Source organism: Clarias gariepinus, chromosome 9, assembly GCF_024256425.1.
Source record: "Clarias gariepinus isolate MV-2021 ecotype Netherlands chromosome 9, CGAR_prim_01v2, whole genome shotgun sequence".
Classification (NCBI taxonomy): Eukaryota; Metazoa; Chordata; class Actinopteri; order Siluriformes; family Clariidae; genus Clarias; species Clarias gariepinus.
The window spans coordinates 25,567,544-25,628,491 of record NC_071108.1 but is presented as its reverse complement, the minus strand read 5'-3'; the positions used below and the strand labels follow the sequence as shown (position 1 = coordinate 25,628,491).

The following is a 60,948-nucleotide window of genomic DNA, read 5'->3' as shown; positions in this document are numbered from 1 at the left end:
CAAGGTTTCTTCCTATTACCATCTCAGAAAGTTTTTCCTTGCCATGTCACTGTCATCATCGGCTTGCTCATCAGGGACAATCTTATCATTTTAATTCATTTTTAATTCGTATACATTCACATCTCTTTCAAACTTAAGTAATTATTTTGATTGTGTAAAGCTGCGACAATGTCAATTGTTAAAATCGCTATACAAATAAATAAAATTGAATTTTATAATCCTTTCCAGATCAATGTGCCGCAACAATTGCTTCTCTAAGACCATTGTTTATGTCTTTCCCTTTTGTCATTGTGTTAAATGCTCTAAACCAGCAAACTGCCCAAACTTCTGCTTTTATTTAGTTCTACACCCCTGCTGTCAGTTAATCAAAAGCTGAAGATTTTCTTAGAAACTTACCCCTTTAAATCTTTTGGAAGCAGTAAGGGGGTGCAAAGTTATTGCCTGCATATGTTTTTCGATTTTTTTTTTGTTTCATTTTTGTTAAATAAATAATGCCTCAGTGAGACGTTATATGACGTTTTCTGTCTGAGGTTGTCTGCGCCTAAGACCCACTATATCAGATAATTGTATTATGTTTGTACACAAAAACACATATAAGTAAGAGGGAGTACTATTTTTTTATTATGATCAAACAACTGTGATAGACAGCAACCAGGTAGACATTTTGAGCCATAAAAAATTTTACAATTGTAAAAGAATTGTTAATATAAGTACTAATTGATTAGCCACTTTGGTTGAGTATCATTTAATGTTTACATCTAAAGAACAAGTTATAAATAATGTCAACCACGATGTGTGCAGTTTTTTTCTTTAATATATATATATATATATATATATTTTTTTTTTTTTTTTCAATTTTGACTAACTATCTTTGCCAGGGTCATGGGCATCTAGAGCCTTTCCCAAGTATACTTGCATGGTAGACATAAAACTTGTGTTAACACACAGGTCCACTGCAGGTCACTACACATACACACACATACATAGTCACCAATTTGGTGTAACAAACCCAATTACCTGCAACATTATTGGAAGGCGGGGGAAATTCAGGGAACCTGAAAATAACCCACACAGACATGGAGAGAACAGTAACAGACAATAACTCAAGCTTAGGGTGATACACCAGCGTGCCAACTGACAATGTTACCATATGGTTTTAAATAAATAAATAAACCATTAAAAAAAAATATATATTTATGTTAACACAGGGTTTGTGTGGTAATTATAGGGATAAAAGCTGACATGGTTCCAATGAGAAAAATGATGCATATCTACCTAATGTCCCACATATTTGAATACCTGGATATGGAAATACTTGGAAATTATTCATGGGTGCCAGGGTGGTGCGGCAGGTCGCATTCCTGACTCAAAACTCCTGGGCAGTAGATGATTATGGGGCTGTCTGAGAAACCCTGCAACAGACAACAAATAGTTTACATACATGGAGATTAGATAAGATTCAACTTTATTGCCATTGTGCAAAGTACATGTACAAAGCCAGAGAGATGCAGATAGCATCTAACCAGAAGTGCATTTGTAAATTACAAATGAATAGCAGCAGGTCATGTGCAGCAGGTATTATAAATAGGGTATGTGGGGTATATGTCATTCAGCTATATCATTACGATGCAAAAAGCATGTCTAGTATTGTGTAGGTTCCCCTTGTGCTGCTTGGGCAGCTCTGACTCCACAAGACAGTAGATCTTTTGGCAGTAGATCTTTTGGGTGTTGTGGGGTGGGGCTCCATGGATCAGATTTGTGCAACTTGTGCATCCTATGGTTGTCCGATCAGATTGAGATGTGGGCAGATTTAAGCCCGGGAGGTGGCCTTGAGCTCTTTGCCTGATATGTGTGCATCGGGCTGCAGAGCACTGGATGTTCTGGTGCCTTTCTCTCATGGTCGACATTGAATTTTTCTTCAGCAATTTGTGCTGTGTTCAGCACAAATGAGCATTGGCTGCCCTTGATCCTATTCTGCTTCTACATTGTGGCTCTATGGTGCAATAGGTAGCACATTGGACTTCTAAAAGACACAGGGTAAAGTGATGCAAAGGTTGTTGGTTTGAGTCCCACCAGAGACAATTTTCATTGGCTTTGCATTTAATTTGCATTGTACATATACTTTGCATAATAATTACAGTTAAACTAATCTAATAATTTAGGTTATGGCTGATCGGTGTATTAAAAGCACCATATAAATTAAAATTAACTTATTTTAAAAGGATTTAATTAAGGGGACTCATTGCAATAAATTAACTTGTCAGTTGGTCCAAACCTAGTGAAAATGACTTTATATTTATTGGAAAAAGGTCTCAGTTTAAGAATGGCAGCATTATTTGGTAAAGATGCCAAAACAGACAGCAAAAGCTGGTCAAGCTGGTAGTTATTCTACAGCTTACTTTCTAAAATAAAAACGACTAAATTGATGAAAGATTTTAAATGACATATTTAATTAGTCTTTAAAGGATTTATGTCTGTGTTGTAGCATTGCTACTAGCTGGCATAGATAGATTACAAGCTTAACCAGCTGAGCCTGTGTTTTAGCAGCTGTACAATATTATTTTGTCTAAACATTATATCTGGTACATTGTGTAAGAATATTAAGTAAACCCTAGCCTATATTGTATCAAGGGTCTGCTTAGAGTTAAGTAAGACATGAGGAAAGCTAATACTGTGGTAATAAGTGGTTAGCATTGTGAGTTTGTAGCATTAGCATTTACGAGCTACGTTCCCTGTTGGGTTGCGCGCGTTGCGTGGTGACGCAGGCGAGCGCGTGGGGTTTCCCAGAGCGAGGCGCAGGGTTACCGCGCCCATCTCTGCCGTTTGATGGCCGGAGGAAGCGCCTGAGAGACCGCGGTGAGGAGAAAGAAAGGAAGAAAGAGAGCAGGCGAGAGAACGACAGCGGGACAGAAAGGGACGCGACGTTTGGAAAGGGGACCGGAGTAAACAACTTTGCTTTGAGTCAACGTCCAAAAAAAAAAAAAACCCAAAAAGACGCGTTGTTTGCAGCAGAATTTTTTTGCGTTTGTGTGCGTGAGTGAGTGCGTGTGAGAGAGTGAGTGAGTGTGTGTGAGAGGGAGAGAGAGAAAGAGAAAGAAACGTGCCGCTGTCTTTGCGCCCGTGGTGTGCCGGTGTGTGTCCCCCCCGTTTGGCGAATCGAAAGCTGGGTGCGGGGAGTGGCGCTCCTCGGTAACGCTCGTTAGCTCGACGGAGAGAAAGGGGGAACTCTGTATCTCTGCTGTTTCCAGTCAATGCGATATAAACCACGGATTCCCACGACTGAAAACGGGTAAGAGCTTAATTATAAACACTTAAATTTCATCCGAATCTTTTTTATGAATCATTTCTTACGGCTAAGTCGCAGCTGCAGAGAGCTAGCTAAGTCGGCTAATTGGGCTGATTGACTTCCCTGCTTGTGTGACGGGGGAGGGGGTGGTGGGGCTGCTGCTGCTGGTAGTGGTAGTGGTGGTGGTAAACTAAAGTAAACACATCATTTGCTGATTAGCCGAATTAAATGTAATAGTTCACAAGTAGTTACAGTTATTCCGACATATACGAGTACATGTCTTTCTTCCATTTTGTATTCGTATAGGACAAGCCTGGAAAATGGCAGCGCTTTTTTTTTTTTTTTTTAATAAAAATCACAGTCATGTGCCAGAGAATGTTGCTCGGGTTCACGGCACCTCCTCTCCTGTTAGCTAGGAAGCTAATACCCTCACTGTTCATTCAGAAATTATTGTCCTGTGGTGTTATTAAAGGTTAATTTAGCACTGGGGGCCGTTTATTTGTTAATGTTTGTGACACACATTCGCCGGTGTGTGTGTGTTTCTGGTGAACCCTCGGCGTCCACCATTTGAAGGGTTCCGGTGCGGATGAGAGATCCATCTTGGAAACAAGTTGCTCGCGCTAAACCAGCTACAGTCTGATTCCATCCCCCACACACGCACACACACACGAAGAAGCGTTTTGTTATTTATTTTTGGTCAACTAATGTATGAGGATTATAGCTAGGATAAATGAAGGATTTCGTGAAAATGCAGTGGTGAGTGTACTGTGGAAATGGCTCGCGCGCGCGTCCTGTCCCGGTGTGTGCCTCCTGTGCTGGTTATTTCCAGTTATGGAGCCTCGATCGAAAAAAGATTGAAATCAGGGCGGTTGTGGCAATCGTGTTAACCCTTCGCTTTTGAAATCTTGCGTTTCTCATCTGGGCTCATCCTGAATTGAAACAGGTTTAAGTGAGAGGGAGAGAGAGAGAGAGAGAGAGATCCGACTGCAAATCTCGGCCCTGGTGGCGGTGGAGAGGAAACAGGGCGGCTTTCTTTTCTTTGCAACAAGGAAGCCGTCGATTGTAGCAAGCCGAAAAACGCTAAAGATATTTAAAGAATTTTTTTCAGGCGGATTGAGAAACATACACGTTAGTTTGTTCGTCTCTCTCTCTCTCTGCAGTCTCTCTAGCGCGTGCGCTACCGAAGCGCTCCTCTCTCTCTCTGTCTCTCACACACTCACACTTAGAGTCTTCGATTATAGAATGGCAGCCTAAAAATAATAATAAAAATCCCCACACATGTCAATCTCATTCTAAATCTCGGTGCCGTGTCGGTTCCCGGTGCTGGTCTGATCCACCCCGGACACTGAAAGGCTCCTTGTATTCTCAACCTGAAGCAGCTGCAACCAACAAGATGGCGTTCGCAGCGCCCCCCCTCCCCCCTCCTTCTTTTCCCTTCTCCTGCCTCCGACCAAGCAGCACATTAACCCTGGACATTGTGGTTACGTGGAAAAGCCATACTCCGATAATGTTTCTTTAGATTAGCTTCCGATGCGGTGGGAAATTGCATTTCTTTTTCTTTTTTTCATCCCTTTTTTAAGCCCAAAGCGAGCGAGTCTGTGTTTAATGGCAGCAGGTTGAGGACAACATGGAGGAGTGGAGTAACTATTGGGGCTTTCACTTTTATCCATGCACCCAGTGAATTGTTCTCATATATATAAAACAGTGCAGTCAAAAGTCAGATCACGGACAGTTCTGATTCTTTAGGAGTTTTATTTTTTAGAGTTATATCCCGATTTACACTAGCTAATGCCATCATTAATGTGGCCCTTACATTTTAAACCATCTTGTAATTAGTGGCGCTTGCGAAGCATTATTGTTAGCTCTCTGGCTTATTCTTTTTTTTCAGTTTATTCCTTTTTTTTCTTTCGTACAATAGTTTGGCGCGTAACTAGTCCTGGTTTGTCGTAGACCCATTAATGAGGTTTCAAATCGGGCGGCGTATTCGGGAATGGGGTGCCATGACTTTTCAGGAGGTGGGCAGTTAACCTCCCCGAAAAGTCCCATAGACTTTACATTGAGACCAACTTTGATGGGTTCGAATTTTGTAGAAAGATAAAATTCATCATATTTGAAACAAACATACCCTGCAAGAGGGTATAAGTTGTACCCCTGGGGCACAAGAAGCACCCAAATTTGCCCTATTGACATATAATGGGGGGAAAAAATCTCAGACTTAACATTGAGACCAAATTTGATGGATTGTAGTGCAGAACAATAATTTTATAGAAGTCTCAAATTTAACGCATGTAAAGAGGTTTGCAAACTGTCAGAACATACCCCGCAGAAGGGTATAAGTTTTCCCCCCGGGGCACAAGAGGTGCCCAAATTTGCCCCTTTGACTTATAATGGAGATTTTTCTAATCCTGTAACTGTTTGTCGTAGACGCATGAAAGAGGTGTCAAATTGTGTGGCTTATTCAGGAATAGGGTGCTTGAGATGACTTTTCTAAGGAGTGAGGGGTGAGATTGGGGAGCTCCTTTAACTGGCAACTAATCAGTCTTTCGCAATTATCATGATGCTCATAAGCCACACTCATATCATTAGCATGCTGTTAGCATGATGCTGACGTTATGCTAACAATATTAGCATGTTGCTAGCATTATGCTAACAATACCACCATTTCGTTAATAACATGATTAGCATAGTGCTAGTGAAATTAGCATGTTGCTAGTGTGACGTTTAGCTGATTAGCATGTTGTTAGCATTGTGCTAAGTACATTAGCATATTGCTAGCAACATCATAAGAATGTTGCTAACATGATGCTAGAGTGTTTGTGCATGTTGCTAGCATGACTCCACTGTTTTGCCACGGCAAGGACCACTCATACTTTCTTCAGAAAATGTACCTCTTGTTTATTTATTTTATTTTATTATTATTTCTTCCTTTGCCCTGTAACACACATGTACAGGCTATGCGCACACACCTCAGGTTGTGCACACGTTTAGACAAGACCTTGCCTTAGTAGCCGTGCTCAGTCACACAGATCAGTATTAAGAATTTGCAGCACCCTGGCAACCGTTTTTAACATCCATGCCTTAAAATAATGCCTCACATCCCAATTCAGTGCCGCAATACACCTTAAGGTTGCAATATATATATACACGTCACGTTTCTTTAACACCTGTTATTAGCTTATCATGATTAATAGGTCTTAATTTATTTTCAATCTGTCTGTTCCTTTGTCAGGTTTCCAGATGTTAAAGTAGTTTTGAGAAACATATGGCTGGCTCAGAATTATCTGCCCCATGTAACACAGTGGATGTTAGTGTTTAATATTTCTCCCTTCCTGTGACTCACTGATTCTGTCTGTTTATCCCCCTCCATTTTCAGCTTGCAGTCCTGAATAGGATTAAATTCCTGCCGTTTTTTAAACTTAGCTTTTAGGATTATGGACTCGGTCATTGATACAGCTGATTTGAGTCGTTTGACGTCTCCCCCCTCCCCCCTTCCTGGATATTCTTCCGTTCCCGCAAACAACTTTCACTCTAGGTTACAACCCTATTTAGTAGCTTTTGTAATTTGAGACGAATTCTGAATGAAACTCTGTGCCGGTCCTACCTAGCCCTGTATGAGATTTCAACACGGAACTCGATTCAAGTAGAAGTATCCAGCTCATATTATGGTTTGTCGGAAATGTGATGTTCTAACTAAAGCCCAGTTTAGACTGTGCGTTCAGTAGTCTTTTAAGATGACGGTCACCTTGCATGCAAAATGATTTTGAACAGAGTGCTATTATAGACAGTTAAGACACCTTCAATGTAAGCTTAAGTTAAGGACAATATAAGTTCTGTGCATTTAAGTATTTCATTTGGTTGCGCCATGTTTCCTCTACAATTTGTAGCTGTGTTGGTATCATGCCTTTCTTTTATTGATGCCTTTTTGACAGGCCAAGATCTGAATGAAAAGATTTGACACTTGGGTAACGCTTGGTTGTAGTTGGTAGCAGTGGTGCTAAATCAGATGCTGGTGAACGTGTAATAATATGCACTGATTTCAGCTTGAGACCGAGATATATTATGGCGTGAGATCTTTGTAGTTGATGGACCTCATATAGCCAGACCTCGTACAGCATGAATTCGGTTAGTATGAATATAGCCCTTTCAGTTATTTAACATGGAAACTGTTCTTGCTGGCACCACTGAACATATCTTGTACATACACACACGCGTGTATGTTCACAGGTTTTTTATGTTGCTTTGAGTGGCTGTTTTTGTTGTCGGGTTCATCGTTACAGGTTGTGACTGGAATCCTGTACAGATGATTTCTCCTGTTCTGGTAAGTTGATCCTGGTGTCTTTGAGTAAGGAAGTCACCACAAACTAAGACTGGACTTGTTTGGATGCTTGTAATGATGTGTGAGACACCTCATTGACTTAAATTTACCCCTTTCATTGTCAAAATCCAGTTTGAAGACCTAACATTTTATTTAAAAAAAAATTGGGGTAAGATATTGAATCAATTAAAAAAGTTTTTTCTCTTTATTTTGGCTTGCGTAGGAAAATGACAAGTTCCTAAACTAAAATCAGCCCCAGTAGACCTTTCTTACAACGCCCAGTAAAAATCCTGTAGCAGGAAGTTCTTTTTTTTTTTTTTTTTGCTTGTGCATGTGTTTCCTGTTAACTATTTTTCAAGCAGTTGCTTCCATGTTCTCTCTCTCTCTCTCTCTCTCTCTCTCTCTCTCGTCCCCAGTGCTCCATATGTATCAGTGTAATAGGCATATAGCCAGGTGTTTAAGCTAACAAGCGAAGGTGGTGATAGCTTGTTGGGTTCTAAAAAATAACATTTGGATACCAGATCTAAAAAAAATGACAAGTTATTCAGGGGGTTACAACAGCTGTAGTTAGTTGAACATCTTTTTCGAGGTTAAAGGCATTAATGTGAGACAGTTGTGAATTGTAATAAGCCTAATTCGGTCACAAGTCCACCCTGACGTAAAAACAGTCTTTCGACACAAGGCGCAGTTTTAGTTCATTTTGTATTATTAGGTAGGTTTTGGATGGATTTTAATCCAGTGCTCTGGGTGTTTATCACCACTGATAAATGTAGATGGTTGTTTTAAAACTCGTTTCTGCAGCTGTATGTTGGAGTAATGTCCTGGAGAAACCTTTCAAAGTAAGGAGCTGACTTTGCAACCAGGTTTTTATAAGTTGAAAATTACTGTAAAATCTGCTTTGGTTCTTAAGTAATAAGGTTTTTTTTAATGGTTAGAGGTTAAGGGGAAAACCATGTCACATGTGAATAAATGCATTTAAAACAAGTGACTAAAAGATTTTAAAGCACCTAATATTCAACATTAAACTACATCTGATCATTTTGGGCTTTAATCGTATTACTAGTACGGAGTAGCTTCTGTGTTCTACAGTCCATGTACTCTCACACACTGTATTAGTTTAGCTTGTGCAGATACCCATAGGGCTTTTAGCTCAGTTAGGTTAGATAGCACTTGTCCTCACTGACAGCTGATATGAAAAGTTGTCCATACAAACAGTAAAATTCTAATTGTATTGGTTGAGCTGACTTGTTAGACTTATTTAGTAGTTTTCTTTTTGACCTTTCCAGTTACATTTGCTGATTTGATTGAAGCTTTTACATGGTTAGGGCAGGATGCAGTTGAGAGTCTTGGCATAGGCATCCAACAATGCAGCTGCGTGGTTCTGGGATCTAAGCTCACAATCTTCTAGTGTGTGGATCAAAGCCCACCCCGAAAAAAAGCTGACGATGATGCAACTGTTTAAGACAGCCTAATTGTAACTTAAAAACAAACTATGTTCAAAACACAAAAGAAAACCGCATGATCAGTAAAATAATATAAACATCAAGACAGTAAGCAGTGTATTGTTTGTTGTTTCAGGGTCAGTGCCTAACCAGAATGAGAAAATGAAGCAATTGCATATGGTTGGTCATCCATGGTTGGTTCCTGTTTCTTCCGTTTGATAATAGGATCAGAACATAGTCGTGACTTGTACAGTTCTTGGACTTTATACAATATGTGACTCTTCAGTCTACACCTTCAGTAGTACTAACCTTTTCCTTTCACTGAGTGGTTTGCATAAAACTGTCCTCACTTTTCCTGAGTTGCTAATCACCGTGCAAACTCTACGGTGCGGTTTTGAATATCCAAACTTTATGGCAGTGACAGACGACTTTGCATACCGTAGGGTAAACCTGTTGCAATTTTTGCATGCCCTGCCGCAGGAGTTTTTTGACTGAAGGCTTGGCTTTCTGTTTACGTTCCGAGGCCTGAGTGACAGAAAGATAAATACACATGCTTGTTGCCAAGACTTTCCCCCACTGTTATTTTACTTTCCTTAGTTTAGAAGCAGAAGCACTAATTCCAAAACCAGGACGGTTCTAGAGTGAAAATAAAATGATTAGCTTTGAATCATGTGAACGTTATGCTCAGTAGCACCTCTAAAACGTTTAGCGCTGTGTGTGTAAACTTGTCATGATTTCTTTAATAATTACTTTAAACTTAAAGAAGCTAAACCTGGGTTTCAGGGACCACCTTGAACCAACTTGTAGTGCCAAAAAGGTTCTGTTAGGATTCTATAATTATTTTCTGTTAAACACGATCTACACTAAAGTGGTAGAGGTGCTGCGTGCGGAAGAGTCTTTAACATTTTTAATCTTTGGTGGTGTTGGCATTTTAAGTGAGTCTCTCAGGGCCAGAGTACAGACAACACGAGCGTTATCCAGAGGAACCAGTTTAGCTGGAGGCATCAACACACGGGCAGTGGAATGACTAGAGAGTTCACTCTTTTTTTTTCTTTTTCTTTTCTTCCCTCCTTTTTACGCTTGAGCACTTGTTTAGAAGCAAGGCAAACATACCTATAGGCAGCTTGAGCAAACTATCTTCAAGAGATACCAGGTAATGCGGTGTGTTCATAATTAAGTGTAGCGAAGACAAACCTTACACAAGAACAGGACATTCCATTATATTTTCTAGTGTAAATTTTTTTTTTGTACTGATTAAATGCAATTAATTCAACCTATAGTTTTTATCACAAAACCAAAGTATTCTTCCTTATTAATTGTACAATCCATTGGTTCTTTTAAAATCTCTATCAGCGATTAGGCCGAAGCTGCTTGTGTCGTATTGCTGCCATCTCTTCCTGCGCTTCGTGTGACCTAAATATACTCTCTGTGGCACTTGTTCCAGCTTACTCCTTAGATATTAAGGTCTATTAATAATTTCCATGTCAAAAGTTCACTTGGTAAATGAAGTCTTAAACTTAAAAAACGACCCTGTTTTTATTTGGAGGAGGATGCATTGCGGTAGCCAACCCTCTCTCTCTTTTTTCCCAAGGTCTTTTGATTCTGTTAGACCACAGTATGAATTACTGGATGTGAACTTGAAAGGGAGGGGCACAAACAGATAAATACGCTTTATATTTGTCGTAGATTATGATGTGGTATTGATGTTATTGAGAACAAGTTAAAAAGGTTGGAACAGAGGAATCATTGTTGGGTAGCAGACACAAGACTGATCAAGCACACTAAAGTAAGGTCACATGAACATGTACGTACACACGGACACCCCCCTTATATATACATATACCATGTATATACATACACATGTTTACAAACACTGGCCAATTCATTAGGTGTTGCTGATCCTATTTGCCTTAAGAATTGCCTTAATTTTTTGTGGCATAGATTCAACAAGGTGACAGGAAACATTCCTTAGAGATTTTGGTCCATATTGGCATGCGTGATTTAAATCTCCCATTCCACCACGTCACAAAGGTGTGCAGTATTTGATTGGGATCTGGTGACTGTGGAGGCCTTTTGAGTATAGTGAACTCATTGTCATGCTCAGGAAACCAGTTTGAGAATGTTAAAGCTTTGACATGCATTATCCTGTGGTCAAGGTCAACATGTGTGCCAAGAAAAGCATGATGGATCCATGCTGTTCACGTCAAATTTTGACCCTACCATCTGAATGTTGTGGCAGGAATCAGGACTCATCAGACCAGGCAACGTTTTCTCTTGGCCAATTTTGGTGAGCCGATGCGAATTGTAGCGTTAGTTTTCTGTCCTTAGCTGACTGGGGTGTCACTCAGTGTGGTTGTCTCGTGCTGTAGCCCATCTACTTCAAGATTCAACATGTTTGTCCTGCTCAAACCAGCCCGGCTATTCTCCTCTGACCTTTGGCATTACCAAGGCATTTTTGCCCAAAGAACTGCCAATCCCTGGATATTATCTGTAAAACCTAGAGATGGTTGATGGTAGAAATCCCAGTAGATCAACTTTTTCAGAAATACCCTGACCAGCCCGTCTGGGACCAACAATCGTGCCATGTTCAAAGTCCCATAAATCACCTCATCAGCAGATTGGGTTGTCCATGTATTCATGCCTGCATGCTTTGGTTTGCTTCTGTGTGATTGGTTGATTTAGATGTTTGTGTTACCGAGCAATTGAACAGGTGTAGCAAGTGACCCGTTGGGGGTCTCTGTACGTGTACGGTCCAGGTGGTGGTACTGGGTCTCTGTTGCCCAAATGACGTTCTTCACAAAACAATAACGTTCTTTTTTTCAACAATGCACCAGTTTTGTAAATCCCCATTTAATTGTGAGGAAATAGATGAAGATGAATAGCTGGGCAGGTTTGTGGCCACAGGATGCAGGACATTTTTGGTTTTTCTTCCTTTCCTTTCCAGATACTTCCCATTGTGTTCTTTGGTCCTGTTTTAGCAATTCAAGGCACACATCTTGTATGTATTGGTATGGTGTGGTAAGTTTCTTTGCCGTCTCGGTTACGAGCAGCGTGAAGTCTACACACACCCACACACACACAAAAACACACACACTGTCCATTTTTGGTTTGCTCCAATAGCCCACTTAGCACTGAGCTGTCCTGGTTACTCAAAATTGGACACCGAGCTATTAATTTGTGTGAGCTTAGTCTTGTAGTGTTAGGCACAAGGACTAGGGTCAGATGCAGTATTGAGACTGTTCGATACTAAAACAAGATTTCAGGCAATGAATGACACAAAAACACGCACTTGTTAGATATCCATGGAAAAACCCGTATAATCAGCATGACGGTGTTCTCAGTTTCATGAAATTGAAGCAACTGACTATGAAATTAAAGCACAGATTTGTTGAATGTGCTCTCAAGTCATACGTTAGAAGGTTGTGTTGATCGGTCAGGACTGACCAGCTTTTTGTCTAATCATAAATGTTTTCCCTATTATTAACCCAAACTCAAACGTAATACTTAAATGGCTGTATAGCGCTTCCATTTATAGCCCATTATTATGTGACCCCAAGCTGTGCTGTTATGAAGCTAAAAATAGTGTTCCAAGCATGGAGTAAAATTGTGGTTAGCAAAGGGGGGGATACCTCGCACCACATGGACTGTTAAACAGCATCAGTTCATCATTTAAGGATATGTTTTTCTCCATGTTTAACACCATTCTTGGTCTTGAACACTGATATTGTATCTGGCTTATAAAGAAATAATCTTGACTCCTTATAACCCCTCAATATACAGATAAAGCTTTTTTGTTTATGTAATTTGAGGGAGCTTTTCGCCATAGAGACAAGTCACTGTCCAGTAGAGGTCAGAAATTGTCAATCTGAAGCTTAGACAAATTGCTGATGTTATCTATTTTGTATTGGAATGGTTTTCTTTTTTAATTTCTTCTTACAGGTTTTCCCCTCTTGTCTGACTACTACTCATCAGCAACGTAAGCAGATTGTGAACTTCTTGAACTCATCTTTTCCACTCGCCACTTTTGTGCGTCTTGGCAATCCTGTAATGCGCCCTGTCATTGGACAGAATTCAAGATCAACTGATAGCCTTAGCTTTATATACCTTTAGTTGTTTACTTTGTAGTATTGCCACTTTCAGTACACTTTGTGAAACTCTACTGAGCACGGTTGCCTATCCGTGGATATACAGCCTTGCCCTGCACAGGGCGGTGGTGTTAACCACTACGTCTCTGAAAGAGGAAGTAGAGAGAATGTAAATGGTAAAAAGTAAAGTTGTCCCAGTGCTCATGGTTACACATAATCTTGGCTCCTGTGAGAAGACGAGCTCAGATTGATTCTAGGAATGGCCAAAATTTTAGTTCGGAAAAGCACAAGCAATACACTTCAACCTCAAATTCCCAGTCCTTATAAGTCTTCCATCATATTTCTGACAGCACAACATATTCTCATTCCCTGCTGCAGGTCTGAGAAAATGTTGTAAAAAAAAAAAAAGTTGAAAGAAAGCAACCAAGTTATTTTTCGTTATAAAAGGCACATGTCTGGTATAATTAGGATGAGAATCATCAGGGATCACACCATGTACATGTTATCGTTAAATCTGTATCGATTCAATTAGTACTGTAATTCAGCAAGTATCATGTTTTTGTAATTGTTCAAATATTCAATATTTTATTTTCTTCAGATTTTGTTACAATTCCAAACAAACTTGCAAATAATTTGCTCCTTTCACACAGGATGCTGTGCACCCAGCTTATGTATGATGAATGGTGTAATAAGACGGTCTGTAGGATTATAGAACACCACCAAACTTTTAACTCCTTAAATGCAAACATAATGTATAAATTAAAAATACGATAAAACCTTTTTTTTTTTTCCTTTTTTTGTGCCACACTAAAGAATTTGGATACGTAAGAAAAAACGATTCCCCAACATCTCTACTGGCACAGTTGGTACAGTATATCTTTAAATCAATGTATAAATCGGTTTATAAACTTTTCCGGTGATTTTGCTCATATTTGATATTTAACAGTACTTCTTTTCATTGTTCCTAAATTAACAATAAGTCTGCCCTGGATTCTGAAGTTGGTTGCATATTAGATTAGATTAGATTCAACTTTATTGTCATTGCACATAGTTACAAGGCAATGAAATGCAATTAGCATCTAACCAGAAATGTAAGTTAGCAGTGCGATATAAACATATATACAGATCTATAAAACTATATATATATACTGTACATAAATAAATTAAAATAAAGGCAATGTATGAATTGGATTTACAGAAGGATATACTGTATGTATATATTAAAATGAATATACAGTGTAAAGTGAGCAGAGATGGATGAATTAATTGACTAAGTGTAAATATACAGATGTCTAAATATAAGTATATGGGATAAAGATATACAGAAACTATATATGGTTAAATTTACAGCATGTGCAATAATATATTACACGAACAAATATGAATAACTTTACAGCTGGATGGAAATGCAGAGAGTATATCTATACACAAATATATACATATATTAATATACATATATTGGAGGCTATTAAATTACACTGGTCATATTTTGTAAAGACCTAAGGTTTGCATCAGTAGGTTTTACATGAAAATCTGTTTTTGTTTTGCGAACTAGCTTGACCGGCCCTTTCTGCTTATTCAATACAGGCATTTTTAAAAACACCTCCGGCTATATGAATGTGTAAAAAAAAAAATTATTTGGGAAGTACACACATGAGCAGACCATGACACGAGTGAATAAAAAATAATAATGATAGAGCAAAATGAACTTAAAATGCGGTCATATTATCAAATACGAAATTACCGACTGTGCGCTGTCTGCCTGGAACCCTAACACATTCATATCAAATGCAAAACCATAGTAGACACACTTCACATGTTTCAGGTTTATTGATGGTAGAGGCCATTATTCGGTACAGTTCCAGATCCTCTCAGTATGGTTAATAAAACCTGGTAGAAATTGCTGTGCTGCTTCCTGGACTACAAGGAATGATGATGCATAGGGGGAAAAAAACGGCTTGAAGATGACATGGTGATGTCGAGACTCTCGTGTGCCAGGAAAGGGCCAAAAACGTTCAAGGGACTGCAGTCGGAACCACAAATAAAATTAGTTTTTCCGTATCTTGACCTCAGTGAGTGTTTATGGCTGGGGCTGAGCTAAAGAACAATGCTGTTTTGAATACATGGTTATAGGATGGCAGATTTTCAGTAGATGGCAGTATACAAAACAGGGTGCTTTTTGTGTTGTCGATGATTCAGCCAGTGGGTGGGAATTTGCTTTCCCACTGGTTTTTATAAAAGGTTAATGCACAAGGAATACAGCTGCTATAAAATGTTTGCATGATGTGGATATACTTAGCGTAAGAGAAAAAAGGCTGAAAAGAGAGGAACGATGAGGGAAAAGATCAGCAAAACAGCAAGGCTTTTTAAGGAGTGGCCTCTAGCAACCATCAGCCATCTCCAGACTTGTGGTCCCAGCACTCTTTCTGACCCCTTGTGTTTCAATTATATTTACATGCATGAGCTCCTTAAAGCCCCTGGAGAAACAGGCCACACTGAGCTGGTCCTGCTGTCTGCCTCCTACGTCATAGAGAGAGAAAGCAAGAAAGAGATGGAGGGAGTCTACGAATGAAGGAGCGAGTCCTGCGTGGTCCGAACCCATTTTTAAATCAAGGATAGTTGGAGGGTGGGATTCAGCTGGCAGAGTGCTATTAAATATTGCATGGTCTGTCTTGAGCGCATGGTCTGGCTAAACGCACATGCTCACTGCAGCCATTTAGAGCATCTCGTGCAACCGGAATGTTCACTACACGCACTTATTCAACAGACGCACTAAATCCTTTCTAAGTGTGTTATTACCTTGGGCTATATCCAGCAAAGAGCAGCGAAGAACGTTTGCTTTGGGGGTTATGTGGATTAGCCATTGCAGTATTGTCCACCCATTCAGACCGATACTGAATGTTAAAAGAAAGTGAGTATGTTAAAAGATTTGTGATGTTTTTAAGGAGTTACTTTCAGCTCTGAAAGGTGTGGTGCTGTTTCCCGGCTCTCAAACAGTCAGACTTTAAGAGCACCAGTTCCCAGCCAAAGGCTATTCTGGTGTTACAAAGAACAGAGCACAAGCAGGACCGAAGAGTTTCACTTTTTTTTTTCTTTTTTCTTTTTTTCTGGCATCTGAGCTCAAAACACTGTCCATCTCCAATATAAAGTTTCATCCCAAACAAAATGGATGTCTTCTTATTTCATAACAAACTTAGGATTTGGAAAGGCTAAATTTTTTTCCCCCTCGACTCTGTATGGGGTGTATAACGTTTCTGTTTTGGTTCAGAACATAAACACGAGTCGTATGTGTACTGTAGTCCTGTGGCTCACTCCACCCTCCACTTCCTGTTTGTAGCTCGCACACTTTCAGCTGACTTTGTGGTTGTGTGACGTCACTAGGTTGAAGTGTATAAGTACAAGGAGCACCAGATTCAAAATTTAGTTTTTTTTAAAACTAAAAGCAAATACAATTTCAGAGAAATCTATTTTATATGATTACGAAATTTATTTATTTTGAAATGCTTATTTGTTTTTGTGAAATAAAAAAGTGGCTCGCAGTCATGTCATTCCAACACCCTTTTTTTGTCATCTTCCAAAAACAACTTAACTTAAAATAACTTTGCCTCAGGAAGAGCGAACACCATGGTTAGATTTTCCCCACTATTAATGGCCAAGGCTTTTAGCAGGGTGCTGCATTTCTACTTCCTGCTCTGCAGTTGCAACACAAAAGCCCTCACGGGCCTAACATCATTGTAAACGCCCTGCATGATGCATTTAAGCAGACTTCCTACTGTTGATCACAGTTGAATATTTATCCACTCTTCAGGATTTCATCCTTGCTTTTTTGCCATGTAGATTTCTGGACATGTCTGGACTTTATCATGTCTACAGGAAGACTAAAAAAACTACACTGAAGGAACGATTGCTCACGTATAAATTCACCTCAGTTGCCTCAAAAAAAAAAAGGAGGCTTGTCTTTGCAGCTTGTGATCAGGTCGTTTTGGATGATAAGGAGTTAATCCCTTGGAGCCACCCATAAGCCTGTAGGGTAGAGAGAGGAGGGGGAGCATCTTAAATTATTAAGCCCCAGAAGCAGAATCGGGGCAGCATGTTTAATAGATGGCTTGGTGTGAGAAATGCTATGCTGTAAACTTTGAACTGGTCACGGAGTCTTCATGAATGGTTTAGCTTTTCCTTTCATTTGGGCTTCTGATTTCAGAAGCATATGAGTGCAGTGATATAGTATTGTTTTTTAATGATTAAATGAATCAATCACTGAGTAAAACTATTTATGAAATCATCAACACACTTATTTTGAGGCGTGATGAAAGACTGATGTTGGGTAAGAAAAAGTACTTTATCACCTTAAGAAAGCAGCTCTGGTTGAGGTGAAAGATCCGTGAATGCGTGCGTCTCCGAAGGTGACCACACCCCAGTCTCCTTCTGCATAGTCCTCATTAGAAAATCTGTGCTCCGTCTCATCCTCTTGTGTATGTAGTCCCATTAGGCTAATCTCTCGGTTAGAGGTGAATGATGTGTTAAAATAGCACACTACCCGCTGTTATTTATTTATTTTAATTTTTTTAAGGATAAGTAAACACTACAGTTTCTTAGCATTTCTGATATATTTGTTGATACAATTCTGGAGGAGTACCACATTTAATGTTCTGAAATTGATTTATTGGACATGCAAATGCTTTTGAGGATATCTGTTCTCCCGTGAGAAATCCAGCGCACCAGAGCTTTTAAGCCATTTATCTTGCAACACTAAGAAACCGAATGTCCGCCCAAAGACAGACAAAAGAAGCATAAATCTGTTTTTGCAAAACTTGGGAAGTTGTTGAAGCAGCTTCTAATCTTAAAATTTGATGGTTCCGTTATCCTATTTTATCATATTAGTTACCATTCATTCAAAACACAAGATCGTTGTGATCATTCTTGTGTGTATGTATGTATGTGTGTAAATATACATACATATATGTATATGTAAGTAAATAAATCTTTTTTTTTGAGCGCGTTTAGCATCGGTCAGATTTGATTAAGGTACAGCAATGCTAGGAGGGGACGGTGCAGCGGAATTTGTAAAAGTTTTGGGGCATTACAGGTGGACACATAAGGGATGAGACGCACTGGAGTAAGGCCTTTTAAACTGCTTGGTGTAATGGAGGGAGTTTCTGATCATGTAACATGCCATTATTATATAAATGTCATTCTGAACCCGTGTTCTTTTGAAAAACCGTAGAAATTTTTTTTACAGAACTGACCCATTGTACACAGTCCTGAACTGACATCGGTTTTGTACAGTGTGTTTGCCTGGAAATTAGTAGCTCATGATGGTACATTGTTCATTTATACTAATGGAAATGTCCATGTCATTAACCTGTAGCTGAACAGGTACATTTGAGGTGATTCTTGTTTTTCGCTGTGAAATTCCCCCTTCGTCTTGTTTGACTTGTAGAAATGTACTTGCAGTATGTAATACTATAACTGTGGATTTTATGTAACATTTAACAGAAGCTCCATTTTGGATGTTGTGTGTATGTATGTGTGTGTGTGTGTATATGTATGTGTGTATATATATATATATATATATATATATATATATATATATATATATATATATATATTAATATAAAAAAAAAATTCTCAGTCAGCCAGCTCCGTTAAGGCATCGCCCACCTCTCTTTTGACCAGAAGGAAGGCTTTTATAGACTCGTTTCTTTCCTTCCTGCCTACGACAGAACTTAAAAAAATAAATAAATCTCTCCAAATTCAATCAGAGCGTTTTGGAGAAATAAATGAGTTCAGCTCAGGCCTGGACGTCTTATGTTGTGCGTGTTGTGTTGTGGGTGCGTGTTGTGTGTGCATGTTGTGTGTGTTGGGGCATCATTGTACTGAGATGACTGAGCCGATAGGCCTTGCTGGAAAATGTGAGGACCGCTTCCACCCTCTCAGCCGAGCCCATCCACCACCTGACTAAAAATAGTGCAGAGAAAAAGAGGAAGGGGAGAGAGGGAGAGGAGGGAGGCAGAGCTGAAGAGCTAGCTGCGGCTCACCTCCCTCCCCCCTCGCTTTTCTCTTCTTCTCTCTTTCTCTAGTCTCGGCTCTTTCCTTACTGCTGTCGTTTTTCCTCTTCTCACTCTCATTTCTCTTTATTCCTGTACAAACAATGAACAAACTGGTTCATCATGAGGACTGCCTAACAGTTGTCGCCGTTCCATTTTTAGTCCTTCACTCGTTCTAGACTGCTGCAATGCGTGACAAAAAAATGAACAGGAGAAATCTTTAGTGAAAATGTCCATTTTAACCCTTCAACAATCTGGAAAAGCTCCAAAATAAGATTCCATGCCAATCCATGCTACCTATTATTTTTTGCTACTTAACGGCATGGAAAGACCGACAAGCTTGGAGTGTTTAATTATGTTGATTATCTGCTGGAAGCTTTATTTGATATTTGGCTAATGTCTATCCGAATATGCTACCCTTATTTCTCCAATGTTATAACATGGATAATTCATGTTATAATACAGAATATTTTCCACTTACTGTTATAGATCATTTTATCTATTTAGCATTTTTCAATCGGGGTAGCTCGAATCGGTAGAGTCTGCTGGCAGTTTGCGCTACTGTGCATTATTTGACAGAACACCATTTTTTTTCATGGGCTTCAGCTTACGATGCAGAGGCAGAAGAAGGCCATATTCAGGTCATGGAGACCTGCACAGGAAGGGGCTAACTAGTGCTACACCATATTGCGCTTCTGATGGGGAAAGTGTATTAGTGATGTAGGCATGACACATTTTTATCACCTGGATTATATCAGGTTTAAGTTGCATTGGCGAAACAAGAATGCGTTTAGTCTCTCTGGCCAATCAGCGTACAGGATTGGTAGTGTAATGAGGTTAGGTGTTTATTGGATACAGCGTCCATTCAGAAGGTCGTTGGCCACCAGACATACAGGATCTGTGGCTAAGCGTAAAGGGGGTGAGGTAAGGTTTGGTTATGCAAGATTTATTTATTGTATTTATAGTCTATATAGTAAGGGTAATTTATTATCTGGGGTGTTAAGTGTAACCAAAACCACTGCCAACAGCCAGAGGATAATTTAGCACATGCAAGCAGTATCCTTTGATTTCCACCTAGTCTTTTTTTGAAAAGCTGTCTTAAAAAAATATATATATATATATATATATTACCAAGCCACCCAAATTGTATCTTAAGCTCCAGTCTAACACACTTTCAAGAAAGTAATGTTCATGTATTTATCATTTTGTCTTTTCTGCTACCACTGTGCAAGTGAAAGTGTTGGCATTAAGCGTGTTTGCACTTGGATTTGGGTCATCAGAAGAGTCACTCCGTTTAGGATCATCAGCAGATTCTGTGTTAACCGGATTTGCGTAGACGAGCTGAATTAAGTGTCCCTGGATTACTGGTGTGACTTTGGAGAGAAGGGAAGGAGGACAGAGGCCAGAGCGGTGAAGAGCTTTCTCATCCTGTCAGTGTTGTGCACTTTTTTTCTTTTTCGACTGTCCATTCATTGGTCTTTACCAGTTTGTTCGGGTGGATTTTTTTTTTTGTGGTTAAATCTTTGGGCCCCTTTTTTCCTTTATCTTAAGGGTATGTTATGAAATCAGTTAAGTGCCTTGCCATACAATCAGAACGGAGCAAGGCTCATTTTGTCCCGGGGGTGGTGTAATGGTCTCCAGGATACTGTTATTTGCAAAATGGGACATTTCCCACACGTGTTCTTGTAGCAGCAGTGGTTCACTTTTAAAATGAACAAGAACCAGGCTTTGTCCATCTCTGCGCCGTATGCTGGAGAATTTCCCGACGGCGGCTACATGTAGCTTAAGACCACGGTTGAATTAGGCACATTTCAGCACGCTGAAGCTGTGAAGCCGGCTGAATTTGCTTTGGGATCTGTCAGTCTCGATTTGTAAATAGCTTTCTCTCTGCACCAGCGCCGAAATGGTGATCTTTAGCATGGGCTGCTGCAGAACCCTGTTGCTTAGTAACAGCTTCATGGGTTGGCAAGGACACACGCCAGGAAAGAGAGAGAGGGAGAGCGTGCAAGCGCATGCACACACACACACACACACACACACGCGCACACAAAAGTGTGCCACCCGTGGATCAGTTTTTTTAATCATTATTATTATTATTATGGCACCTTTATTGCTTTTGCTTGTCCTGATGTCTGAGTTTAAAGCTGTCTGTTGGACTGCTGGTCCTCACCATGGAGCTGTCAAATGTTACGTGCTCTTCACACAGTTCTGTTACATTTCTCCTGGTTGAATAGCTTGCTGAGATGATTTGCTTTGCGTTGCTGAGTGTTGATTCGGGGCTTTGTATTAATCTTTTTACTGCGTTTCTGAGAATTGTCGACGTGTGTGCCATGTCTAGGGAGCCAGAATTCTTCCACAAAATGGTAAACGGTCATTTTTATTCTGGCTCACCTTGCCTAAACTAATTGAAATGACAAAGGATAGATTATGTTAAAAGGATTTGACTGGCTGTTCTCACTGACCACTGTATCTCTTGAAGCTTATGCTACAGGCTTAACCTCACCTTTTTGCCCTCTCTCTCTCTCTCTCTCTCTCTCTCTCTCTCTCTCTCTCTCTCTCTCTCTTCTGTCATTCTCAGATCAGTAAGTGACCCAGTGCGAGGCAGGAGTGAAACGTACCATTTAGAAAAGGAAAATGAGCGAACTCGACCAACTACGTCAGGAGGCTGAGCAGCTGAAGAACCAGATCAGAGTGAGTTTCCACACTTGTCCGGGTTGCCATTAGAAATTTTTACAAGAGTTTAGTCTGCATATATAAATACACGTATAGGAAACCGGCCTGCTCACTTTGTGTATGCGTTTTATAAAGTTACAAATGAACCATGTCTAAGGCTGTATTTAAATAGTTGGCGTATTTAAGAACATCATACTTTATATAGTTACAGTACATACGTCGTGTAGTTTTCTCATGTGGCTTTAGCATTATTTCATTAGTTAATATTTCGTAAGAGATGGTTAATGGTTGTGAAAATAAGACTTAATTAGAAAAGGAAATGCTACATGTTGTAAACTTACTATTATTATTGACAATTGTAGTTTGCATTACATTATCCGCTAAACATTTCAGCAGTATTATAGAAAACTGTAGTGTAAATAGCGTGGCACGTTAAATTACCTACTGCACATATGAACTATGACAACTAAACTAATGACTTATTTGTTTTTCTTTTTTAGGATGCAAGGAAAGCATGTGCAGATGCCACCCTGTCTCAGGTGAGCGTTAAATCCCATCGCGTTGAAGCAGTACTGTTTATAAATAAAATGCTATCATGCAGTATTTGTGTCTTGACCTGCCCGTGTTCGTGTATTCCCGCAGATCACAGCCAACATCGACCCGGTTGGCCGAATTCAGATGCGCACCAGGCGGACACTGAGAGGTCACCTGGCTAAAATCTACGCCATGCACTGGGGCACCGACTCACGGTAAACTTACTCGAGCTGGGCGCAGAACGCCAGACTCCTTTCATCTTGAGACTCCTTTACTAACCTGAGTATGAAAAGAATTGAAGGTTCTGAACAAACACAGGTGTAGAGATAATGGTGATGTGTGTGCTCGCACAAGGGATCTTGTTGTACACACATGCACCCTGGTCTCCAGGAGGTTAATAATTGGGAGGCTGCAGGTGAAGTTGGACCCCAGAGACTCTCACAGTCTGCTTTGTCACGCTCCTTTGTTAAAGTGCATTGTGTTCGGATAAAATGGCCATCCGCTGACACGCGAGCGTTTATTTTGACTTATGTTAATGTGCGTTCAGATCTGTGTATACTTCACACTAATCGAAGATGCAAGTACTGATCTGACAAACATTTTTACTGTAAATGTGTTTTAGAACAGTTTAGCTAGGCTTGTATGGGGTTTTATTGTTAATCAGTAGACGTTACCGAACATTGGTAATCTACTGCTGGAGAAGACTTTTAATTCCACTCCTGGGTTTATTGGGTTGGGCTCGGGCAGCAGGATGATGCCACACAATCTCGCTAAGCATCTTATTCTCCAACAGCATTGATTGTAGCCGTACTAATGTACACAAAGACATAGCTAGTTTCCAATTCTCATTATATTTGAACCGTTTACCCCCTTCTCTCGTCTGCGAAAGTATTTAAATTGTACTGATTTGTTGTTTTGCCTAGCCTGCCATCCCTTCCTTCTTCTGTTTTGTACTGGTTTTCCCTTGGGTAGATGGAGTTCATCCAGTATCATCATGGCATAGTGGTGAATCACTGTGGAAAATTTGTCTTGACTCCCCTGATAGCCAAACGTTGTCATGGGCGCATCATCCCCACCCCTCCCACGTGGAAAATAAATTCCTGAATGTTTTGTTTATTCAAATAACTCAGAAGGAATTATGTATACTAACTATGTGGTGGTGTTGTCTCTGGAGAGGAGATTTGATAATCATAGGAGGGTGTAGTTAAACCGTAAGGTGTTCAGGGAACGTCTAGCATTTTTGTATGACCACGAAAGTTTCAGAGTCCCTGGACACGTATGCAAATACGTGTAGGTAGGAAATTCTGACGTGAATAATTTCAGTTCTTTTGAATTCAGTAGACCTTGTGTCAGTATTACCACGCATGCTTTTTACTTAGAATGCCTACACAAAAAAAAACCGTCACTTGTTCATCTTTGTTTTTCACTCTGCAGGCTCCTTGTCAGTGCTTCCCAGGATGGTAAACTTATCATTTGGGACAGCTATACCACAAACAAGGTGAGCCTGATTTCCCCAAAGCCTGTTCCCATCTACTGTTTATTACTGATAAGCATGTGGGTGTGTGTGTGGGGGGCCTTTCATTTTTTTTATTTTTTATTTTATGTCAAACTCTATATGACTGACCTGTTATCATGAGCAGCTATATTTTAAAACTTTAAAAGAGCTTTTAATTATTTACCTTAAAAATATTATATTTTGAATAAAATTCATCACAACTATTTTTGTTGATTATTTGTAAGTCAATTATAAATAAATAGGAAGCTTGTGACTTGTTGCACCAGAGTATAACAAACAAATCTAACATCCAATTTCTCCAAGATTTTAGCCTTCGATGTTTGTGAACCAGAAATCCTTGTCATGTCCTCGATGTGATCGATGAATTGTACAGCTCCAAATTAAGCATACTGGTGTGCAGCGTGAATGACATGAGCGATGTCCTATTACAGGTGCATGCCATCCCACTGCGCTCCTCATGGGTTATGACGTGCGCATACGCACCATCCGGCAACTATGTGGCTTGCGGTGGCCTGGATAACATCTGCTCCATCTACAACCTGAAGACACGTGAGGGAAATGTCCGTGTGAGCCGTGAGCTGGCTGGCCATACAGGTGAGTGTGTGTTGGGTTTCTAAGGTGGCAGTGATGTAGGTTTGATTTTTTTTTTTTTTTTTTTTTTTAGTTGAGAGGGCTTCTCTGGCACTGGAGAAGTCCTGAGAGGTTTTATGGGTTAATTTAGTGGAGCTGGTGGAATGATTATGTATTGTGGGTTTTTAAGACAGCATTTGTCCACTTGTCTAATTTTATTGCCATATGTTTTTATACAGGTTACCTCTCCTGCTGTCGTTTCCTGGACGACAACCAGATTGTCACTAGTTCAGGTGACACCACCTGGTGAGTTTGGGGTAGTGCACCAGCATGGCTGTTTTAGCCATTTGCATCAGACGCAGACACTTACATAGACACACATGATGCTCAGACTGGGTGGACTGCTGTATGATGATAATTTAAACCCTAATTTCTGATGATTTTATATATTTCACACTTTTTACCCTGCTTAGTCATTTACTAGAGAAAATGGGGCATCATTGAGCAATTCTGTAGAATTATCACTGTTGCACAGGATCAGGAGCAAATTGTCAAGTGACTGCAAAATATTTTTTAGATCTAGGTTTAATTTATTTGTTTGAACCAATGCTGTATTCCTTTCTCTTTTTGGTGCATGTTACTTATCCCTTTTTGTTATGTTTGCAGTGCTCTCTGGGACATTGAGACGGGGCAGCAGACGACTACATTTGCAGGTCACACTGGGGATGTGATGTCTCTCTCTCTGGCTCCGGATGCACGCTTGTTTGTCTCTGGTGCTTGCGACGCCTCTGCTAAGCTTTGGGACATCAGAGAGGGCATGTGCAGACAGACCTTCACTGGCCATGAGTCCGACATCAACGCCATCTGTGTATGTATCACAAACATGCGCACATGCAGGATCCAAAATGTCTCCCTGTCCATTATGGCTTACACTAAAAGCTTATGAATGTGATATAGGAAATATTTATAATTCCATTTGAAACAGGGTTTGCACATATTACACATGTTAGAGATCCTTGTTGATTTCTGTCGAATGCATTTGGTTAAGGCCTTAAATCCAACCAGACGTCTGTCCAAAAAGATGCAAGAGAATCATCTTTTTTGAGAAATTTATTGGTCTGTTTTCGATGACGTTACATTCAGGGGGATGTAGCACTGAGTAAAACGGTGACCTCGTGACAGAATAAAGTTTGAGAGGTGCATGTTCAGGGCCATCTTTTACCCTCTGTTACACTTTTTTTACATCTCTTAAGCAGGCGGCTATGTAATATCTTATTTTCCATTGAAATAATGTATCTTGGCGCTTTTTTTTTTTTTTTTTTTTTTTTTACATTTAAATTTGAATGAACCTAGAATTTTTGCTTGCCCATTAATAAAAATAAATAAATAAATAAAATTCCATTCTTCAACTAGAATGTGCTGACATGCTGCAAACTAGACAGTGAATGATGAAGTCGTTGCATTGCTTCAGGAACGATGCTGCTAATGACTGTCCTAACATCTATTCCTAGCATACTGCTCTCTGACGCAGTGAAAGACTAAGTGATGTTAAATAAATATTTGATACTAAGCCATGTCAGTAGTTTTGCTTTTGCTTGTTTTATGCACACCACCAAACTGCTGCCAAGGAGCAAGTTATTAAAATGATCTGAACAGTTCGCAGCAGAAATGTGAGCAGTCTGTATGTAATGATGGAAAAGAACAAGCTTCAGATTACGAACTGGTTCTACTCTTTACCTTTTACGGACTAAAGTCAAATGATCAGATCATGACTATACCCCTTTTTCTTTTTAAAACAGTGAATTGAAAAGTGGACAAAAAAAACTTGGTGCCATCTACTGTATTATAATTGTAATATACCGTATAAAGTATGGAACTGGGCAGGATATTTTTTAGCATCTTGTTTGAAAATATGTTAGGCTGCATCATGCCTGTTTGTGCTAGAGCCACTAGTAGAGAGCAGGTACATACTTTGCCAAGCACACTTTCCTTTTTGCCCCCTGATGATGACTGTACACATTCTGCTTATGTGTTATTAGCTCCCCCTGGTGGCGTCAAGCAGTTGTGTTACATATTTAATCTAGTCAGTGGTGTTCAGTACTGATCCAAGTTTTGCCATCACTGGTCACACCCAGTTCTGTGTGTTGTGAAGCATTGTTAGATTTTGACTGTTTTGCCTCGAGGTCCCAAAGTCATGGTCTACTTACTAATCACGGTGCCATTTTGACAAAACATCTTGAGCAAGAAAATGCAGAAAAATACCCTGTGCCTGTCTGTATTTGATTTTTTTTTTTTTTTTTCCTCCAGTTCTTCCCCAATGGGCATGCATTTGCCACAGGCTCTGACGACGCCACCTGCAGGCTATTTGATCTGCGTGCCGACCAGGAGTTGATGGTGTACTCTCACGACAACATCATCTGCGGCATTACCTCGGTGGCCTTTTCCAAAAGCGGCCGTTTGCTGCTCGCTGGCTATGACGACTTCAACTGCAACGTGTGGGACACCCTCAAAGCCGATCGCGCAGGTCAGTGCAACGAGGGCGTGATACGGAGTAGGCCCACTAGGCCGCACCAGGGGAGTCTCAAGGATGCAGGGAATGAAGGACGAGCAGGGAGTTTTATTTTCAGAAAGGATTTTAGACCCATTAGAGACCTTAATGGAGCTAATATTACAGGATTGAATAGAGATAAACAGAACATCGGGTTGTAATAAAGGGTATACATGACATTCAGTACTTTAATGGGATTATGGTTGTATTCAGACCACAATCAATGTTGGAAATGGATGGAAATGCATTTACTGATGCTTATTGGATGCTGTCTATTGGAACACACACATTATTCCGATTTTTAAACGTACCATCTTCAATGTTTCTTCTGCTAGTAAAATAAAGCACTAAACTGCAGAATTTCACAAGTGCAGTACCTCCACCCTGTTAACCAACACCCTTAATCTTTCTCACCACATAGGAGCTATCAAAAGTATAACTCGCTGTATTAATTAACACACTGAAGCTCCAGCAGTGTTCTGAAGCCATCGGCGCATACTCTTTGGTTATCACGAGAGATTTTTATAGTTATCTCCAAACCCTCCAGGACATTTTCCTAGCTGTAAGTTGTATGTCACCCACACCCATCCTTTTGTCTCCCCGCTCAAGCAGCACATGAATAGTTTATTGCATTTGCATTGAGGGGCACAGCACCACATCGCCATCACCATGAATTATGTACAACATCAGAAAGCATGAAATGGAGATACTGTAGAAGCGCTTCCTCATACCCGCTGACCGAAGCGAGTACCGACGCTGATGCGATCAGCTAATCTGTATGTTTTATGATCAAAGCTAAGAGGTAATGTCTTGCAATGATCCCTGCTCTTCAGTTACACTTGGCGAACATGGAGTAATGGAGTGTTTAGTGCAGTGACGTGGTTGGGAACGCAAGCATCGTTTGCAGTGAAACTCTGCATGTCAGCGCAAATGTTTAACCGAACTGGGTTTTAACACACTTCTTATCTGAACTGTCCTTGATTTCTAATTGGCACAGTTGGCACATAGACTCTGTTCTGAATATAACTACATTTTTGCAGGTGTCCTGGCGGGCCATGATAACCGTGTTAGCTGCTTGGGTGTTACTGATGATGGAATGGCAGTGGCCACAGGATCTTGGGACAGTTTCCTTAAGATCTGGAATTAAAGCCGCGAGGTAAGCGTTTATTTTCAGTCCATATATAATTATTACTTTTTTTATTTCCCATATTTGACTATTCCCTTGAGAATGCAGCACACATCTCAAGAGTTCTCAAGTGTCTGCTACTGCTTCATCTGAAATTATGTCAGATGTATGTTTATACCTCAAATTTCTTCAGTTTCACTCCTCCTCCAAACACACAGAGTCAGTGTTTATGTAAATGAGCTACTGCACTACAAGGAACGAGCGGGGTGCAGGTTTCTCCTTATGAGATCACATTAGGTGGGAAATCCAATGCCAACTATGTCAGCAACTCACCTCTGCTTAAGTGAATTTTGCATCATAGGTGCCCTTTAGTTATTGTTCATTCAATTGAACAGAGGTGAGTTGCTGACATCTACGGTTTGGCCATGCTTATTTAGTATAGAAAACACCTCAACTGTTCTGTTTTCTCAGATATTCTACCAGTCAGATTGAATGCAAATAAATTGTACCTTTTGGAAAAGGGGATTTATGAGAGGGGAAGTGATGCATGGAAGATGCACCTGTGCTTCGATTCCTCTGGTATCAGTTCCTTCCAGCTTTTTCTTCATGACCTTGTGTCTCAATAAGATACAAGTAGGCGAGATTGTAGACGTTATTATAGGTGCAGCTAATTAAATGCTTGTCTAAGTAAGGACCAATTTTTACAATAAACTGAAGGTGTAGATATTTTAGTGGGATTTACCCCTCTTAGCCCACTTATGTTTGGGACATTTATAAGGCATTTGCAACCTGTTTTGAGGTTATTCATCATGTATTCTGACAAACTAAGTGTTTTTTTTTTTTTTTTTTTTAAGTAGCACCCGATTTATGTGTATATTTTAGTTTTTATTCACTATTATATTGTTAGTGTTCAGTGATATGAAAGCTAAAGCACAATGAAGTGCTAAAGAAGACTAATTGTTAGCAGTTATTAACTAACCTATCCATCTTTAGCATATAAGAAACAGACGGAGCAGAGTTGTAGCTCCATATCAGCCCTGTTTTAAATTTCATATCACTAAACAGGTGAAGTTCAGGATATCAGGGTAAAATAACGTTATTAAATCCGCACATGATGGATCCGTTGCTACTGAAAGCCAATACAAGGTACAAGTAGCTGTATTAGCTTCACAGATGGGCAATTTAGCACACCTGAGCTTTTTCACAAAACCAGTTTGGCATAGGAGCTCATTGAGAACACAGTTAGATGTTAAACTAATTAACGGACACACACTCACTCAAATTCTTACACACATGCACGCACGCACGCACACAGGTTTCAGGTGAGATATAAATCAACTTTCTGGCGTCACAGAAAATAATAATCTAAAGAGTAGGATTTTTAAAACAGACATAAACATAAAAAAAATTAAACTTAAATTGAATATTAAAATATAAATTTTCATAAATATTAAAATATTGAACTTTTTTGAAAAGCTTTTTTGTTTTGAAGGTTTTAAACTGTTCATCATATGAAGATTGGATGAGAACAAATTCAGCCCTTTAAATTTGATGGATGCATCTTTTACAAAACGGATACTTTTTCAAAACTGTTTAAAAAAACTTCTGCCTATTTAGAAAGGCATCTTTCAGTACTTGCACAGCCCAGCAAGAACCTTTTTTTGAAACTGACCTAGCCAAGCAAATAAATTAGAGAAACAAAAGCTCAAATCCTTGAAATTTTACATCAGACTGCATATGGTCGATTTTTCTTTGAGGGAGTGAAAAACAGTCACACAGCTGACAAAGTTTTTCTTACACATGCTAACATCATGGCAGTTATGGGAGGTGTTACAGCACCACCTATTGGATCTTTCCTGATACTGCAGCCAGGTAGACTATTGTTTGGTCGGTGAAAGTGTTATCATCAGTCAACAAGCCGGATGTCAGTACCAATGTACAGGAAATGAATCAGTTGCTTATAAATGAAGGCATTTTTGCAGTAAAATCTCAATTGTGCCAATATGTTTCGTACTTTATACATTGAAGTCTCATCCACTAGACTAAGGCAATCTCTCTCTCTCTCTGCCAGGCGTTTCTTATTAGCAATGTTGGCACCTATATTTATTCCTCGCACCGCTCATCCTAACAACCTTGTGCTATATATTTAAGAATTTAAGGCTTTCCTCAGCTACAACATGTTTCTCTGTCATCGTTTAAAATCACAAGTTACATTATTTTTCTGTAGTCTTATTATGGCAAGTTAACCTTAGTCATAGTTAGTGAACAGCAACATTCGCTCTTTACTTCTCTTATACCTACTGTATCCTGCAATAACCCCTGATTAATTCAGTCAGTCATGTCTTGCAGGCTAAGTTACACCCAGTTCTGGTTAGCATTCTAACTATTTCCGGAGACATGAGTGTAATACACTTTACCCTGTTTTTTGCTGCTTTCCATGGCCTGTCAGTTCATACATTAATCTGCTTTTGAGTTGATTATATAGTGCTGCCATATCGTAATCATGTATGCTCTGCTCTGCTGCCTCCTGCTGGCGTAAAGGTATAGCATGACCTCAGGAAATGATACAGAAATGGTGCAACTAGGTCAAAAACAGGAAAATGGTAGCAGCTCTGAAATGGAGCTTCCAGTAAACATGCTTTCACAATTGTGTGTGTGTGTGTGATTGAGAACAGCATATCTGATCTGCCCAAGTTCCTTTAATGATCATTTCGCTTTTGCTTTTCTTGCAGATGGCATCTGGACTCCAAAGTTGACTGGAAGACCATTCCAACCTAATGTTAAATTTTATTGCATATCCAATCTTCTTAAATACAAACCAACACAACTGACCCCGTTATCTGAGGAAAACAACAGGGCAAAAATGATTCTCCTTCCCAGAAATAGAGCACAATTATTGCATTCAGTACATCACGTGGAAATCAGCGGGGTCGACATTATGTGATGAGGGGAGGGGGGAGGGGCAAAAGTAACTGTGCATTCCTACCGGGACCATTTTCCAAGTGCTCATCACACTGCTAATGTAATCTAACAGAAAACAGGCAGCAGTCATTTTTTTCCCCCTACATGACTTGACATGTTTTTTTTTTTTTTGTTTTGTTTCCTTACATCCCGTTTACATACGGTTAGTGTTTCAACTGAGGATCAAAAACTCTTTTATCACTTAGTCTTTAAATATTTTAGAAACGAGTTCGTAGACGGAGGATAATGTTGACAATAATCGCGGGCGTTCTAATAATACAGCTTTGTCGTGTCCGAGACGAGGAGCGGTTTGAGCCTGACCTGTATATTTAGTCACACAATCTTTTTTTTTTTTGTTTGTTTGTTTTTGTCTAGTCACGAGTCTTTGTTTGCACAAGAATAAAGCATTGCATACATAGAATAATGTTGAAAATGTTGACTAACCAAGCACATGCTGTTAAATGAATGCTGAAAGAAAAAAGGTCCATTTTAAAGTATATTTCCTTTTTTTTTTTTTTTTTTTGCCTGATGGGGTTTGAGTAATGAAATGAAGATTAAGCTGTCATTTTAAAGTTTAATTTTCTCTTCTCAATGTCCTTCAGTTTTTTGGCTAAGCTTTGGTGTGGAGGGTGAGGAAGGGCGAGGGGCGGGAATCGAGGGGTTTCATGGCGGAACACGAATTTCCATTTTCACCCGGTTTCAACACAGGTGCCCGTTCCGTGCTTGGAAAAACCAGTTACTTCTCTGTGAATGACATGTTGTAAAAATCAATGTTTGAAAATAATGATATTGAAAAAAAAAAAACTTTTTAAGTTAAAAATTAAAAAAAAAAAACTTTTATTTTGGTCGTCTGCCATGAGTGAGTTAACTCTTAGAATCGCATGCTGTAGAATTGCTTAAAAAGAGGTGCATATGGAAAGTCCTTTGATGTTTTTCTTTACAAAAATAACCTGTTAAATAGATCATCACAACAATATTTATATTCTTTTTTTTTTCCTTTTTGCTACTCTGTGCATACATAATTCAATTAAACTCGTAAAAGCTATGCACTCGAGAAGCAAACACATTGATTGACCTGCTCTATCCATACCTTGAAGTTTCTAAAACACTCGTACACTGACCCTTTCTCCCTCTCACACGCGCGCACACACATACACACACACACACACACGGAAACGCATACTCAAATGAGAACAAAAAATTTCATTCTTTCTGTAGCAAAATGAAAATTCCAGATGAGAAGAAAAGAATGCTAGAGACATTTTGTAACAAACAGGTTTTAATGTCCTTTAATAAAAAATTGAAAAAAAAAATCTTGCAGCATTCGAATGGCAGAATTTTTCTGTTGTTCCTTTCTGCGTGTAACGAGAGGCGCTCTTTCCTTAGCGGTAGTGGCATTTCTTCCATTCTGTTCTCCCTCTGCGACATTCTGTACAAAAAAAAAAGTGCTGTCGTTGTGCATTAGGCCTGGAGTCGGCAACTAAATAAATAAAGAAAATCTACAAAAAAAAAAAAAACAAGATTAAATCAATTCCTTTTTTCTCCCTCTCTTTCTGTCTGTCTCTCTTCATACAAATAACTGTAGAGCTCTGCACACCCCCACTGTATCCTCATCCATCTTTTGTATTTAATTTTAAATTCAGTGTACAACAGAAAGCTGGATGCAAGATAGAAACTATATTAAAATGTACTGTTATTTAAGATGTAATAAAGCAGTTTGAGATGACCTTTCAGTGTCCGTGCTGTTTATAAACACTCGATCGTTAAGGAGAAAAATTTCACACATCAATTAAATTTTTTTCTTTTTTCGTGATTATATTCCCAATTTTTTCTCAACAAGAAGGACTAGTTTCACTTTGCATGTTCCGCCAAGAAGCGTTCAAATCAAACTGGGACTTCTGATATAATTTCTCATGAATGGAAGCGAGAACTTGTGAGGAGACGCTTAACTGCAGTAAAACCTTTGAATGATACAAACTTTATAAAGAAGGCCGTACATCTGTGAAAGACGATCCTGGTTGAGGTGGCTCGGAGCCCGCTGCAGTTGCTCCCGTAAACATTCAGCGATTGGAACAGCCGATTGTTAAAAATCCTTGTGTGTGAATTGTACACACTCACTAGCACCACTTGCAGATTACAGGAACGCAGCTGTGAGTTATTACCACACACCCGTACAGCCCTGACCTTGCACTAAAGCCATTTCTACATGTTTGGGCTATTAAATGAGTTCCTGGGAGGCCAGGGTTTCAGATGTGATGTGATGTGGGTGGTCCAATCATGGCTCTGGCGTAATGAGAGAACTTTCTACCTTGATGGTATCCAAGCACTAATAAAACACTGGGATAAGTCCAATAGCATAACAGGATTTTATAGACAAGTTCTGGTTTGACCTAAACACCATTTGTACATTACTCACAATAGCAGAGTGGGATTGCTTCATTACGGTTTTGTGCCACAAATGCAGAACTTGCTTTTTAGTTCACGAACAATACAGCTCATACTAACAATAACACTGTTACAGGGGCTCACAGGAACTACAGCAGTTCTTTGCTCTAGTAAAGTTCATCTTAAATAAGAGCTTCAGGTTTCATTCAACCGCAGTGATTTTATTGTAAAGGGAAAAAAAATTACTTTTGCAGAGAACCTTTCTAACTCTTCTGAATATATAAATATACACCTTCATTCACACATCGTACAGTATATACCACTTCATCCTTTATACAGGGTTGTGTGCAGGACGGACACACACACAGTAAAGGCAATTTGGGAACGCCAGTTAGCGTAATCTGCAAGTCCTTGAACTCATCAAGCACAGGGAGAACATGCACACAGACCTGAGGTGGGAATCAAACCCAGAACCTGAAGGTGCAAGGCAACAGAAGCTTGAGAAAGCTTCACACAGCTGTATTTATTTAATATCAAACCTCCTGTTATTTCCTGTATGAGTAAAAAATTTTTATTTAAATCTGTACATGCAGAACAAGTTAAAACTGTTGATGTTCAGAAGTAAATGCCCTAAATTAAAGTAAATAAAAAGGAAAATTTGAGCATTACTTTTACTTTGTCCAGCAGGTGGCAGTGTTTCCTCATGGAGCAGAACCTGAAAGAAGCTGAGATCAACACAGCCACTCTAGAGTAAATATTTAAAGTGGGGGAGGGGGGCAGCTTCAGTGCTACTTACTATTACTGCATGTAAATATCCTTCTGTAGACCTGTCTCTCTGGCTTTTTCTGACATGGTGCAGCTTTGTGTGTGTGGACATGCTTTTGTATCATGTTGGTCATCATATTTCCACAAAAGTATTCTAATCTGCTGGTTTTGACATTGTTAGGACTTGTATCTGGTCCCTGCTAGAAATCTTAGTGATTTAAGCCATTATTAAAAAAAAAAAAAAAGTTTTCTTGAGTTAATGGTTTTAGATGACAATGTGGAGTAACATTAATTATCATCATTATTTTTTTTTTATGTCAGTGGAGGCTCCTCACAACAATAGTAGGATAAATTTAAGGTGGAGGACGGACAGTTATGTAGTTACTACATGCTCTTCTAAGGAAAGTCTAAAGCTAGACAGCAGTATTGGAAGTAACGTAATCCAACGCGTTGGGTCTGCCATTTAAGTACTCAGTTATTTAGGCCTTTTTCAAAAATGTAATCTGTTATTCAGACAATTTATGTAATTGTGAGCCAGACAGCAGGCAGTCCCAATCCATTATTGTGTGTGTGTGTGTGTGTGTGTGAAAGTCGTCCTAGAAGCCCCACCCCCTCTGTTATACACCAAACCTATGCGGTTTGACTGTGCGAGGACCAACGCGCGGAAAGATGGAAACCTAATCGCAGCGGCGAAACTTGTGGTGAATCATAATGAACCGTGCTTACGTCCACGTGTTGAAACAGCCTAGTTAAGATGGGGTATTAGTAGTTAACAGATTATGGGCCAAACTTCGTGGAGTGATGATGGTAGAATAATTATAAAGGTTTTGACTAAATCAACATGCATGAGGAATCACAAAGGAGTTTTCATTTCTGCAATGGAAAAGTATTCGAACTAGTTACTTTTATCAGAAAGTAATGCTGTAATGTAACTGATTACTTTTTAATGACTATTTTTGTAATGTAATTAGTTACTTTATAAAGTAACATTCCCCAACACAGCTAGACAGCTGGGTAATAAACACACACACACACAATCTACAAAACACTGAGAGTAAAACTTAACTGTGTACATAATGCAAACTAGTCAAGACAGGAAAATTAGCTGTCCCGTGAATAGTGAATGAGGAACGGTGTGGAAACTGGAGTGTGTGTGTGTGTGTGTGTGTTGTGTGCACATGGCCTTATTTGGCTTGTTGGCTCCCAACTTGAGGTTCTCAAAGTGTGCTCAGTCACCCCTGATGCGGTTACTTTGGCTCTGAACACGAATCCCTTCGCCAATCTGATTAAAAGCCTTTTACCAGCATTGAGGTCATGTTCCAAAATAAAGGCATGTCTTAGTTTACTTTAGCAGGAGTGAGGAAACAAGCCAAATGAGAGCAACAGGTAAAGTTATAGCAAGCGGGTTGGCCAATTACATCAATTTCTAATGTGCGTGACAGCATGACTCAGCAAAAGCACTGTTCTTATCACTGTTCTTGTTAGGTTAAAATCTTGGTAATGAGATAAGCATTAATCAACCAATGTGCCTTTATCACATTTTGGCTTTAAGCAATGATTTGTAACTACATACAAGTCATAACCACCACGACCTGCCAGGACACCTTCTGAGATTCTGCAATCCTCTGGATGATGAACACCATCAACCCATTCAGTCGGTGCTGCATGAAGTCTTCAGTGAGATGGTGAAAGGGAGCACTGTGTAACAGTCCCCATAAAAAAAAACACTGGATCGGGATACACTAAGTGTTAAGGATGTAGTGTATGATTTTTATTTTTATCAAACCCTTCAGTATTCTGGCATCTTATGAATCAGGAAATGTAATGGCACATGGTTCATAAATCAATCAATCAATCAAAAATACACTGATCAGCCCAAAACACTTAACAGGTAAAGTGTGTAAGACGGACTGCCTCACTGCAATGTCAGTTGTCATGTGGTGGAATAAACTGGGCAACAAAAGTAAGGATCCGAGTGACTGAGGGCCTAATCATGATAGCGAGACGACTGGGTCAGAACATCTCTAAAACAGAGGTACAGTGGTTGGTACTTTACAAAAGTGGGCATGTGAGCAATCATAACTAGACCAGAGAGCAGTGGAAGAAGGTTCTACTCAGTGTGTATGTGTGTGTGTTGCCAACCTGGAAATGAGATGAGATGGGAAGAGAGCTTTCAGAGGCTACTGCTGGGAAACCTTACGTATGTCCTGGCATTCATGTGAAAATGACTTTGACACAAACCAGTTACCTAAACACTGTTGCAGACCAAGTACACCATTTAATGACAGTAGTAAATAGTAATGGCAGTGGTTTCCTTCAGCGATATAACGCACCCTGCTGCACCGCAAAAACTGTTTAGGAATGGTTTATTGACTTCTCAGGCTCAGTGTGGAGGCCCCGTGTCAAAACCTTCGGCATTACGGGATTGTTTCCTGATAATGTCTCAGTGGCAGATACAACAGCACACCTTCACAGGTCTTGATGAGTCAGGGATGTTTTGGTGGCACTAGGGGGCCCTTCACAATATGGGGCAGGTGGTTTTAATGTTATTGCTGATCGGAGTAAAGCATACCACACCACAAAACAGATCAGAAGCAGGTGTTTATTTGACCTGGGGCCTAGTGCAGCCTAGCAAAAAAAAATAAAAAATTAAGAAGGAAAAATTTTATTCAAATGTTAGAGTTGTTGAAGCTGCAGTAAACCCTGTGTCTGCAAACCAGTGGATTTTATTTATGCATCAAAGAAGCATCTTTATCAATACAGTTCAAAAGTAACAGTTTACCAAATGAAATGATTTTTTTTTTTCTTTTTAACTACTTAACTTTAGCTTCCAATAGCTTTTGGAAAAATGTCTAAGTTCATGTTGCATGCTTCTCGACATGTGTTGATTGCTTCATGAATGCTGATGTCTTATAAATTCAGCCAAAAAAGTAAATTCAGACTTAGAACTTAGAAACTGCCCACTGACAGTAAACAATTGTAAAATCTCGTACACAAATGCGCTGCTGAATAGTGTTACACTCTTTTTGACTGACTGGCTACCTGCACTTTCGTGTATATTCTCTTTTATTGCAGACTTGCACATTGCATCGTCAACCACAATGCCTATGGAGTCCAATATGGAGTTGGATATACACCTTTAGGGGTTATTTAAAAGTTTTATTTGAAACAGTGAAAAGTAATTGTGGCCAGCTGTTTGAAATGTCAACCAAATCCCTAAAAGTGCAGAATTCTTATTTATGGTTAGTTACAAAAGCATCAGATTGAATCCAACTAAATAAAAAAATTTAATGTGATCTTTGGTAAGCTTTATGTCACATTTAAAAAATGAAAAAAAAAAAAAACAAGTTATAATGCTAATACAATTTCAGCTGCTAAACATCTTTTTCTTTCTCTCCTCTCACCAATTTGTTTGCATAACCATGACTTCTCTTGGTTACTTTTTGCTAGCGGTATCGTTGATGATCTTTTTCACAGCCTGAACGATGGCGTCACAGTCGATATTGAACAGTTTGAGTAGCTCTCTGGGTTTCCCGCTGCGTGGCACGTGAGACACGGCGAGGCGCTGCACGGTGAAGTCATATTCGTTCACCACTGCTGAACACACAGCCTCTCCCAGACCACCTGCGCAAGCACACAACGTAATCAACACCTGATCTTAAACAATTAAACATGTCCTCTAGAACCAGAACCGGGGAAAACGACAAGAGAAGCTTGAACACACTTCATCATTTAAATATCTGTTATGATATGCCTTTTTTTAATCTGACAAAGATACCACCAACAAATGAAAGTATGAAGTTTATATGATAAAAATCAAATAAAATTAAAATGTATATAAAACATAAAAAAAATATCGTATTTAAATTTTTGTATAATTTATGAAAGAATGGTCTACATTCGACCGGCGGTCCCTATGGTCACTGCTCCACGGTCCCTAGTTGGACTACAGAGGTCCCTAGATGGATGGATGGGCCTATATCAAACTAATAAATAAAACCTGCTCCCTGAGCATTATTCATTTTTCAGCTCTCTTTTGTGTAAATATAATTAATATATCATTAGACTAATAGAAATGTTAACCATTTACTTTTTTTGCCCTTAGTATGATAGGGTTCGAGGGGCATTTTATTTTTAACCCATTATTATTTCAATATTATGTCCTGTACTTTGTCACCAAGAACTTCACGAATGGATTGGACTCTTGAATTAGATAATCAATGCCTTACTGCTTTTGCACAGTCAGCTTGTGGGACGCTGTTACTAGTTACTACAGAGGTGGTTAGAGTAGTCAAAAAGTTTACTTAAGTAAGAGTAGCTTTACTTCAAAATAATTACTCAAGTGGAAGTAAAAAGTAGTCATCCAAAATATATATATATATTTTAATTATAATTATGTTACTATACTATACTATATATATATATATATATACACACGAATAAAATTATAATAATTATATATGCTAACATTGCAACATGTAATGAAACAGCCGCACACTTACTACTAATAAACTTGTTTCCTCAGGTTACAATCATTACTGTTTGATAAAATGGACTCATGTGATCATTGTTTAGGCTGATACCAGTCATGCGGTAGATCCACCAGCTGCATGTGTAAAATAAATGGTTAGAAAAGTAACGAGTCGAGTGTAGCCAAATGTAGCGGAGTAAGAGTAGCATTTCTTCACAAATCTACTCAAATAAAAGTAAAACGTATGATGCAGTAAAACTACTCATAGAAGTACTTTTCGTTTTTCAAAAGGATATTCAAGTAAATGTAACTCGCTATTACCCACTCCTGTGAATAAGGTGAATGAAACACACACAGGCTAACAAGCTATAGCATCACTTAGGAACAAAATACTTGTTCATTGAATTTTTTTTCTACTTTATGTATACACTTAAAGCCTGACTGGTGTAACAATGAGACACTTCTAACAGTGACTAAATTTTTACGGTCTCTTCCTCGGCTTCATTTTTTGTACATACTTTCTTACTTATACTGTACTATATGTCCAAAAATATGTGTACAACTGGGTATTAAATTACTGTGTTTTTTCCCTAAACTGTCGAAGAGCAATCATTTCAAAGACTACACTTATTTTCAATTTTAAAAAATACATTTACAAATGATTTACGAGGCAGTTTCGTCAGTGTAATTCTACAGGATTTCCTTGACTTCTCTTACTCTCCTCCCTACTCCACTACTGTGACTTTAACTGCATATGCATAAAGCTTTTGGAGTATCTCTGTTAGTGTTTTACACTTACCTTCATAGTAGTGGTCCTCTACAGTGATGATGCGACCCTTTGTTGCCCGGGCATTTTCAATAATTGTCTTTGCATCCAAGGGTTTAATAGTGAATAAGTCAATCACTCGGATGTTAATACCCTCTGAAAAGATAAAAATAATATGCTTAGCAATCATATCACTAATTAGTGTTAGTGTCAAGCAAAAAGTCACTAATACATCACAGACCTTGAGTTAGCTTTAGGAGGGTAGCTTTTGAGTTAGGATAACACTGTATATCCCAGGAACACTAGGTAAAGTGTAGCTTCCTGGGAAAGCTTCTATGTTTTAAAGAATAACATTGTGATATTAAATACCATTATTAGTGCCACAGGAGAGTATAAGAGGGTAAGGTTTATATCAACTCAAATTTAACCCCAAGCGTATACATTTTCATATTGTCAATGAGATTCCAAATGGCTTCTTCAGGTGCACTGATGTAGCCTCAAGACACTGCTACAAAGTCAGGTAGCAGTGTTAACCACTGAACCTCTCTCTCTCTCTCTCTCTCTCTATATATATATATATATATATATACTCAGCAAAAAAAGAAACGTCCCTTTTTCAGGACTGTGTATTTGAACAATAATGTTGTAAAGGGTCTAAACAATGTTTTCCATGCATGTTCAATTAACCATAATCAATTAATTAACATGCACCTGTGGAATGGTCGTTAAGACCTTAACAGCTCACAGAAAGTAGGTATTTAAGGTCACAGTTCTAAAAACGCAGGACACTAAAGAGACTTGTCTACCGACTGTGAAAAACACCCAAAGAAAGATGCCCAGGGTCCCTACTCATCTGCGTGAACGTGCATTAGGCATGCTGCAGGGAGGCATGAGGACTGCTGATGTGGCTAGGGCAATAAATTGTCACTGTGAGACGCCTAAGATGGCGCTACAGGGAGACAGGAAGGACAGCTGATCATCTTCGCAGTGGAAGACCACGTGTAACAACACCTGCACAGGATCGGTACATCCGAATATCACACCTGCGTGACAGGTACAGGATGGCCACAACAACTGCCCGAGTCACACCAGGAACACACAATCCCTCCATCAGTGCTCAGACTGTCCGCAATAGGCAGTCCATGAGGAGGAGATGCACTGCAGTACTTCAAGCAGCTGGTGGCCACAACAGATACTGACTGGTACTTTTGATTTTCACCCTCCCTTCATTCAGGGACACATTGTGAAACTTTTTTAGTTTATGTCTAATGGTGTTGACTCTTTTAGTGTTCATACAAATATTTACACATTAAGTTTACTGAAAGTAAAAACAGTTGAAAGTCAGAGGACGTTTCCTTTTTTTGCTAAGTATATATATAGAATCTTAATGTCTTTAAACGGGAAAAGAAACCAAATTCCCTGGAGAAAATCTAAGCACATGTAAACCCCATACACAGACCCAAGGCAGAAATTGAACCCCACCCCTGAAGGTGCAAGGCGACAGTACAAACCACTAAGCCACTGTGTTGTGCCAGTAAGGCAAAAATTAATTATTCCATTAATCCAGAATGTATGGATTTCATTATTGTTATGAGGACACATGGCAAAGGTACATGTACTGCTGTAATTCTTCTTGATTTAATTAAGAGTACAAATTTGTCTCATGGTAAGAAGATCTTTGTCATGCATCTAAATATTTACAGGTGCAGTATGCACAGTATTTGGCTCCTTTCTCCATTCTCTACCTTTCTTCAACTGTTCAGCTGCATCAAGAGCCTCATGCAGGGTTACAGCTGCTCCAATCACAGTGACATCATCATTCTTGGTCTTGTGTACAACCTGCATGTAAACATCACATAAAACTTCTAAATCTTATTCAAAACAATTTTTTAATCTATTCATGTCCAATATGCTGTATTCTGTCTGTAAATGTAGGATATGGTATAACAAGATGTGAATACTTTATATATTAAATTCTAAACAGAAAGAAGAGGTGAGTTCTCTCATAAGATTTTTAGCACATAACTCTAGTTGAGATTAAGGAACTGAGATTGACATTGGAGAACTCTTATAGACAGTAAGTTCCAGTGTTTCCAGCAGCAAAGTTGTAGAATTCATATTTTAAAAGTATCTGCTTCAGGTTTAAATCTGAATACAGATACAGATGGTGTCTACATTTCACAATGGTTAATGTAGAAAAACCTTTTATTAGACACAATGTTAAACTAATATAAGATGAATCTTTCTCATGTGCCAGACATGAAATAACAGAAAAAGGTATAAGAGTGGACATTTTCTTTCTGTTACAGCCATCAAACTGTAGTTTTTTTAGCGACACACCTTCGCTTGGCCTACACAGAACTTTTCATTGCTGTTGTAGATTACAGGGTTTTCGGGGCGACTGGTCCGGATGAAGCAAATCCCCTATGAAAAGAAAAGTAAGCATACGGATTCACATAAGCACAACCTCTTTAACTACTCTGGGTAAAGTGTATACAGTGAAACCAGGGCTTGAAACTTGGATTGAAATTCACCAGCCACTATGAATAACTCTTTTCTAAGTTTAGAAGCAAGCATCACAATTTGCCTAATTTGCCTTATTTGTTTTGCCTTTTTTTTTTCCTGGCACTAATTCGTACCAGGATTATTGTTACATTTGGCCTAACTGAGCATCTGCAAGTAGATAATAAATAATAAATAATGACAAAAGGAATCAAGCTGAGCAAACAATGTGTGCACAGAAACACACTATTCTCACTTACTTACTCATCATCTATACCACTTTATCCTGTATTCAGAGTTGCGGGGGGCCTATCCCAGAAGACTTAGGGGCACGAGGCGCGGTACACCCTGGACAGGGTGCCAATCCATTACAGGGCACACACATACACTTATTCACACACTATAGATACTTTGGGAACGCCAGTTAGCCTAGCATGCAAGTGTTTGGACTATAGGAGGAAACCAGAGTACTTAGAGGAAACCCACCAAGCACTGGGAGAACAAACTCCATGCACACAGAGATTGGAATTGAACCTGGACCCTGGAGGTGCAAGGCAACAGTGCTAACCACTATACCACCGTGCTGCCTCAACCCACTATTCATGTTTTTTTAATAGTATAGTCAATTACATTTAGGAGATTAACAGCAGGTGTGAATTTCAGGCCCTGTGTAAAATATGTATATTATATTCTGGCTTCTGAGAGAATTTTGAGAACCTTTGTGTTAGCAGCCAGCTCCACTGCCTTCTCAGTGGACACAGCATCACTCGGGTAGAACACAGTGGCAGTGGGAATAGCCCTGAACATCGCCAAGTCTTCCAGTGCCATCTGAGAGGCTCCATCCTCTCCTAAAACATCACCACACGCAAAGAATTAAAACAAAACGTCAACACAGAAAACCCAGATAGTACTAGATTTCTATAGTTTCAGTAAAATAGTAGTCATTTTAGTCTGCAATGTGGCGGGTGGTGTGATAAATGGGCAGAGATTGTGAACTGCTAGGATCATTTAGTGATGATGCTGAAGGAGATATTTGACTGTATTAGCACAAGATACATTTTTCTCAGCACAACGATACTGATGCCATAGTGGAATGCAGGCAGGGTGAAATAAATATAGCAAGATGTGAGAAAACTAACCAGACAGAAGTGAACAAAAAAGAAGAACTGACACAAAAGACAGTATGTACTGCCTAGTTCCAGTATAATGGTAACATTATACAAAATTTACTAACAGAAAAGGAGCATGCAACCGAAACCCTGGGTTCTGCAAAACGGCCATGAATGCTGCTCATTAAGGGTCAGGCTTGAAGACGTGCATTGAGAGTTTATGGGATTTACTTACACTGTTATTAATTATTATTGTTATTATTATTAAAGTGTTCTGGTAGGAAACATGCATCTCATATAAAAACAGATATAAAATCTACGCATTTTAGCACATTAAACCAAAGCATGGCTGAGTTATCATTGGTCAGATTGGTCTGATTAGTTTTTTTATAACAACACCTCTCACAGTAGTGCTATAAGTCTAATCCCAGATTTATATTAATGCACAGTAGGCAAAAAGCCTGACAGCACACATTAACCAAAATATCTGCTACCAACGTCCTGGTGTCAGACACCACAAAACACCCTTGTATGCCCCACTGAGCCACACCCCAAGGCGACATAACATCCCTAAAGTTCAATAGGATTTCCTTCAAGGTAGAGTTTTCACAACATTAAGTTGCATCTTTTGGTTTAACTGATTAAAATGGTGTTTTAGTCTTATTATGTAAGTGATAACAGACCTTAACTTGTTTCATGGATGTTCTATAATATAAAATGTAGCTATGTGTCATTCTTTATTTAATAAAACACATAATTATTGGCCAATTACCACAGTATAAGAACAAAACATTTGTGACATGCATTCATGGGTAATACATAGTAACTTCACTTTGCCGTAGGTCTGCATCACATCCCACATTCATTGATTATTTTCCAATAACCATGCACACAAAAAATTTATTACTTAGTTAGGTAGGTAAAAAAGAACCAGTCAATGGGTCAGAGGTCAGGATCCGGTAAACACTAACCAATGGAAACGCCACAGTGTGAGCCACAGAGGTTGATGTTGCTCTCCGAGATGGCGGCCATGCGCAGCTGGTCATAGGCTCGGGTGAAGAACGTGGCGAATGTGGAGGCAAAAACAACATTGCGGTCCCGAGCAGCACAGCCCACTGCTACACTCACCTAAAAAACACACAACATCATTCATTACTTTATTTTATACAAGCACACGGCCATACCTCCATGTCTCTGCACCTCTTATACTGTAGGTACTTATCAGGAACTGTGCTTCAGTTAGTACAATAAACTTTCGAATCTAATGCAGTAAGCTTTTCATTACTGTGGCCTTGAGAAATCTCTTCAGTGGTTAAGAGAGGCTGTATGGTAATAACTGAGAAATATTGCTACTTCCTTTTATGAAACTTCCCTCTTCTATGACTTCACAGTAGCGACCTGTTTTTTTTTCTCTTACAGCCTGGAGTAAATAAAGCAATGAAGGTCAGATGCAATGTAATACTGAACATTCTAAAGACAATGTAATGTTTAACCTCAGTATGACCACACTTCCACTTTTCACTCTTATAATAAAAAAAAAATCACTCTGCACTGCCTTTATGTAGGTACTGTTTAATACGTCTTAGATTTTGCTAAAATATATATATATAAGACATTGATATGATGGTCATGATAATCGGCTCTGACCCACCTTACATGCTCAAGAAACATATTAAATGTGCTTACTTGGTAATTAAATGTGAGTTACTTGGTAAGAACGCTTCTTTTGGAATATTTTGTGAAATTATCATTGACTAGATATAGAGTAATAAGCTTCTTAAATTTCATTGAATTTCAGTGAACTTTTACTAAACATCTACTTAGTTGATAGTCAGAGATCAATCAATCAATCAATCAATCTTTTCAATTAAATTTTTTCTTAGTTGACCTAGAAATGTTGTCTTTTACTTATATTACGACAGAAACATCTCTACTTTCTATAAAATTATTGTGATAAATTAGGTGAGTATGATCATATACAGTACCAAAGTGTTAAAACACCATCTAATTTAATTAAATGTCCTTTGTTTAATGATCTATTTTCTTCATTTTAGAACAATACTGGAGATTTTAAAACTATAAAAAAAACATATAATGTTAAGTTATAAAGTAACAACAACTACAACAACAACTGCTGTTTTTAAAACATAAAGGTCGGCTGTTCTGGAATAGTTCCCGCAAGAACAGTAATGTCAGGTGCATTTGCAAAACCCCTTAAGCACCGTGATGAAACTGGCTCTAATAAAGACCTTCCCAGGAATGCTAGACAAGAACTTACCTTGCTGCAGAGGAGAAGTTCATTTTCCTGAAGGAGTTACCAGCCTCAAAAATCACTAACAAATCTCAAAATCACCTCAGATTAGAGCCGTTATACAGGCTTTACAGACCATAAGTATCAGACACATCTCAATATCAACTGTTCGAAGACCATTTTTGCATGATTTGAATGCCTTCAGTTTTACAATGTAGAAAGAAATAAAAATCAGGAAGGACCATGAACTTAAATGGTGTGTCCAAACTTTTGACTGGTGTATAATAATTCTGATCATTTAAAACAAAGGTTCTGGATTTATGTACCATATTCTGCTCAGCGATGTAGCACTCCACATAGCGGTTTGGAAATTCATTTTTGAAAATCCCAGAAAAGGTGGAATTCTTTGTGTCTGCGTCCATGACAACTACACGTTCATTGGAACGGCCAAGTTTTGAAAGAGCCAGACCGTAGGCCTTTCTCGTAGCGATCTGAAAAACAGTTAAGCGACAGTGATATGGTGTGAAATTTCTGAGTCTTCTGGTATACACATTAAATTAGATCGATTTGTGTCAAAAGAATAATTTATGAGGTTTGACTATACATTTTTTTTTAAAAAGGCCCTTCCTGCAAAGTTACCTCCACCTAAATAACGGGATTTGGCTTGTTCCAGTTTCACTGACGTACCTTTTCTCCGAGTTTGTAGCTGGGTTCGCTGGGCATGTGGATGTTTTTCAGGCTGACGTTAGGTGCATCTTCGATTGGTGTAAGAGGAGACAGCTTGCTGCTCTTTGTAATCTGACTTTGTAGATCTTTTATTACACTCTCTGCCATGTCCTTAGGCAGGGGTTTACCATGCCAACCCATCTTATCCTCTGTGGCTATAATACACACAAACACACTTCTAAAGTTTTGCTCACAAAGTAATAAGAATGCAAATGTAAATGTGATAAACGGGTTAATGGGCTAGTACTATTTGCCATACTTCTCTATAAAACTTAATACTGTTTCATATACTAGATCCAAATCCCTATATTTTGTGTCACCAAGAACACAGTGGGTTTCCTTTTTTATGAGTTCCTCTCATGGTTTTTCCTCCTATGATAAACAGAGCTCACGCAATAGTTTTCTCAATAGGGTGCTACATCATGCATGATTCCCTATTGCAAAAAATGCTATACAAATATAACAGAGCCGAGCAGGTTTAAGTGAGACCAGGGCCAGTATTAACTAAAAGTCTTAGAATCACTCCTAGGAATTGCACTCAGAAAAGCAAAATAGTGAAATCAGCGGCAGATGTGTGAACGCTTTATGCCTATAGACAAAACTTATAGTTGTGTGAATCGACTGCATGACGTTATCCTAATCAGACAATTAAAAAAAAAAAACGTAGTGTATGCAAATAATTTAATATAAACACATAAAATGTATATATAGGTATAAATATGATTATTTTAATTTGTGCCATGGATAATGGCCACAGCTCCATGAATACAGCTGGTTTTTCATTGATAACAAAGGTATCCTTTATGAGGCTGTGTGTCACTCAATTTTACTAAAACATCTCTCATCCGCGTGCGTCTCTGCCTGAACGCCATTACCTTGCTACTCCTACTTTCGGAGCTCTCTTACATTTTGGTAAAGATAGGACTGATTTCTTACTTTAAAAATGTTGAAAAATAGTTCTTACTCCCACTCCTCAAAGTAGGACTAAAATTGCGGAATTTTTGGCCATTTAGGAACGATTTCTTACTATGAGATGCTTAGCCAACATGGGCCGAGATCTTAAACACTACTTTAGAGGCAGCACTGTTTACCAACTTTATGCCTGTAAGTTTCTTGCCAATGCAAAAGCGATGTCTTTTAGTAGGGTTTTGTGTGTTGTACCTGAAATGCCTTTGCCCTTATAGGTTTGTGCAACAATGGCAATGGGCTGGTCATGTGGTTGACATAGAGCCTTACACAGCTCCTCCACACTGTGGCCATCCACAATGACAGCATGCCATCTACACACATACACAAACAAACACACACAAAAATAAGGTGGGGGACAGATATCTTGAGCTATGATTCTTAGTGTTGTTTCATGTTGTTTCATGGCAACAAAATTTTGAGAACTATGAAACAAATGATGGAGCAATAAACCTAACCAATTATTTAAAACACACACACGCACAACAGCTAATTCTCAGTTAACTAACCAGTTACCAGTCCTAAACTACATTATTTGGTAGATACTTCAAATGTCAGTTAAACAAATAAGTCATTGACTAAAAGGAAGTGGGTGCATTTATGAGAGTACAGAATGCAAGCCTGCACCTGCCAGGTTGTCATATGAGTTTAAGGAATGTGATGTTCATTCTGCTGTTTTCATTACATTATCATTATCAGCCACCTGTATAAAGTCTTCATTCATGGTGGACCTGAAGCGTTTCCCAGAGACACTGGAAATCAGGTTGAAATACATGCTGTATGGGGCACCGACCTATCACATGGCACCATCATTGTACACACTCACCCAAAGGCCTCGCAGCGTTTCTTGTACTTCTCCACCTGGTGCTGCAGGGGTGCTGGGTCACTCTGGCCAAGACGGTTGATGTCCAGGATGGCCACCAAGTTGTTCAACTCATAGAAGGAAGCAAAGGACATAGCCTCCCACACTGAGCCTTCAGAAAGTTCTCCATCTCCCAGCAGGCAGAACACACGGTAACTACAACGAGAAATAAACCGAATTCATTGCAAATTGCTGGGAATGTATATTTTAAAGTCTCACGAGGCAACAAATTACCATGTTCATTTTAAAACTTCAGTGTACTAAATTGTTAGTTTTTAAGTTATGAAAATACTAAGCAAAATTTATTCATTAAAGTCATGAAACCAGTTCACTTTAGATACTATGCTTAGAAATATATAAAGAAAAAGATAAAATGAAGTTAAAAAGGAGATAAAGAAAAAAGTTTTTTTTTTTTTATTCACATAGTTGGTCATAGAATGGTTAATAAAATTTTATGTTTTGCACCACAATTGGATTCTCTCTCTCTCTTTCTCTCATGCACACAAACATACACACTCCTGTTAGACGCTAATTTGTTCTGACATCTTTCCAGTTAAATAACCCAGTTTGTATTAATGTAGTGTGATTAGACTGCACAATGAGTATTATCACACGCATTCCACACACATCATGAAAAGAACAGGCTGCCTCTGCCACTCCAATACAAACACACCTGGCAGGACAGTATACACCCAAAAGCTAAACACAATCATACTGATTTGATTTTGCAGTTGTAAACCAAGTAAGTGATTTTGGAATAGACTGCACAAACTGGACAATCCCAAAGATGATAAACTAATGGCAGAAAATCAATCATAATCTTGGCGATTACATTCAACATCAATAGAGACAATTACAATATGTGGTGCAAAAAAAAATAGTTGTGAATGAACATTGGGGCAGGCCATGGTTTATGAGAAAAGTAAAGAAAGAAAGAAAAAAAGAAAGAAGACCAGAAAACTGATTAACAGTAATGAAGAAGGAGGAAAGTGAGAGTGTCAGGCAAAAAGAAAAAGAATGCAGTAGTGGGGCGGGATTTCTCATAAGAGATGACAGAATGCAAATATACAGTGAGGATGGGGTGATATGATACAAGGAAGTAAATGTAAAAAACACATAGAACAATGAGCTTGAATCAAGACTAAGAAAAAAAAATAAAATTTGCTTCGCTGAAGTTCCTTGAATGTATGGTTAATGCTGTCCCTGTAAGGAACTTCATGTATATTGTATTGTACTGTACCTCGCTTTGTCAAAGTATTTTCCAGTGTAGGCCATCCCACAAGCAGCACCAAGTCCTTGCCCAAGAGAGCCAGTGGCGACATCCACAAACTGCTGTTTCTATTTTTTTTAAAATAAATAAATAAATAAATAAAATATATATTTTTAAAAGCTTTAACATTATCATATGTGCAGTAATGATGAATGTGAGATTCCATGTGTTCCAATGCATCAAAAATCTGCAACACAAAATACTTGCATTGATTTAGTTATGCTTGTAAGTGCATGGCTCTATTCATTGCTTTCCATAGGTATTTAACTATAAGTAACAATAACATTTTGAGGATAAATGCTCCTTTAAACCATCCATCACATTAAACTAGCCAGAAAAAAATAGTATAGGTATTTGCTTACTGGAACTGGATGGCCCTCCAGGATGGAGTCAATCTTTCGGAGGTTAAGCAACTCGCTCTCTTTGAGGTACCCTGCTTCTGCCCAAGCAGCATAGAGCACTGGAGCAGCATGACCCTTGAACACATACACAAACAAAGTTAACACACAAAGCTCAGACGATGTAGTATAAGCTACCAAATGTTTTTTTCTACATTTATTTTCAACTTTAGTATATGCTCCCTGTCCAGTTGCACCTGAACATTTATGCCTTTATACATTCATGTGTCCAAATTTATGACTGGTACTGTAAATACCCTTTACAGTAAAGTGCAAACCATTGGTAACATTCAAGAACAGAAAGACCAGATTGGACTTTGACAGAAAACTTTGCCAGATTCTTTGGACTGATGAAACCAAAAGTAACTTGTATCAGATATAAAAATGAACTAAATAAATAAATGAACTGCCCATAAGCCAAAGCATACAATATAATCTGTCAAACAAGGTAGAGGCAGTGTTATGGCATAAGCATGTAATGGCCTGGCAAAGGATCTTGAGGGAGGAATGTCAGCATTTAGTCATGTTCATGATTTCAAGACTTCAGGCAGTCAAGATTTTCAACAATCCTTTGTTTATAATTATGGTGATTTGTTGCAAAAAATGTATGACAATAGCTGTGATTCCTGAATGGTTAATGCCACTAGTCAAACCCCTTGAAATAAAAACTAAAGGTCTTGACTTTGCTCGAATCTTGATTGTTTCATTTCGGATTCAACGTTGTGGTGTATAGAGGCCAAATGAAGGCTCCTTATCAAAAAAGAACAAGGAAAAAATTTAAACATATGCAAGCTGCCTTAACTGGTTTGTCACGTCTGGACTAGTGTTAACGTTCAAGTACACAATGTGACACAATCCTATCAGGTTATCTGACACTGCTCAGACTGCTCATAATGCTGGAAACTAGGTTATCCAAGCAAGTGGCTTATTTATTTGATCATTTATTATGGAAGCATTTTTTTTATATGTTGAGTCAGTATGAATTGAATTTGATGCTCTATATAATGTTAATTGTTTCTGTTAATTGTCTCTGTTACCTTGGACAGAACAAAGCGGTCGTAGTTGGGATTGCGCGGGTCACTAGGTTTGTATTTCATTGTGTGAAAGAAGAGCACAGACATGATCTCGGCTGCACTGCAACATGATGTTGGGTGTCTGCAGAACATTAAATATACAAAGATTACACTTAGATAATATTAAGACTTAAACACGATTTTACACTATTTTTTTTATTATTTATTCATTATTTGCCAACCTACATACATACATACAAACAAACATACATTCATGCATACATACAGTATATGGTGACAGGTTTCTTATTAGTTAGTAATTACAGAGCTTTTTCAGTATTTTTGTCTCGCTCTGCTGTGTCTTGTCAGTCTGTATGAACAGCTCATCTTAAAGCAAGACTTTTAGACTTAAAAAACAATAACCTGCCATTTTAAATATGTCACTAAAATGAAATTCAAATTTCACAGTACTGTAAGTAAGCTGGAATATATAAAAGGCTGTTGAAAACAAATGTGATGCTATTAAGATCATTTGCACTCCTTTACTTTTACAAAAATGACACGTTTTATATTCAGCCTACTTTTCTCACACAGTGTGTATCAGGTGAGTTTATGAATTAGCTCCAAAGTTCTGTGCCATTGCAACCAGACACAAGTCTCAGACATTGAGTTTGTAATCAGATACCCGCTTTGTCAAAATGTCTGTGATTCCCAGGTTTTCCCAGGCGGCCAAGAAAATATTATTACTGCTGACTATTGTGCAAGGTCACAGTCTGATTCTGTACATCTTGTTCTTGATGATGCAATTTTAGTACTGTAAATGCTTTCTGTTTTCAGTAACAATAATTGTAGTTACAAAAAAAAAACTTAATAGACATGTGGGTCTAATCATTAACAGGTTTATACTCACTGGGAACACAGACTATAACCCTTTAGGGCCTTAATAAAACTCAAAACTCTTAAATAGGTCCTTAGTTTGACTTTAGTATGAGAAATCAGTCATGAAGGCTTCTGGTGTGTTAACCTTTTAGGGCATCAATTAGTGAAGACACCCTATAGTCTTTAACCTGTCACCTGTGTGTTAAGTTACCTACCATATCCAGGGAAGGTGTTTAAAATGGGTTCAGTATAAAGGCTAATAAAACAGTAGATAGACAGTTATACAGGCTACAAGATAGAAAGAAAGGGAAATAAACATGACAAAAAAGACAGCGTTTGTTAATGGAGTTCCAGTTTAAACCGGTTTAGAGCCGGGCCAGGTGTGTGTGTATATGAGCCTCGACAGGCACGTGCGCTTCTGATGCACGCGCAGTGAGCGGCAAGTGTACAGTACAGTCTTTTACAGTTACAGTTAGAGTGCACGCGCGCGCGTCCAAACCTTCTACATCAACAGCAAATAATTTTGTGCTTTCAATCATGCATAACATTATGCATGATTATCTTGTTGTGCCAGACTATGAGTTATATAAATAACATTTAAAACTTTTAAGTGCATGCGCTCCACTTCCCAGGCTCGAGCATCAGCCACAGAGTGTGTATAAATCATGCATGTACTGTACAGTAGGCTGCAGGTCTCTTACCCGCTCCCGGCCGCAGTGGTCGCCTTTATGGAATTGATCCGGAGTCGGTTCGCGATGTTTCTCAGCTCTTGCAGTGTTTGTTTGCCTGGTTTGTGATAATCCCCCATGCTGGCGTCCTGTGTATGACTACACTGTGTATGAGACGAAAAGCGTGAAAAGGGTTGAAGAGAAAACGAACTAGAACAAGAGGTAACACGCGCTGCACTGGGTGTGCATGCGTTTATATGCTGCTGTGTGTGTGCGCGCGCGCGCACACGCTCGTGCGTGTGTAACAGCATTGAATATCAGTATTACACGACACGCAAATAATAAGTGCAATGTCTGACAATCTGCTGCGTTTAATTTTTTTTTATCTCATTTGATTGATGCAGGTGTTCACCAAAACAGTCACTGCTCCATTCCTACATGTAAAAATGAGATAATGCATAAAGTTTAAAGTCTGACTTTACTCTGATAAAGCCAGTGTAACCGACCTGAAGTCTGACACTCCCTCTGCTACATGAGCAACAAAAGCATGGGAGAGCAAGTCATGCTAGCTTAAAATGTTGGTGTTAGCTAGTGATGCTGTGAAGCCTGTTAGCATCAGGATAAGCACTGAATGATGATTACTGTACATATTTTACTGCAACAAGATGGAAATTAAACAGCAAATGCATGGTAAATTACTATTAGTTCTGGTTGTGGAGAGCAGAATACACAGGTGTTTGTAGTAGAGGATTTAATCTGAGCACTTCAACCTTGTGAAAAGTTCTGCACAGAACATAAAAATGTGTCTATCACTTCTGATTTTTACATCAGCTAATTGCAAGATCCAGGAAGTTTATAGTGGGACAGGAGACACAGGTGTCACAATAAGATTACCAGAGCTGCCAACTCTCACGCATTAAGATTTACGCAATCACTCATCTTCACACGCACGGCCGGAGCACACAACGGTCCGCCACTCTGTTCTCTCCATGTGTAGAGAAATGAAGGGATATGAAGGGATAATATCTAGAACCATCACAGTAGTGTTGAACAGATTGATAATCTTAAAAAAAATAATAATAATATTTAAATGCATTTACAGACTGCAGCAAGGTTACATGTGACTAGAGTGAGTGAGGGCAGTAACATAGTATTATCCAAACTACCTAAAATGGTAAGACCAGGGCATATTACCACACTTTTCACACTCTTTTATATTTCTTGGGATTAATACATCATATTTTTCAAAATGACATACCAAATAAAAGAACACAGTCTCATGCATATTTTTTTATATTTCATTTTCATATCTTGTTTCAGTGCAGAATGTGAACATGCGACATGTTGCCCCATCAGCGTGTACATTGTCACACTATGTGGGCTAAGACTAGATTTTGCAACATAAAAAGAGAACCAATTTATTGTTGTGTTTTACTTTAGATTTTAGATTTAAATCAGCTGCAAAAAATCATGATTAATCACTGAACTTGATTCCAACAAATACCAGAATGTGGTCATTAAATCACTACCAACTACAACTGGAAAGTAATTTTAGTCAGCCTTTCAAATAAAACCTGTCAAACACCTAAATCTCAAACCACATGTCAAGCCTCACTAGTTGGACTTGTCATCAGAATTACAGTTCTTGCACATACAGTATAAACTGCTTTGTCAGGGGTGCACTCTTAATGAGCTCACTGTTTGCATTTTATGCACTGGACCCAAGTCTCTACTGGACAACTGTTCTCAAATGGCGCCACACAAGCACCAGACACAGGTACTCATCTTCATCGGATTGAGAGGCATCTGGAGTCCTTCTTATTATACCAGCCTTCATCTTCTTGCCTGCCATACACTTCTTCTGAATTTTAGATGTTAGGGGAAACCCATCCAAGGGAGCTTTTGCCGCAAGGTGGGGTACACCAGCTTACCTCTTCAGTCTTGGACCTGTATGGGGAAACCGATGGTGGCAGCAACTGCTAGGGTATGAAACCTGTTGCACCAGGTACACAAAAACAATGCATAAAAAAATGTTCCCCCTTATTTTTTTCTATCAGCATTAACTTTCGACTTTTCTAATACTCTAATAATTCTGATTTAATGTGTCCCTACTATTGTTATCAAACATCTGTATTATTATTATTAATAATACAATATTATGCTGAATGATGTGTTGTAATTTTTTTTAGATAAAAATAATGATTTACTTTATGCAATTGAAAAGTCTTACTACTCAACAATGTGATTTAAGCTAATGCTGTGTTTGCACACGGTTCCCTTCAGCAAACAAAGGAATGAGATCAAATGTTACATACAGTCGTGATTCAAGACACTGAAATCATGTTGTAAGCCCACTGAACTGGACTTTGATTAGTAACATATGGGCCTGCTCTGCACTTTTCTTGTTTGGCAGCTTTTATTAGCTGAATGCTGTCTGACAGCTGTAGGCATTCACACAGTAATAATAATGGACACTAAAATATTGTCCACTCAGGTCTTTCTGGCCTTTGTATTATTCAATTATGGAAAAAATAAATTTTTACCCAATCTATAATCATATATATAATAAATATGTCTCTTTTCTCTGTCCAGGCCTGGAGCCTATCTCAGTAACTCTGGGTAAAATTTGGGAGAATTAACCACCATTCACACACACATTACCACCTCCGCACATTAACCATCAACCTACCTATCCGGTTCTGGGAGGTACAGTAGGAGGAAACAGCAACACTACCCACAGTGAATTCTTATTCCACTGAAAAATCTGACTCTTCCTCTCAGTACTAAGACTTCAATGTTGTACTTTCAGTCAAGCAAGAAGCAGGAATACTTCCTCATTACCCAATTGTTGCGTTCCCATCACAGCCTTCCTGTGGCTTCCCACAGCAGATTTAAATCATGTAAATATATACATATGTTACATACCTATGAAACTGAGAGTAACTAGCTCCAGCTATCTAAATACACACTTTTATGTATTGCACTTCCTTAAAATAGGGGTCAGTGTTCTTTCTAACAGCGTAAACTAATCTGGTTATTTTCCACTGACCTTCCTTGTCAACAAGGCCTTTTCCACCCACAGAACTGTGCTTAATCGATTTTTAATTGATTTGACTAAACCACCGTGTGTGGTGGCACAGTGGCCTAGCGGTTAGCACTGTCGTCTAGCACCTTCAGGTCCTGGGTTCGTTTCCCAGAGTCAGGTCAGTGTGTATGGAGTTTGCATGTTCCCCCCATGCTTGTTGGGTTTCCTCCGGTTCTTCAATTTTCTTCCACAGTTGACCAGAAGTCCTACCATGTTTGTACCAATAGGAATAAACACAATGGTCATCACTGGCCTTAACAGTTCCTAGATGGATGGATGGAGCCATGTGATTGGCTGATTAGAGAACTGCATGAATGACTATGTATTCCTAAAAAAGTGGACAGCCCGTGCTTTTCTATTCAACATGCTGTCTTTAGTGGCTCACTCATTTCGATCTAATCTCATACCCAAGTGGCAACACGGTTAGCACTGTGGCCTCATACCTCCAGGATTGAGGGTTTGAAGCGATGAAGGATTGTACTATTCATCTGTTAAGTTTCAAATTAATTAAATTTGGCTCCTTGTTTCAAAAACTACACACCTACATGCACACAAACTAGAAACCCAGAGTCAACATGCTTGATTGTAAGAATACATTGAGTCATTACGATCAACTCAATTACTGCAATCCAAATATCCATGCAGGAATGGTCATTGAAAAATATATGGCACTTTAAAGAATAAGAGCGAGAGAGGCAACAGAACAGTTTTTATTGTACACTGAAGTAGCGGAACAAAACAAACCAACTTTAAAAAGCATAATGACAATGATGTCTAGATGTTTGCATCAGTGCACACTCTAGTAACATGCATTTAAGGATTTATTAGATTTTATAAATACTTGCTAAACAGATTTTTGAAAAACAAAAAGACAGATAAAGTTAGTATAAAGAGATTGAGCCTGAGGGGAAAGAAGTTATGTGATAACTTATAACTTACCAAAAAAAACAAACAAAAAAAAAAAAAGAAAGATCAGTTATTTATGTAATGCCTTTGTTTTTTACCCTAAATGTAGTCAATCACCCAGTATACACTAGCTTTGATTGTGCTGAAGAGAAATTATGCAGTTAATCCACATCTAGCTTTGAAGTAGTGAAATAAACTATAAACTATATAAATGTTTGTGAGCGTAATACTTCATGCAACTTGAATGGCTAGTTAAAGGCACAAAAGTTGGATACTGACAATATTTGTTTGGTTACACACTGCCTGGCTAAAAAACGTGGCCTTTGAGAATGGTCGAATTATTGGCCTAAATCACGCAACAAAGAAGATTTGAAATCACTGGAACTGGAACCATTTAATACATTATGAAAACCTGAAAGGACAGTGCTGAAATCTCAACCTTTTAATGAAGTTGCATGGTAAATAATAAACAATAAGCTAATAGTGAAAGTAAGAGCATTTCCATACACATGAGAACCCACAGTATTGGGACTGAACAGCTGTGTGGCCATAAGAAAACCACTTATTAATAAAATTATTGAGAAAAAAGGCTTTAATTTACTATGGAGCAAAAATTGGGGTGGCAGCAACGGGAAAAGGTCATGTGATCTGACAAGTTCAGAGTGACCCTACTCCAGATAGATTAGTGCATCAGGATAAGAAAAGAAGTGCATTAAGCGATGCACCCATTATTCATAGTGGCCACTGTACAAGCCTCTGAAGACAGGGTTATGATCTGGGGTTACTTCAGTTCGTTCAGTCCGCAACGTTACGTGACAAAATGAAGTCAGGGGGTGTACCAAATGACCAGGTTATCATATCAATGGAGTTTTTCTTCTCTGATGACACCGGCATGTTCCAGGATTTAAATTGTAAAAAAGTGGCTGTGGAAACATGAGGATTTTCTTTTTTTTTTTCACTCATGATTTTCCATGCAAAATTTTAACATGAATCATAATGACAAAACAACAGACATTTGGGGGTTAAATTATAAATTTACAGCAATTTAAAAAGTAAAAAAAAAATGCATTAAAAAGACTCAGCTTGTATGTGTCTAAACACAAGAGAGACAGAACAAGAATAAAAGTAATTCAACATCCCCCATTGCTCCCGAACAACCCAACTGAACAACAACAATGACAAGGAGTGCGACAAAATGGAGTAATTTATATCATAGAAAATGTTTTAACACAGAATAATCATATGCTACTGCAGGTTTGCTTTTTTTATTTGGCATTTGACTAACCAGTAAAAGGTTCTGAACATTTATTAGATACACGTCAGTTACCTTGTAAACCAACAATTCAATGCAAGCTCTTAAAGTTTACTCAATTCCACTTTATTTAAAACGTCCTGCTCATCTTGACAAGCCATCATCTTGTGCTTATTAATCAAGTTAGCACGAATGAAAGTAACAGCAAAACCTTACCTGCAGAATAAATTTAAAGACTGAAATATTCAAACATGACCAGCTTATCCAAGGGATCAAAAGGTGTTTCATAACTTAAACATGTCATTTATAATCAAACTATAATAATAAGCAGTTGTACTCTTATTGTCCAGTGCAAATAAAGCTTATTTATTGCAGTAACACTACTGCAGTTTAAAATGCATCACAAGCACTGGAGTAATCCATCAAGGTTACCATATTTCAGATTTTGACCTGCATCCAAATATCGTGAAAGTGCAGACATGGTTACTAGGGAGGCTTCAATCTGATTGCAATCGTATTTGGCATCGGTCTGGTTTACTCAAGCACGCTTCAACACCAACATCTGAAGGTCATACTGTCAAGCTAATGTTCAGATAGCAGAAAAATTAAAGCAATGTTGATGACAAGTATCCTGACAAAACATCCATCTTATGGTGTTAAACCGTCCTTAATAGTGACTGCACTGAGCAGGATTAGAGAGACTGAATCATCAACAACAATTTTTATTTTAATTCTAAATCTTGTTGATGGCGCATGCAGAGAAACTGTTGCCACTAAGGAACACTAAGGACTTTTAGATTCAGGTTTGTACTTTGCTTGTGAATTAAGGTGCAAAGTGTTTAAATGCACTCACTGACATCGCTCTGGTCTGCTGCAGTTTTGCTGTATTAAATGTACCGTTTATCACCATAAGATCTTGAGTTCATTGTGGCAACATGCAAGACAAACAGGGCTAACTAAAGTTAATTATATTAAGTAGGTGTCGCATTTCAACATGAGTACTGTTCTTGAAAAATAAAGTAAAAAAAAAAAAAAAAAAGTCAGGAATGCATCCTTAAACATGGGTGTCAAAAATGCCTGTATTGCACCTGCTTTCATAAATTTAGTCGTAAGCATCAGCTAGACAGAATGTCAGACAGAGTGACCAGTAACCTGGCAGGTCGAGATGAACAACGATAAGACAAAAGAAGTGAGTAGTTTTCCCCTCACGATTCAAAATAACCACAGCTCAGAGGTGAGGCAGCCATGGCTACTTAGTCATCCTGAAGCTTGTGTACTTGCAGAATAGCACTGAAATAAAGTGTGTTTGGATTCAATCCTCTGTGACTAAGATACGATGAGAGAAGGAGTGCACCAGTCTGCAGTGGTTCTGTCCTAAATGCAGCCACCTGGGCTGATAGTAAGAGCGCTTAGTCCCGGAGTTTGGGGTGAGTGGCTATAGTTTGACGTTGCTGAGGTCTTTGGTAAGGCTCTGCATATACGCTTCGTGGATTGTGCTCAGGAACTGGGCATCGTTCTTAAAATAGATGAAACAGAAACCAATATTTTAAATCTAATTTTCAGTTTAAGCAGTAAAAAAAAAAAAAAAAAAGAAAATATCTAAAAATTTAAGCTAAATGTAGTCTTGCTCCATTTGAATGTGTACCTTTATCAAATGTATGAGAACGTCTTGTAGCTGTGCCTTGCTGTACACTGTTGAGGGATGCTCTGCAGCACCGAGGGAGGCAGGGGGTGACGGTGGAGGAGCAGGGTTTCTCGGCAGCTCTGGGGCTTTTGTAGTGGACTGCTGGAATACGCTGGGGGAAAGGAGCAACGACAGCTCCTCGCCTGGCACAACTAGCCCAGCTTTGGTCTGAAACAAGACGAGAAACTCATAAAGGCACATGCATGCTTTCAGACGATAGATTAAAAAAATAAATTAAATAAATGGTGCAAATGGTACAGCAAGTCTGACTAAAATATAACTAATATTTCTAATCAATGTCAAAAGCCATATGTAATAGCAGAATAAACTTGACAATCTGTTCTCAAGTGATTTTCAGGTTCTTAAACACTCAAATCAGACCAAGTCAGAATCACAGCGATCTGATTTCTCCCTCATTCTGATGTTTGATGTGAAAGTTAAGTGAGTCTCTTGACCTGTATCCGCAAATTCAACTCTTCAATAAAACAACCTTAAAAGTGAAGTAAAGCACTGTGCAAATGTCTTCAGACACAATCATTTCTTCATATTTTGCTTCAAAAGTCTGATTTTATAGAATTTTCTCATGTAGTCTTGTATTTTTTTTCATTTGAGAAATAATTCTTTAGGCTTCTTGGGGATGACCCAATGAGAAACAGGTGGCTGCTGTAATAATACAATTTCCCCATTGTTATTTATTAACTAACTTTTCCATCCATCAGATGATGACGACATGATCAGTCTGGTCATTAATACACTATTGATGCTGAATGCTGAGTAGTTGGAACAGATTTTTTACATAATAAATTATTGAATTATATCTTTAGGCAGTTTGCCAGCTTGGGGGGAGGGGGTCAAGACATTTGCACAGTACTGTACATGTCAGTGGGAAGTAAGGGGAAATAATAATAACGTTGGCAAAAAGATTTTCATATACATGTGCTTATATACAGAATGTGTACTCACTGGAATGGGTTTGACCAGATTCGGGGCTTGTGGCTGCGCAAATGTACCGGCTTCTTTACACTTCATGAGGCAAACAGAAGAGACGACAAATTACGTAAGCGAGGAAAAACAGTCAGAGATACAACATGCATGAATATTTACTCTGCACTACCAATCAATAAAAAAAATAAAATAAAAACATGGCAGTTCTGATTCAGCGCTGCTTACTTGTGTGGATGCTGCAGGTTTGCTGGTGAAAACTGCCGGTGCTTTGGGTGTAGGTTCTCTGAAACTTTGTGGCGTGACCAGTGTGCTGGGCATGAAGCCTGGCACTGCTGTCGGCTTGGGGATCCCGTGACTGTCATTTTTGAGTGGATTTATATATTGGGGCGCGGCCTGAGGCCCTGTCTGGCCACGATGCCCGCCAAGTGCTGGAACATTCTCAGCCCTCCCGGGAGAGATGGAGTGCTGTGGGATGAGGGGATTTGCCGAAAGACACTGTGTAAGGAGGGGCTCCAAGGCAACGGGAGGAGGGCCGTAGCTTATTCCACGCAGGAAACTCTCGCCAGAAATCGATTCGGCTGGGGGGGTTGGGTTTTTGGGTAAAGAGCTTCCGAATAGCTCCTCCACTGTGATCTGCTTCACCACTCCGTGTGTTTGCTGCGGACACAAATGGTGCACGGATTAAACAAAAATGCTGAAATGCTATAACGTTAAAGAAAGCTACTTCCAGGAGATCAGCAATTTCTGAAATACTTAACCCAGCCCATCTGGCACCAACAGCCACTGCAATGGCCAATGTCACAGAGATCACACTTTTCCCGCACTCTGACGTTTGAGGTGAACATTAATAGAAGATTTTATCTGCATCAGCCTGATTTTATTCAGTGTACTACTGCCACATGATTGGTTGAGGAAAGGTTGTGCGATAAGCCAAACAATATG

The 60,948-nt window shown here is 38.9% G+C and overlaps 3 protein-coding genes across 4 annotated transcripts in view; 1 reads left to right on the top strand and 2 right to left on the bottom strand.

Moving 5' to 3' along the window:
- Positions 1–2,795: 2,795 nt before the first annotated feature.
- On the top strand, positions 2,796–32,829 carry gnb1a (guanine nucleotide binding protein (G protein), beta polypeptide 1a). 2 transcript variants are annotated; one of them, XM_053503614.1, is made up of 11 exons: positions 2,796–3,289; positions 21,759–21,866; positions 22,349–22,387; positions 22,491–22,597; positions 23,817–23,880; positions 24,330–24,492; positions 24,708–24,774; positions 25,135–25,336; positions 26,776–26,992; positions 28,057–28,172; positions 30,875–32,829. In XM_053503614.1, exons 2-10 carry the CDS (start codon positions 21,810–21,812, stop codon positions 28,161–28,163), a joined length of 1,023 nt encoding a protein of 340 aa, XP_053359589.1. In that variant the 5' UTR covers positions 2,796–3,289; positions 21,759–21,809; the 3' UTR covers positions 28,164–28,172; positions 30,875–32,829. The 2 variants fall into 2 exon arrangements, with proteins under 2 accessions (XP_053359589.1, XP_053359588.1); XM_053503613.1 differs by having other exon boundaries at positions 2,797–3,289; positions 21,754–21,866.
- A 4,134-nt stretch (positions 32,830–36,963) lies between these two features.
- LOC128530576 (transketolase-like) lies at positions 36,964–52,397 on the bottom strand. The gene is made up of 14 exons (XM_053504607.1): positions 52,168–52,397; positions 50,612–50,729; positions 49,539–49,652; positions 49,147–49,244; positions 47,871–48,062; positions 47,240–47,358; positions 46,040–46,233; positions 45,679–45,843; positions 44,073–44,229; positions 42,710–42,840; positions 41,831–41,914; positions 41,236–41,329; positions 39,524–39,646; positions 36,964–37,877 (listed from the first exon to the last, which is right to left on the bottom strand). The coding sequence occupies exons 1-14, from the start codon at positions 52,272–52,274 to the stop codon at positions 37,690–37,692; spliced, it is 1,884 nt and encodes a 627-aa protein (XP_053360582.1). The 5' UTR covers positions 52,275–52,397; the 3' UTR covers positions 36,964–37,689.
- A 4,152-nt stretch (positions 52,398–56,549) lies between these two features.
- Positions 56,550–60,948, bottom strand: part of dcp1a (decapping mRNA 1A) — a 13,807-nt gene continuing 9,408 nt past the window's right edge. Inside the window, exons 7-10 of the mRNA XM_053503898.1 lie at positions 60,232–60,663; positions 60,025–60,084; positions 59,023–59,229; positions 56,550–58,893 (exon numbers count right to left, since the gene is read on the bottom strand). Coding sequence (XP_053359873.1) covers positions 58,813–58,893; positions 59,023–59,229; positions 60,025–60,084; positions 60,232–60,663 — 780 coding nt within the window. The 3' untranslated portion in view covers positions 56,550–58,812. The remainder of the gene's footprint in view (positions 58,894–59,022; positions 59,230–60,024; positions 60,085–60,231; positions 60,664–60,948) is intronic.

What these genes read in the sequence shown, in the direction of transcription:
- gnb1a (XM_053503614.1), top strand. Translation starts at nt 21,810, where the DNA reads ATGAGCGAACTCGACCAACTACGTCAGGAGGCTGAGCAGCTGAAGAAC. An exon ending in AGTTCAGGTGACACCACCTG is followed by an intron (nt 24,775 to 25,134) that starts GTGAGTTTGGGG and finishes TTATGTTTGCAG; the next exon opens with TGCTCTCTGGGACATTGAGA. An exon ending in CCTCAAAGCCGATCGCGCAG is followed by an intron (nt 26,993 to 28,056) that starts GTCAGTGCAACG and finishes ACATTTTTGCAG; the next exon opens with GTGTCCTGGCGGGCCATGAT.
- LOC128530576 (XM_053504607.1), bottom strand. Translation starts at nt 52,274, where the DNA reads ATGGGGGATTATCACAAACCAGGCAAACAAACACTGCAAGAGCTGAGA. An exon ending in GCTACAAACTCGGAGAAAAG is followed by an intron (nt 45,844 to 46,039) that starts GTACGTCAGTGA and finishes ACTGTTTTTCAG; the next exon opens with ATCGCTACGAGAAAGGCCTA. An exon ending in AGCTGGCTGCTAACACAAAG is followed by an intron (nt 41,915 to 42,709) that starts GTTCTCAAAATT and finishes TTCTTTTCATAG; the next exon opens with GGGATTTGCTTCATCCGGAC.